This window comes from Cervus elaphus, chromosome 4, assembly GCF_910594005.1.
Source record: "Cervus elaphus chromosome 4, mCerEla1.1, whole genome shotgun sequence".
Taxonomy (NCBI): Eukaryota; Metazoa; Chordata; class Mammalia; order Artiodactyla; family Cervidae; genus Cervus; species Cervus elaphus.
In genome coordinates, this window is record NC_057818.1 from 55,800,057 (window position 1) to 55,862,424 (window position 62,368).

A 62,368-nucleotide genomic window follows, 5' to 3' on the forward strand; every position below is an offset into this window, starting at 1 on the left:
TTCATGAGTCTCACACATCATGACCAATGACGGCAGGTTTCCAGGGTTAATTCAGCAACTCAACAAGTCATCAGCAACCCCAGTACCATCCATCTTGTTGAGCTGCCATAATCTCTTAAATCAGCTTCCATATGCTCATTTTGGTCCCAAGAGGGCTGCCACATACCCAGGTGTTGCACAGATATCCTCTTTCCAAGGCAGTAAAAAGAAGTTTGTTCTTATCTTATGTCCCCTTTGAAGAGTGTGGGAAAACTTCCAAATCTCCCTGCAACTGGTCCCATGTCTCATTGGCCAGAAGGGTGTCACATGCCCTCTGACCCCTTATAAGGCATGGTGAATTAGACCCTGGGTTGACTTAGCTTCAGATCAATAAATCATTGCCCCCTGCAGCTGTGGAATCAATGGGCCTCCTCTGAAGGACATTGTGGCTTGCAGTAAGAAAATTGGGGTGCTCTTACCAAGGAAAAAGGAAGGAATGTCTGCAGGGTGCGAAACAGGTGCCTTGAATAATTGTGCAGGTTGGCCATTGCACAAAGGCATTTGGCCAAGGAGGCAGGTGGGGCTTGCATAGGGCCCATGGTCTGCTCGCCAAGCCATGTGTCCCTGGGCCTGTGTCCACCCAGCAGGCTCACTTTTTTCTAGAAATTAGTCTCCTCAGAGTGGGGACCTTTCATCCAATTTTCACAAGAGAGCTGTATTGGCTAGTAGTTGGAATCCAAGCCCACATGCCCCACATCTGCAACCCTGGCTTCTAGCGCTTACCATGGCTATTGCTAAGAACTCCTAGACCAGTGTGGCTCAATGAACTTTATGAGAGTCCATTCATCCTTTTAGTAAATGCCTGTCATGATGAACCCAACAGGATCCCTGCTCTCAAGGGCTGTGTTGACAAAACATGATGGCTTAAAGTGACAGCAGTTAATTCTTTCCCACTGGTCAGTGGGTCAGCTGGGTGAGTCTCTGCTGCATGCAATGCTGCCTGAGGTCTCTTAAGAAGCTGCATTTCTGTGGTGCTCATTCAGAGTATCCTGCAGGACAGGATAGCTCAGACTCCCTCACAACATGGCTTTCAAGTTTGCTGACACATTTGCTTTGGGAGTCCTCAGGTATCCTCATCATGTAGAAAGTAGAGCTATCTGAAGTTGCCAGGCTGTGAGGAAGTCCAGACACAATGGGAGGTCCCACAGAGATGCTCCGATTGGCAGTCATAGCTGAGCCAAGCTTCATCCCAGCCCAGGCATCAGAAATGTGAGTTTAGAAGCCTCCAGTTATTCCAGTCAACCTCACATTTCCAGTAAGCCAGCTCAGTCTCCTGACAACATGTTGCAGAGTCAGGCCATATCTGAATTCCTGATTCACAGTTCTGTGAGTGTAATGATACTCTGATTGTATGCCGGTGAAGTATTAGGACGATCTGTTGGGCAGTCATAAGTAACTGGGTAACAAACTATAGATTATTCTCTGTATTTGCAAAATCTATTATGACTTGGCATGAAGTAGGCCAACATGAACTTCTCTACCTGACTTGAGATCACACATGCAAAGGTCCTGTGGCAGAGGGGAGTCTAGTGAAATGAGAACGGTGTGACTGGAGCACATGGAGACAGATATAAATGGAGAAGTTAGCAGGGTGGGACTATGAAATGCCTCATTGACCAGGATAATAAGGACTCTGGGTTTTATTCTAAGACCAATGGGAAGCCATCAAAGGGCTTTCATTAGAGGCATGATATGATCTGATTTGGGGCTTCCCAGGTGCCTCAGTGGTAAAAGAATCTGCTTGCCAATCCAGGAGTAGAAGGAGATGCAGGTTCAATCCCTGGGTCAGGAAAATCCTCTAAAGGAGGAAATGGCAACCCATTCCAGTATTCTTGCCTGGAGAATCCCATGGACAGAGGAGCCTGGCGGGCTACAGTCCATAGGGTCACAAAGAGTTGGACAGGACTGAACACACACATACACATGCACACATATGATCTGATTTGCTGTGTGAACATATCTGTCCTCTATGTGGAGGTAAGACTAGGGGCAAGGGTGAAGAAAAAGAGACCGGTCAGAAGGTTACTGTAACATTCCCAGCACCCTATGATGGTGGACCAAGGAGATAATGGTGAAATAGAAGTCTCATTTCAAGACTCCTAGTGTCTCTCTGCCACAGTTTGACATTCCTGGAAAAGACAATCTGATAATTCAATCGGATTGATATTTGAGTCAGGCATCTGCCATGAGTCAGTTACCTGAGGCCATGGGAGGGGATCAGCGAATACCGACAAGGCCACTATGTTTGTAAGGGGGTTGGTTCAAGAAAAGGTAATGAAAGAATACCCTAAGAATTGGGGAGATGCTCCAAAAATGGACACATAGGGGAAAAAACGTTTGCCACTCACATTTCGGTGATGAAGCAAGTTATGCAGTCACACCCAATTTCAAAGAGGTGTTGAGAAAAAATTAACCAGTGGATCTAAGAAAGAAATAAAGAATTGTATTCAAGACAAATTGGAGGATTATCCCAGGTGGCACTAGTGGTAAAGAACCCATCTGCTAATGCAGGAGACATAAGAGACGTGGGCTTGATCCCTGGGTTGGGAAGGTACCCTAGAGGAAGGCATGGCAACCCACTCCAGTATTCTTGCCTGGAGAATCCCATGGACAGAGAAGCCTGGTGGTCTACAGTCCAGAGTCGGACACGACTGAAGTGATTTAGTACTTAACCCAAGAAGAGCATCTCAGAAAAGTCTGAGAACTGTTCCATTGGTTAGAAATCAAGGCATAGTTAAACTGTTTTTTGGTTCTTTTTTTTTTTTTTTTGAGACAGTGGATCTTACACCAAATGACATGTTATTGACAGTTTACATAATCCAGATCTTAGAGTCATCCTGGGTCATCCAGGGTCACGTGATCCCTTATAGGATCAAGAAGGAATATTATCTTTCAAGGAGTTGTCTCGATGTTGCTGGGAGAATATGGCCCTTCATGGTTGAGCAGGTATTCCTGCCCATGGGGGGAGGTTTGGTTGATGGGTAATACAGACACAAGATGCACAGTGTGGGGAGAGAAGAGGTCAAAGGGCAGAGAAGCATTTCTTTTTTTCAGAGAAGCATTTTTATGTTTAAATTTTTCTTGTCTTACCATAAAACATGTGTTTTATGTCGCCAGAGGGTGAGCTAGAGCAACCTACCTCAGGTTCAACATGCCTCAGGTTCATGCACGGCTCTAGTAGACGACTACCTCACATCCCCTTGCAGACCCCTGCGGTCTCTCTAGGTGGTGCTCTTGGGACCCCTTTCTTGTGGCTTGGTACCCATGGAATGGAAGGCCTTACTACTTTACTCAGCTGATAAGTTTCTTGATAATTCTATTGAAGGAGTCCCCTTTCAAATTTCCAGCCTTATTTTATACAGCTTGAGTGGGTGGTGGTCACTAGACCAGGGTTTGCTATTTAAAAAAAAAATAAATTCAACTTTCATTTATTAACTTAGCATTCTCTATTTTCTTCATGGACATTTAAAAATGAATTTGGGGGGTCATATTTTACATGCTTCTTAATTAAAGCAACATCACAGTGGGTCATAGTTTCCAAAAACAACCATGACCACGTCTCCCCCCCCACTGGATTTCAGCTGCCCCCAAAGTCTTCCCCTGCCTGTCCCCACCTCAGTAAATGGCGCTGTTTGTTTACTTCAACCAAACACTTAAACTTACTCTTGATTTTTTTCTTTCACAGTTAATCGAATGGCAAGTTGTCAGCTTTCCCTTGAAAATGTACCCTGAATCTGATCTTCTTTTTTTTTCTTAATCATCACCATTCCATCCTGGTGGAAGTCGCCACCGTTTCCACCTGGACACGTGTAGAAGTCTCTCTAAAAACAAGCTAAACAGGGACTTCCCTGGTAGTCCAGTGGTTAAGACTCTGGCGCTTTCCAAAAAAAAAAAGATATATTTTCATGTTTGCAATATCCACATTTCCCAAGGCTCACATGCAGAATATGTAAACAGTGCCTATAAGTCAGTAAGAAAAAGACAGTTACTTCATTAAAAAACATGGGCCAAAAAAAATTGAAGAGATGGTTTGAAAACAATGATTAACAAGTGTCAGTTAGCACATGAAGATATGTGTTCAAGTTGCTTATTTTCCTTCCACCTCAGTTACCGTCCCGAGGTCTGCCCTCAACTGCTTCATTTTACAGTTCATCCTCTCCACCCCATAGCCTGCTCAGCTCACTTCATATCCTGGAAGGTGACTGTATGGGGCGGGATATTAGGACGGGAGGTATTTTTCCTGGGATGTTTCCTCACTGCTACATCTTCTATCATTACCTAGGAAATTATTCTGACACCCAAAATTCTACATTTCTGCTTTTTAACCCACTCAGTTTGGGGTACTTTGCTACAGCAACCTTAGGAGACTAATTCAGTATGGTGCTGGAGAGGACTCTTGAGAGTCCCTTGGACTGCAAGGAGATCAAACCAGTCAATCCTAAAGGAAATCAACCCTGAATACTCATTGGAAGGAGTGGTGCTGAAGCTCCAATACGTTGGCTACCTGATTGGAAGAACTGACTCATAGGAAAAGATCCTGATGCTGGGAAAGACTGAGGGCAGGAGGAGATTGGGACGACAGAGGATGAGATGGTTGGATGGCATCACGGACTCATTGGACATGAGTTTGAGCAAACTCTGGGAGATGGTAAAGGACAGGGAAGTCTGGTGTGCTGCAGTCCATGGGGGTGGCAAAGAGTTGGACACGACTTGGCGACTGAACAACAAGATAGTAGGGAGGGGAGAGAGTTGTTTCTGCTGGTTTTATGGAGTTTCTTCAGTTAACCAAGCTTCAAAAAAAAGGTTGGTTGTGCCCTATCTGTTCAATTTAATTAATTATGGTCATGGTTATAGGGTGTTTTTTCTAAGAATTAGCATTCCCTGGGGGTTCTATCCATGGCTTATTTTTCTCCCTGGGTGATTTCGTAGTTTCATAGCTATATTTTGATGACTGTCACATTTTTATTTGGGGGCCAGAAACATCCCTTTAGGCCAAAAAAAAAAAAAAGTTTAATAATAGAATTACTTTAAAAATTCCAGGGAATTCCTTGAGTGTCCGCTGGTTAAGACTCTACACTTTCACTGCAGGGGGCATGGGTTCGATCTCTTGTCAAGGAACTGAAACCCCACATATGCCTCACAGCACAGCCAAAGGGGAAAAAAAACAAAGAAAAATTCCAAAAGCAGAGAGTGCTGAGAAAAGGAGGCTCTACCAGATGTTAAAAACTAACGTCACGCCTCAGTAAATAAAACAATGTGATCCCAGTGCGTGGAAAACAGATGAAAGGAACTGCTTGGAAAGGTCAGAGATGGATAGAAATCCACTGGGGAATTTAATGCAGGTTGAGGGTAGCATTACAGATTAATGATTGAAAAATGGCTTCTTAACAAATAATGGTGACACATCTAGAGGAGAAAAAGCAAGCTCATAAAAAGAAAACTTAAAAATATAAAATTAAAAAACTAAAGTATAAAATGTAAAAAGATCATGTGTCATTTTTTATTCAAATATGGAATCATACAAACTTGAGCAACTTATGTTCTTTTTAAATCTGCTGTGTGTAGTAAAGGGGGCTTCCCTGGGGGCTCAGTGGTAAAAGAATCTGCTTGTCGGTCCAGGAGTGGAAGATGTGGGTTCGATCCCTGGGTTGGGAAGATCCCTTGGAGAAGGAAATAGCAACCTGCTCTAGTATTGTTGTCTGGAAAATCCCATGGACAGAGAAGCCTGGTGGGTACAGTCCATGGGGTCACCAAGAGTCAGGCACAACTGACTGAATGCACATTTTTCCACTGTGTGGAAGCAGCATTTTTCCAGTCCCTTTGGTACTTGCAGAAAATTCTATTGTATTCATCAACTGTGGCACATCCATACTCTTACTGAAGGTTTTAAGGGTGTTTGTTATTTTTTGCTTTTACAAATAATGCTGGGGAGAATATCCTTGTCATTTGCCATTTTTGGCTGTAGTGTGAAAAATCTTTATGCACGTGTACTAATAGTTCTTTTTAAGGATATATTTTTAGAATTGAAATTTCTGGGTCATGGAGTGTGCATTTAAAATCAATTATGCTGCATAACTTATGAAAAAAAAAATGTTCTGTCACAGTCTTGCCAAAGTTGGATATTACTATCTTTTAAATTTTTCTCTGATTTTTTTTTTGCCTGTGCTGAATATTTGCTTCGCAGCTCGGAGGCTTTCTCTAGTTGCTGTCCACGGGCTCTAGAGCACATGGGCTCAGAGCAAGCAAGTTGTTGCAGCTCGCACGCTCTCTATTTGTGGCAGGTCTGCTTAGCTGCCCAGCAGCAGGAGGGATCCTAGTTCATTGATCAGGGATCAAACCCACATTCCCTGTATTGGAAGGCGGATTCTTAATCACTAGACCACTAGGGGAGTCCCTCTTCAGTTTCTTTGGCTGAGATGGGGGGTGGGGCAGGGAAATGGCATCTTTTTCAATTATATTTCTCTTTGAGTGAGATCTCTTTTAGTATTTTTATCACTTCTCCTGAGCTTTGAAGTCAGTCTACTGAGCAAGATTCTCAGATTCTCAAACTCAATAGGCCAAGGTGAATTCAGTAATTCTTCATTTTGCTCACCTTAAGCTATTTCTCTTTTGCGTCTTTTCTCATCAGCCACTCCAAGCCCTCTGCGTCAACCCAATCCTGAAACTTACTTTTAATTATTTCCTTTTCTTTACTTGCCACCTTCTGTCAGTTACAAAGTCCTGATGATTATTTTTTTTAATTTTAACATCATAAATGTGAAACATTCATAAAATGTATAGTTTAAAGAATAACAGAGCAGAAACCTCCATCCAGCTTAAGGCCAGATGTTTCTGGGGACCCCATGACCACTCTCAGGTCCGATGATTTGTTGGAATGACTCACAGGACTCAGCAAAGCCGTTAGACTCACATTTGTGTTTTATTACCTTGAAAAGATGGGGCTTTCCAGGCGGTGCTAGTTAGTGGTAAAGAACCCTCCTGTCAGTGCAGGAGACACAGGAGATGCAGGTTCAATTCCTGAGCCAGGAAGATTCCCCTGGAGGAGGGCCCAGCAACCCACTCCAGTATTCTTCCCTGAAGAATCCCATGTACAGAGGAGTCTGGCAGGCTATAGTCTATGAGGTCTCAAAGAACTGCACATGGCAAGTGACCTTGCACACAGGCACGCACAGTGAAAAGATACAAATTAAAATCAGCAGAGGCAAAAGGGGCATGGAGGAGAGTCCAGGAGAGACCAGGTGGAAGCTTCCAGGGGTTTCTCCCAGTGGCATCATACGAACAGCACTCAATTCTCCTGGCAACCACTTGTGACAACACAGTACTAAGTATTGCCAAACAGAGAAGCCCCTGTGAGCCTTGGTCTCCAGGACTTTTACTGTGGGTCGGTCATGTAGGAATGTCTGGATGCCCGTGTGACTGACCTCAGCTACTCACCTCCCAGCACCACCAGAAGTCAAGCTGATACCATGTGGGGTCTAAGCTCCCAAGTAAACAAAGACACTCTTATCAGGTAGGACAAGGGCTTCGAGGTTATGTGCCAGGAGCCAGTCTTGTGTCAGTCCTCTCTTTAGAATACTCGGGGTTTGAGCATCCCAAGACTGTTGAGCTCACCCTTTAATGCACACCTGGGATGCTATCAGAAAGCCTCTCTCCCCTACTGCAGGTAATGGTGACTCTCAGTTTTGCTGGCATATTTCTATCTTTCTTATCCTTTTACCATTTCTAGATAGGTCTGTAAACACAATCATTTTGTTCTGCTTGGTTGTTTTTTTTTTTTTTTGGCTATACCACTTGGCATGTGAGATCTCCGTTCCCCAACCAGGGATCAACACCCCCTGCATTGGAAGTGTGGAGTCTTAACCACTGGACCACCAGGGAAGTCCCGAGCTTGGTCTTTATTTCTGTTTTAGTGAAACACAGTTTATAGACAATAATAGTCACTCACTTGATAGCAGCATTATTCATTATAGCCAAAAAGGAAAAACAACCGAAATGTCCATCAACTCCTGAAGGGATAAACAAAATACAGTAGGTCCTTAAAATGGCATATTATTCGTTCATAAAAAGGAGTGAAATTCTGTAGCCAAAAGTGGGAGTCTGGCTGCGTACTGCTCAAAAGCAAAGAGGCAAAGTTTGTGGAAAGGAAAGTCGGCATTATTTTGGATGCTGGTAACTGAGGGCAGAGGGGGTGGACTTCTGTTCAAAGGCTGACCCCCACCACTACCCGCTCCACCACCCCCTGACAATCAGTGGGAAAAACGTTTTATAGACCGAAGGAGGAGGCTACATGCAGAAATGTCACAGCCAGCTCTGACAGTCATCTTGAAATTGGTCATGTGGTGATATGATCAGCGTCATCCTGATTGTTTTAAATACAGTTAATCTTCAATTCCAGGGTCAGTTTTTTCCCATTTCCTTGAGGCCAGTTCTCAGAATTGTAGCAGCTCATGTCCTGGCTACCATCTGGTCATCATTTAGTTAATTTCTTCAACCCAGTGGAGATTTCAATATCTACAAGACAGCTCACAAGACATGGCTCAGAATATTATCTATTACATAGCCCTTGAAGAGGAACTAAAGGTCCTTGACTCTGCTTACTGACTAAATTGTTATTTTTTCATCCTGTTGGACCGCTTTTCTTTGCTTCCGCATTTTCTCCCTTCTCTGATTAAATTAATCCTTTGACTAAAGTTTTTCCACAGACAAAATGCAAGCAGAAAACACGGTGGGGAAGAACCATGGGATCCTGCTCTGTTTCAATACTGTACATGCTAAAACATACGCCAACCTTGGAAACATTATGCTGAGTGAAAGAAGCTGAACACATGGACCACTAATGAATCCATGCATATGAAATGTCCAGAACAGGCAAATCCAGAGAGACAAAGAGTAGATTAGGAGTTGCCTAGTGAGAGGAGGCTTCCCTTATGGCTCAGACGGTAAAGAACCTGCCTGCAATGCAGAAGACCCAGGTTCGATCCCTGGATCAGGAGGACCCCTGGAGGAGGGCACGGCTACCGACTCCACTATTCTTGCCTGGAGAATTCCATGGACAGAGGAACCTGGTGGGCTGCAGTCCATGGGATCCCAAAGAGTCAGACACAACTGAGTGATTAACTTAACACACACACACACACACAGAGTGGGGGGAAGTTTAGGAGGAAATGGGCAGTGATCAACGGGTATATGGTTTTCTTTGAGGTGATGACAACGTTCTGATATTGATTGTGGTGCTCTGTGAATATCCTAAAAAGCAACCACTGATCTGCTTCTGTTACCGATCCAAACTTGGGTCTGCTTGCCCATGTGCAGTAAAGCCAATCTGCTGACACTGGGTTGTGGTGAAGGAAAGCACAGCATTTATTGCAGGCACCAAGCAAGGAGTCCAGGCAGCTGGTGCTTAAAAGACCCAAACTTCCCGGTGGCTTTTAGGGAAAGATTTTTAAAGATGGGAACAGAAGGGTGGTTTTGGGGTGTGTAATCAGCTCTTGGACATTCTTCTGATTGGTTGGTGGTGAGGTAATCAGAAGTCAACATCATCAGCCTTCTGGTTCCAACCAGTCTGGGGTCTGCAAACTTGTGGGCAGCATATAATTAACATCTTTCACCTGATGGGGGTTTCAGTATCTGCAAAACGGCTCAAAGGATGACTCAGAATATTATCTACAGCCCTTGAGGAGGAAGTAAAGGTCTTTGACTTAAAACAAATTATTTATTTTGCTTTTTGGCTGTACTAGATATTTGTTGCTGTGCGTGGGCTTTCTCTAGTTGTGAGTGGGGGTCTCTTCTTCATTATGGTGGGCGGGCTTCTTGTTGCAGAGCATGGTCTCTGGGGCTTCAGTAGTGGAAGCATGTGGGCTCAGTCGTTGTGGCACACAGGGCTAGTTGCCCCGTGGCATGTGGGATCCTCTCAGCCCAGGATGGAAGCTGTGTCCTCTGCATTGGCAGGCGGATTCTTAACAACTGAACCACCAGGGAAGCCCAACAATTGCTGATACTTAATGAGCACTTACTGTATGCCAGCATTGTTCTAAGCACTTTACACAAGTTAATTTGGTTATTCCTCATACCAACCTCACAAAGTACTATTGCCTTTGTTCCCATTATATGGATGAAGAAACTGAGGCACCAAGAGTTTAAATGGCTTGCTCTAGGCCACGAAGTTAGTGATGGAGAGATAAGTCCACTCAGGTGGATTTGACCCCAGAGATGAGACTCTCAACTACCGTGGCACCTGCCACTATGTCAACCCACTCCTGGGTGTGTTTCCCAGAGAAATTCTCCCACGGGTCCCTAGGGGGCTGTGCTTGATGATGACAGTGAGGGAGAGGAGGATGAGTGATGGAGAGGATGAGGGAGGGTGAGGATGATGGTCTCGGGTGGTTGGTGGAGCTGGGAGCTGGGGAGGTGGCCACCACTGGTGCAACAGAAAGAAAAAATAAGGTGGAGGTAAAAGGCAGAATAGAAGTCAGCATTGGAAGCAGCCAACTAGATATGTGGTAACAGAGAGGGGAGGGAAAAAGAGACAGGGAGGAAGGGGTGGGGTGGAAAGAGAAGAGGAAGAATTTATTTTTTTTAAAGGAATTCCCTGGTGGTTCTGTGGTTAGGACTCTGGGCTTTCAAGGCCAAGGGAGTGGGTCTAATCCCTGATTATGCAACTATGATCCCACAAGCTGCACCACCAGAAGAAAAGAAAGAAGAAATACATACATACATACATACATACATATATATATGTGTATTCTTCTCCAGTCTACCCAATGAATATGAATGTACCTTTCTGGGGACTATGTCTATAAGATAAATTGGTAATTTGGGTAGTTTGTCAAACATTGGGCTTCCCTGGTGGCTCAGACGGTAAAGAATATTCCTGCAAGGCAGGAGATCCGGGTTTGATCCCTGGGTTGAGAAGATCCCCTGGAGAAAGGAATGGCTACCCCAAATATATTCTGGGTCTTTTTCATGCTTCCACTGAGATCATGGAAAGGCAGCATGGTGGGAGACCCCCCCATCTGACCTCATCCTCCCCCAAGCTCCCCCATAGGACCAGCCCTCATTTTTCCCACCCCCTCGGGGGAGGCCCAGCACTCTCTTCAGAGGCAGGAAGAAGTGGCTGAAACTGCTGCAAGAGGTACACCGACTGAAACCATCCACGCTGGACAGGCTCCATAGTAACCATCTGGTGAGTTATTTTATGACAGGTGATCCTGGTAAGGAACACGGAACTAATAAACCACCACCACCACAAGAGTTCCGGAGAGGTCAAAAGGAAACCTCGTGTGTACTACCGCCTGCCAGATCCTTCTTGCTGACGTCCATCTTGGCTGAGCAGTGAGTGAGCCACCAGGAAGGACTCTGAGTCTGAAGATCAGCCAAAGATAACCCAGAGACTAATCCCATCACCATAAAACCCTGAGACTGGCAGAGCAGTTCCCACCCTTTCCAATAAAATCTCTTGCTAAGATCAGCCAAAGATAACCCAGAGACTAATCTCATCACCATAAAACCCTGAGATTGGCAGAGCAGTTCCCACACTTTCCAATAAAATCTCTTGCTTTGTCAACACAAATTGTCTGTGTGTCTCCTTGGACAATTCATTTCTGAGTGTTAGACAAGAGCCCACTCTCGAGCCCTGGAAGGGTTCACCCTGCCTGCAACAAAACTTCTGGAGAAGGGGCTAGGGGACAGGCAGAGGAGAAGACAGGACTCAAGCCCATCCCTCAGGTTCTGGATTCACCCCTGCACACCCCACCCATTCCTGGGTCTGTCTGTCCCATCTCCACCTTCCAGACAGTTCCTTAGCTAGCTGCCCCTAGCCTCGGCTCTTCTCTGGGACTGCACACAGGGCCCACAGGCTCTCAGCCCAATGCTGCCCTCGTCTGGACGTCGGAGAGATGGGGACAGAGTGAGGAGGACACGGGGGCAGACAGAGGTGGGAACGGAGGCACAGAAGTGTCAGGCGGGAAACAGAAAAAAAAGGAAGACCCCTTCCCCAGGGCTGACTGTATCCCTTTCCCAGCAACGTTCAGCCTGACATAAAGGACCCTGCAAGACCCAGCCGCCATCCACCTCTCTAGTCCCAGATTCGGCCATAGCACGGACATCCACTTTTTATTCCAGGAACCCTGACCTCACAGTTCCCCAGGTAACAGCACCCTTCACACCTTCAAGCCTTTGTGTGTTCTTCACCCTCAACAAGGATGCTGTCTTCCAAGGGATTCCTGACTATCTCCTCAATCCTTTGAGTCTTAGCAAAAAATGTTTCCTCTGACCACCCTGTCCCATTCCCCTGTAAATTCTGGTACTTTCTAGGATTCATGCCCCTCCTATCCCATTGCCATGAAAATACTTATCACCCTGCACTGGGACCCTCTCTTTTCAAATGACTGAGCTTCACCAGAGCAGAGATCGAGGCTCTTCAATTTTTCAACCTTGAGGGCACAGGCTGTGGATTTATGAATCCAATTTAAAACCCTACTCCAACACCTCCTGTCTGTGTGATACTGGGCAAGTCACTCCCCTTCTCTGATCTTTAATTATTTCCTCTGGAAAGTGACGGTGACAAACTCCACCTGATGGGTTTGGAAGACACCAAAGATTCCCTTTCCCTCATGGTGATGAGCATTTGTTCCCTTCCATATTTATCTTGAATCTTCAACATTCACTGGAGTTGACACACTTTGAGGCACTAGAATTGCGGATCAGCAAGTAGTAATGGTGGTTAATATGTATCAGTGCATGTCACTTGCCAGGTCTGGTTTGTGGACAGTCTCAGTGAACTCTGTCACACTGGGCTGTAGGAACGAACAAAGAAACTTACATGACAGTGACAAGGGAAGTCACAACTCTAGGCATGGTAACATATAACCAATCCGCAGCATATTCTCACTTGTAGTGGACACCGTTGTTGGCCTGCCCAGGTCCCCTCACATTCTTCTTACAGTTCTGCGCACCCAACGCTCAGCTTCTGAGTGTTTTATGCATTAATCATGCCTTTTTATTTTCTGTATTTCTGGAGCTTTGACATCTGGGGCTTTGCTGATGGAGGGTCTGCCCCTCCCAGGGCTGGCTAATTCCTAGAGGTAAGAAAGGACTCACACCTAAGCATGTCCTTCACATGCAAACCAAGCAACCCAGAGCCTATACCTCAAACCACTTTCTGTATGGATCTCTATATTTCAGGCCACTATCCATCTGCCCCTCCAAGGACAAGTTCCAGGTAACTGGGGACAACTCTTACACCCCAGAGCCTGCTGACATTATTCAAACCAGACAATCCTAAGCTTACAGATCCTTGGCACATCTGTTATTTCCTAAGGAAACCACAATAGAGACTCTCAGGTCCAAGTTTCTCCTCTTCCCCTCTACGTCCTGATTGACCCTGGTGCTTCTCCATATAGCCCTGCATAGCTTGGCAATGCCCCCTGCCTTTGGGACCTGTGAAAATAACAAACTTTTCTCACTGACAATTGTCTCCTGATCTATTGGCCTCACCATACATAATAATAATAAAACCTATATTTTAAAACAGTTTGCTGCTAACAACCTACCCTGCAACTTTGTTTCCAGGACTGCTATTGGGCTCAAGGTGCCTGGGAGTTTATTTCTTGCCCCTTTCCTGTGACATGTGGCCCATGATTGCCTTAGAGGCATATAGTAGCAAATCCCCAAAGATAGCCCCCAATGACCATGCCCCCAAAATTCATACATTTGTATAGTATTCTCTCATATTCAGCCTGAGCTGCCCCGACTTACATTAAGGAGTAGAATGTGGTGGAAGCGACACTGTGCCAGTTCCAAGCTTAGTCTTTAAAAAATCGTAAGTTTCTGCTTCCTTCCCTGAGGAATGCTCACTCTGGGGAGCCCTGAGCTACCAAGTAAGGGGTCCAGCTACCTGTTGGAGAAAGAAACCACATGGAGAGGGAAAGCAGTGAGACTACATAGAGAATGCGAGAAGTCCAGATATCCCACAGTCCAGTAGGGTCATGCCTCCTAGCCATCCCTACCAAGGGGCCAGATGCATCTGAGTGCGCCATCTTGAATGTTATAGCCCAGCTGGGCCCTAAGACGACTGTGGCTTTAGTTGATGCTGTATGGTGCCAAAGAACCATGTCACTGAGCCCAGTCAATCCATGGAATTGTGAACAATTACAGGCTAGTCCCAGGTGGTGCTAGTGGTAAAGAACCCACCTGCCAATGCAGAAGACATAAGAGAAGCAGTTTCCATCCCTGGGTCAGGAAGATCCCCTGGAGAAGGAAATGGCAGCCCACTCTAGTATTCTTGCCTGGAAAACCCCCTTGGACAGAGGAACCTGGTGGGCTACAGGCCATGGAGTCACAAAGAGTTGGACACGACTGAAGAGACTTAACACACATGGAATTGAGAACAATCTAAATCTTGGGGTGGCTTGTTATTCAGCAATAAATCCAAGCAGGAATTTCCATTTGCCTCAGAGGCCCAGTTCCCTTTGCTTCAAGGTGGGAATGACTCTACTTGATTTATCTGCCAGAGCTCCCAAAGGGATTAGGCTGAGGCTGGGACTTCACCTGACATCACACCCTTGCTAGTCTTCTTCCCCATCCCTGTTCTGTTTCATCTATTCCTTTATTGTTTTCTCCTGGGAGCATGTCTTTACTAAATCATGGACACAAGGATCTTGTCTCAGATTCTGCTTCTAAGAGAATCTGACCTCAGATTCATGACACATCTGATTTTTCTCATCTCCAATCAGAAGCCAAGGGTCTGGCAGACTATTCTCTCTCTCCCCGCTCATCCCTGTCTCCCTGTTGCATCCAAAAAAGCAGAGATCACCTTCCAGGCTCCCCAGCAACAGGCAGCCATCCAGTCAGTGAGATGTGGGGCTGATAGTGTGGAACAAAAACATCCATGAGGTCTCTGAAGGAAGCATCAAGCAGATTGTTTGTCCTGGTCAGCAGCAAATGAAACCTCTTTGCTCCCAACAACACAAGCACAGAGGGGATCATATGGAGGTCAGGCAGAAGTTAGGAGGTTGGCATGTCAGCAGCAGTGCAGGGGCCAGGTGGAGATGAGAGTTCTCTCTGATTTTGTATCTGTGGTGGGAGGGGCTCTGCTAGTTGTTCCAACCACCTCTGCTCACCCCCACCACACACACAGAGCCTATCTCTGTGACCTCTCCATCCCCACCAGTTCGCAGTCCCTGGAAACCCCAAAATCCATCACCATGGATCCTCCAGCAGGTCCCACAGCCTGGTGCCACTGGAATCAGATAAGTCAGCAGAGAAAATGCTGGGGGCTGGGGGGCCACAGCCCAGAGGGGGACCCCCACTCAGAGCCTCCAGCCAATCCAAGGAGTCCGTGGGGCCCCTGGGAGAGGGGGACGGGGAATTCGTGGGGGATGGAAGTGAGGAAGAGAAGACAGAAGAGAGGCCTTCAGAGTCCGGGGAGGGGGACAGCATGTCGAAGGAGCCGGGGAAGTCCAAGGAGATGGCGGGCAGCGGGTCTGCAGGGGAAGAAATGCAGCTTGAGCTTAGGAAGGCAGAGGTCCGGACCCTAGCTCCCTATTTGTCCTTTCCAGGAGTCTGGGTCCCCAGACCACTCCTCCCTAAGACCCAGGAATCCGGAACCTTGGACCGCGTCCCCCTTTTCCTCAAATCAAGGAGTTCGACTCTTACCCTCAGGCTCCACCTGATCCTCCAGGATGTCATCAATGCCCCGGTTCGGAAGCAGCTGCGGAGAGGGAGCAGCAGCGTGAACCTGGGACTCCAGCCTGATCCTGTCTGAGACCCTAGGCCCGCTCTCTCTCACCTGCGCTCTGCGGATCGCCTCCTGCAGCTCCTCCTCCAGGGTCAGGGCTGCTGAGGCCGGTGCTGAGGAAGGGACCGGCACTGGAGCTGGAGTTGGAGCCTGAGCGGTCGTCGCAACCGGAGCCAGAGCCGAAGCCGAAGCAGTCACCAGGGTTTCCGCGGCACGTGGAGGAGGCGGTGAATGAGACGTTGGACTCAGCTTGAACTGGAACCACGAAGGGTAATTTCTATAAGCTGCGCCCACTGGGAGTCAACCCCACCCACTGGCTATCTGTGGTTCCACCCCAGGCCTGCGCCCCGTCCTTCACTCATTGACCCCGCCTCATTAGGCCACGCCCCTTTCTTTCATTGGCTTCTCTTCTCTTAAGATCCTCCCCCGTGGCTCTTAACCACGCCCCCACACTTTATTGGCTGTTCTTTTCTCGGCTTGCCGTCCCATCCCGCTTTGGCTTCTCTTCATTGGTCCACGCAGGCAGCCCCGCCCTCACCGAGCACGCACTCCGGGCGGCTCCCAAAGCCTTGGGCCTGAAGCGAGGCCAGGGGGCGCCCGCCGGACTGTCCTCGCGCCGAGCCTTCGGCCGTTCGCGGGGTGGGGCGCCGCCGCGCATGCGCTCCAGAAGCATTGACTTGGTCCCCGACACCGGGAGGCCCCGCAGCCGCAGCTGCTGCCGGAGCTCTGAGACCTAGGGTGGGAGGCGGGGAGAGGACGTGCTAGGCGGGCTCCGGGGCGCAGGTGGGGGTTTGCTAGGGCTGGACATTGGGAACCCGAGAGAGGATGAACTGGGGACCCGGATCTCCAATGCAGCAAAGGCTGTAGGGTTAGACTTCTGAACCTCGGAACTCCCCAAACTCACCGTCAGCTCCTCCAGTTTGAGGGTCTGAAGTTCCAACTTGTGTGGCAGGGGCGAAGGGTTGGGGACTCCTGGTGGGGAGGGAGTGAGGGGTGTGGGCTTCATCCTGGCGATAGTTTCGAGGGGGAAACAGAGGTTAGAAGGAGCAGAGAGAGAAAAGGCATTCTGGAGTCCTCAAAGACATGGGTTCATGAAGATGCGGGAAAGTGAGGGACCCGAGTTGTGGGGCTCTGAGCGAGCAAGCACGGGAGGCTAGTTCCCATGCATGGGAGAAGAGGAACTGAGGGGAGAGGGATCAGACTCTTGGGTAGGAGGTCAGGATTCCTGGGAACTCAAGGAAGAGGGGGCTGAGGACCTGAACTCGGGTCCTGGAGGAGGAGGGAGCTGGGGGCCTGAACTTCCTGGAGAACAAAAATGGGGGTCATACCTAGGAGGTGGCTGCTGTAAGTTTGTCCCTTCCCACAGAGGCGGTCCAGGGGGATCCAAGGGCGACGCTTCAACCTGGGAGTCTGCCCTGCACCCTTGTCTTGGCGCTGGGGGTATGTACTGGTGGTATGTCAAGTTCCCCTTGGGCTTGGGTTCCCTCCAGTGTAGAGAGGTCCTGGGAGACTCCTGAAAGAGCAGGTATGATGTCATATGCTTCTGCTCCGTTCCTGCTCTACTGTCCCAGAGCCCCATGCAAAGTATATGGGGTCGGCTTATTGCCATCAGAGAGAAGCAAAACGGGCAGCAGCAAGGAGGACCAAGGCTAGACTCTCAGGGGGACTTCCCTTCACTTTGATAGAGACTCACCTTCTTCAGAGACCTCCAAGGGCAGGGTTTCGGCTCAGGAAGAAGGGCTCCAGGGTTGGAGAGGAAAGGGGCTGGGCCTGGTGGGAAGGCTGGGGCCAGAGCCAGAGCCGGATCTGCAGCTGAGATCCATGGATCAGGATCCAAGACTGGAGAGGCAGCAAAGGACCCTGAGAGGGCTGCAGGCAGCACGCCAGGCAGGGAGAAACAAGGCTGTGTGGGAAGGAGGGCCCTGGAGGCCCCAGCCTCCAAGTGCAGAAGGACAGATGTGGGGAGTGAAAACCAAGTGGTGGGAGCTAAGCGCCGGGATTCCTGGATCTAAGGGCAGAAGCGCAAGGGACCCAGACTTTTCCATTCTCAAGAAAGGCAGGAATCTCGTCCTCAGCCATCAAGGGGTGTGGTAACAGGATCCCAGATTTCTGAGGTTTTGCTGGGAGAAGGGTGGAGCCAGCACTCCGGGTTCTTGGGGAGAGATAGAAGCTGAAAGTCACATCCTGAGATCTGCATGTGTGCCAAGTGTGGAGTCTGGGATGCCTATATTCTCCCAAGAAACAGGATCTGGATTCATGCATTTCACTGGAGTGGGAAAAGCCCAAGGGCAGGAAGAGAAGCTCCTAGCCGGTGGGGCAGCTGGGGATCTGTACCCGTGGGTCCTGGGGAAGGACAGGAGGGGACCACAATGAACCCTGGGGCATAGAGACTGGGCTCAGGAACCAAAGCAAGATGTGTGGCAGCTGCCCCCCAGGGTGCCCTAAGGGAAGTGGGGCCACCATTCCCTCCCTTTCAGGGCCCACACTTACTCGGGTCCTGATACCGTCTGTGGATCCGAAGCTGAAGGACTGTGGAAGGAGTGGGAGGAGAGAGGCGGGAAGGGAGTGTCCAAGAGCCTGGCCTGGCAGGCGAGCGTGAGCTGCAGTTGTTGGCGGGACACGTGTGTCCAGCCCCCTTACACACCCCATGCAGGCGGGTGGGCAGGCAGCCTGCTCCCTTCCCGGGCCTCCTGCCTGCTCTCTGCCAGCACGGCAGCAAAGGCCAGAGCTGTTCTGGGGCGGGGAGCCAGCCAGCGTGCAGGCAGGAGGCAGCCTGTCCCCCGACCTGCCCCCTTCACAAGCCTGCGCCCACCCTATCCTCTGCCCAACTGCCATCTTAGTGTCTGCGCTTCATTGCCTCCTTTTATCTGTGCATCCTGCTTTGCACACGCCCACTCCCTACTTCTCAGCCTCCCTTCAGTCACCCCTTTTGCACACCAACCTCTAAACATGTATTTCCCAGGACTCTAGTCTTACACTTATACCACTTTTATACACTGGTGCCCTTTGCTACTCTTCATCCTTACCTCACCATCTTGGCACACACCCAGCCACATTAACACACTTGGTTGCCCACTAGGGATTTCACCCCCAGTTTTGAAGCCAGGATCTCTCTTTGCACATTTCTTTGTGCACATGTACTCTTGCACACTCCTTGCTCTCTGGTTCCTGGTGTCTTTGCACCCACCCAACCACAGAAGCAGCCTCATCTGCACCCTCAAGCATGCTCTGTCTACTCCAGACTTGGCCTCCAGGTGTACACCCACTTGCACACTTTCCATCTGCGCTGGGACCTGAAATGCCACCTTCTACACTTTCAAGGCTTGAGAGCTCACTGTCCCCTCGCCCGCAGTTCCACTCTGAAGTCCCCACTGTGGACACTCTTCTGCTTTGAGCACTTGTCACTTTAAGCCCCTGTTCCTTTGTGGTACTTGGTCCTCTGCACACCCACCCCTGGCCGCCCACTCCCCACTCTTCACGTGAGCATTGCATCAGCCATTTGCACACTCACTGTCAACCAGAACTCCACCCCTTTGCTGGGGCCTCCTTTCTACACAAATAATGTTTTGCATGGAGAACACATGCCTCTTGGGGATCACCTCCCCACATTGCCCCGCGGTGCATACTCCCAGGTTGAGAATATATTCCCAGGACCAGGAGGATCCCTTCCCAACGTGCACAGAAAGAAATCTCTCACCAGATCGGAACTTGGACCGAATGATTTGGGAGCGCTGGGAGGAAGCCGCCAGGGTCATTGCCAAGGCTGGGATGGGGACCTGGGCTGGGTGGGGTGGAGGGGGGAGGCAGGGTCAGAGTGGAGGTCAGGAGGCGTCCCCTGCGTGTGAACGCAGCAGGGAAGGGCCTGAGGAGCCTAGAGACGGGAGCGGCCTCAGGCCATACCTTCTGGATCCTGGGGGTGGAGGGGACTGCGGGCCCAGACTCCTGGGTGTGAGAGAGGACACGCCGAGGGCCCCAATTCCTAGAGCCTGCGGGAAGAAGCACCTGAGGCCTGGGACTTCTGAGTCCTAAGAAGGAGGGCACTGGTGGCCTGGACTCCGGGTCTATGAAAGGAGACGGAGGGAAAAGGGGGTGAAGGGCAGGAACTTAATACTCTAAGGGGCCTAGAATCCAACAGCCTTGATCAAGAGGGGAAGCGGGGATCCGACAGGTCCCTAGGGAGTGGAAGGGTCTCTGACACTTGCATTTGAGAAGGGTGTAGGGGCGCGGGTGGGCGTCAGCCATCACGGTTTGTGGGGAAGGGACTGGGATCACAGAGGTGACAGGAGAGTTAAGGCGGGTTCCCCTCCCAGCCCCTATCCCAGGGCCTTCTCACCAGGTGGACTCGGCGCAGCGGCGCTCTGGAGTGGGTCGAGTCCGCTGGTCAAGGCTGGAGGCCGCAGGCTCCGCCCTACCAGCCTGGGACCGCCTCGGACCCCACCCTTTTGGGGGCGTGTCGGGAGCAGGGCGGGGGGGGGAGGGGCGGGGCAGACAGGAGCCCCTCCTAGCATCCTGAGAAGGGGAGGGAGCACGGGCTGGGAGGGGCTGGGGCGGGGCGGACCTCGGGGTTCCCAGCTCGCTCCTCCGCGTCCTGGGGCTGCGGGGTCGGGCTGGGCAGCGGCGGGCAGACTGACAGAGGCAGGTGCCAAGAGAGGAGCTCGGGGTGAGCAGCAGCGGCAGGTGGTCTTGCCCCGGCCCTGCAGACAGGTGCCACCTGTCGCCTTCTTTTTCCCTGACGCAGCAGCAGGAGTCGGATTCGGGGGGAGGTGGGGGAATTCAAACTGGAGCCCCAACCTCCTGGGTCTGAGGGAGGAGGGGACTGGAGAGCTAAATTCCTGGGTTTGAAGGAAAAGAGGCAGAGGCTTGAACTCCTGGACCCAAGAGAGGAGTTGGTTGGGGCCCCAGATTTTCGGATGTGAGGGAGGAGGGAGTCAAGAACAGGGACAAGAGGTGTTGAGGCTCATCAGGGCGCCCGACAGGCACAAAAGTCCAGAAGGGGCTCGGGAACCCAGACTCCTGGGTCTGAGGGAAGAGGCTGGAGTATGGGCTATGGGGGTCGAAGGGAGCGTTGGCTGTTTCCCACTGGCAGGACTGATCTTTAGCTGAACAAGTTTAGCGCTCCGTCCTGAGGTGTGTGGAAGATCCCAGCACCTGGATTGGATTACAGGCAAGAGGGCAAGCTGAGGCCGTGGCTATAAATACCTCGTGGATTCGGCAGGAGCCCAATGCTCCAGGCAAGGGCCCTGGTGACTTATTTCACAAAAAATCATCACCACCCCCGCTCCTGAGTCTTAACAAGCGAGGCGTTGCCAATACCACAGATGCCTTTATTGTTCCGGGCACTGAAATCCCAAACCCATCTTCCCACTGTCCCATCCTCTGCTACCCCCAAATTCAAACTCCCAGCATTCCACGCGGAGAAAAACTACAACTCCCAGAAAGCTCGGCGCTCAGGAGGGCTCTAGAGGTTAGAAGCCGATGAATTTTCAAGATTCGCGCGCTCATTTGCTATTGGTTCTCAAGGAGGCGTGGCCACGGGAGGTCCATGGCGGTGATTGGCCGGCAGTTCCTGCTGCTCAAGATCCCAGAGGAGGCGGCGGAGTCTGCGAAGTTCACGGTGCAGGGCATCATCTGTCACAGGACCCGTGAGGCTGAGGCGCGAGCTACCCAAGGGCAGGATGAGGGGAGGATGGGAAGAGAAGCTTTCGAAGATGTCCCCTAAGAGACGGAAGAACACAGAGTTAAATTCTGAAAATGGGCGTGAGGGAGGGCTGAGGCTACCTCACGCCGGAAGGAAGGAAAAATTAACACCCAGCAACTCCTGGAGCAGGGTCCCCTCGAACGTGACTCTTGGAATCCCCAGGCATCATGGGAATTATAGTTCAGAATGAAAGGCCACCGTTGCCTGGAAAACTGGCCATGTACTTGGGTTCTTGAGTCCGCGAGGATGAAAGGAGGAAGGGCTAGGAACTTTGTTTCACAGATTCCTTAGAGTTGAGGGGCCTGGAGCCTGGCCTCTTAGGTGAGGGAGGTAGTCTGTAGGGGCAAAGAGGCTGGAGGCCTGACCCCTGGGAAAAAATAAGGAGCTGGGGGCTTTATCTCCTGTAAGCTGTGGGAGAATCCTATATCCTGGAATCCAGCACTTAGATCCTTAGATCCAGGGGGAGGAGAGAGCTAGGAAGAAGGAGGGCTTGGGGCTATGGACTCCGAGGTCCTGAGGACAGAGGAACGCTGACCACCCCGATGCCTCCGTCCATATTTCTCCTCACCTGTGTCCACAGCATCTCGCTCTGCAGGGGGAGGATCCCAGGCAGGTGGAGGCCCGCGGCCAGGACCCAGCTGGTAGTGGCTGAGCAGATGGTGCAGCTGAGCAGGGGTCAGTGTAGGGTGGTCAGTTCGTAGGCTGCTCCATGAAGCCTGGTAGGAAGACAAGGTGAGAAATCTACAGTCATTATGGGACAGCTGAGAAATCCTAAGTGGAAGGCCCTCCACAGGGGGCATGAATGTAGTGGGTAGAAAGTGGTATCTCTGCAATGTCTTCCAAGACACTGTGAGGCCTGGCTATCACCAAAGTGAAGGTGGGGAAGGGCCTACTCTCAACTTTAAAAAAGAAAAATGTGACTTGCTTCAGAATACACGAGGAAGTAGAAGTAGGCAGTTGTGGAGAAGGAACAAATTGACCATTAGTTTATGTTATTGTGTTCATCATATGTGTTCATTTGACTGTGGCCACTTTTTGTATCCGTTTGAAAATTTCTGTACCTAACCTAGATCTAGGCAACAGAATCATCAATGTGATTAAAAACAGACTGAACCCAGATTTCCTGGCAACTCATTACCTTCTGGCAAACCACGGTGCCTCAGTTTCCTCACCTGTAAATTAGAGAACAAGAACTACCCAACAGGGTTGTTATGAGGATTCAAAAAGGCAAGACTGTAAAGTACTCAGAACTCTGACTGGTGCTTATTAAGTACTCTATAAAAGTTTGATAAATAAAAGTAAATAAATGAAATCAAGTGACCTAGCCTACCTGATTCTATTTTTTTTCTCTGAACAAAATTGTCAGTTAAAAACCCGCTTCACAAGGCTTAATCAGCATTCAATGAGAAGGACCAAACACAGTATCTCACATTTAATTTATGTTCAATGGATGCTTTAAATGTCACTTTTCTTGTTTCCATACCAGACTTCTTGAATCAGCATGTCTAAGGGAGGGGACCCTGGAAACTATTATTAATAACTCCCACTGGGATTCAGATGTAGCCAAATTCAGACATTGATGTGGCTGGCTTCCTTCTAGCTGCCAATGCATCATCCATGGTGTCTGAGCTGGGACTGGGAATAACATACAGCCCAAGGGGAGATCCAAGGGCAAGCGGAATACAGAGAATGGGTGAGTGGGGTTGGGGACTCAGAGATTAGGGGTCAGGAGTCACCTTGAGCAGGGAGGTACGAGGCACACACAGCAGGTTCACAGCTATGGAGAGTTTCCGGAAGAACTCAGTGGCAATGTCACCCAGCCCAGCCCCCTGCAGCCAGTCCAAGACAAGATCCAGGTTGGTTCGGATTTGGACAGCTCGGGACCATTGATAGAAAGGTCGGCCTTGACCTGTGGGGGAAGGGTGTAAGAAGCAATGGGTGCATGGACCCTGCCCTCCTGCCTCCCAGACCTTTCCTATCCTGCAGTTTGGGATCTGGAGCACACTCTCTGGGGTCCCTAAGGATGAGGCCTAAGCCTGTGATGTGTCTTAACTGACACAAGTCTCAGTGGGTCCTATCTCTGCCTCCCAGCCCCTTTCCAGTCCAACCCTCACCTCGTTCCATCAGCGAGTTGAGAAGGGATGCATTGGAGAAGAAGAACAAGTAGCCAAAAGTCTGAGACACAAGGTCTGGGTGCAACTCGCACTGGCTGGTCAGTTCCAGGGCTGCTTGAAACACACCCAGGGTAGGTCTCAACCCTGGAGGCATGGCCCCCAGCTCAGCACCAGGCCCCGGCAACTCTGCTCCAGCTGTGAAAGGGTTACTATCCAGGAGAGCAGGTAGCGTTGAATACAGAGTCTGAGGAGATACAGAGATGCAAGCAAGAGATTGGACTACAACTCCCTGGAAGCTTCAGGGTAGTAGAGCATGAAGATACTAGGGAGCTCCACCAAAGGCTTCTGGGAATTGTAGTCCATTCTACTTTCAACACACTAAAGATCTCCAATAAACAAATTCCTCCTTTCCAAATGGGTTCCTAGCATTCATCAGGCCTGGGATACCTCAAGTTTAAGAAAGGCTTTTTAGAAGTGTCTTGGGTATTTTAAGACCACCTCTGGTATCTTACGGGACCTGTAGTTCTCAACAGAGACAGCTCAAGGAGAACAAAGGACATCGAACAAAGAGGCTCCCTTCAATCAAAGGTTTATTTATCCAGAATTCCCGAAGGAAAGGAAAAGAATGGAGAGTCAGGAAGTGGGAGTGGGGTGGCAGTTAGCCAGTGGAAAGTGAGATCAGGCCAAGGACAGGAAATGAGGTCACAGCCAAAGAAGAAACAAACCCACACTTGGCAGGGATGCACAGGAAGTAAAGCCTTGGAGGAAAGAGCTTCACAAATCAAGGCTGCTCAAGAAATATAGAGATTATCTGTCTCCAAAGATCCCCTTTCATTTCACAGATACGGAATCAGGCTTATCATAAACCAGAAACCCTGAGAATTCCAACAAGCGATGTTAAGTTCGAGAGTGGTGGCAGGGGCCTGGGGCAGAAAGCATGTCCTGCAGGATGGGCACTCCAGGGAGAAAAAGGTTTGTGACTCAGAAAAGGGAATGAAGGGAATTCCCTGGTAATCCAATGACTAGGACTCTGCGCTTTCACTGCTGAGGATGTGAAAAGAAGACAGACTGCTGAGGGTATGGGTTCAGTCCATGGTTGGGGAACTAAGATCCCACAAGCTAAACACTATGGCAAATATATATATATATACATATATATATATATATATATATATATATAAAGTTTTAAAGGAAAAGAAAAAACATTTTTTTTTTTAAATAAAAGGGAATGAACTCAAAGCTATAGGAAGTGAGGTCAGCAAACACAGAAAGGCCTGCTTAAAGAGGTTTAGTGTAAATGACAGTGCCTACTCTATTTGATATCTATCTATCATCTATCAAACTTATCAGTGACTTAAGAGTGGACTTAGAAAACAGGAGCTTGAGAAAGCAGTAATGGTGATATAGCCAGACAGCAAAGTCAGCCGATCTAGAGACAAGAAGTCAGAAAGGCAGGAAGTGATGAAATCTCAAACAGGAAGCAGTCTCAGAACAGCAAAGTAGGGGGGTGGCCTGTGGGGACAAGGGAAGTGATGTCAGAGAAGCAGGAAATCTTCTTAGGTCAAATAGGAAGTGACATCAGAACAATGTGATATAGTTCAAACAGGAAGTGATGCCATGCCAAACAGGAGGCATACCTTGGTGAGGTAGTAGACAGACTGCTGGAAGGTACACATGATGACCTCATCCAGGAGGACCATTGCCTCATCACATAATTCCAAGTCATTGCAGAGTTGTGGGTCTGAAGACAGGCATAGGAGTGAGAAGGAGAACCAGAGGTTGCCAGGCAGAAACCCAGGTCCCCAGGTGCAGGGAATGGCTGGGGGTTTGGACAAATATGGGCCTGGGTCGGGGCTCACCTTCCTGGTCAGCCTCCTTCTCCATCTCTAGCACCTTCTCCTGCACAAAGCTCAGTAGCTCCGTGGTGTTGGCCATCCACAGCATGAGTGGCCGCAACTCCACAGACACAGTCTCAGGGGTCAAGGGCACCTCAGGAACACCCTCAGGGTGGCTGGGCAAAGGGGAAAGGGCCGTAATCATTGCCAACCCCCACCATAATGTCCAAACCCAGAGATCTGGGTCTAACTGGGGACAGAGTCCAACCCTCATTTCACAATTAGAAAAGTTGAGTCCCAAAGAAACTTGCACTAAAACATGCATGGAAAAGTGAACATAGAACTGGCTGCAAATCCTCCTGACCGCTACATCCCTCTCGACCCTTCTCCCCAGGGTTACTCTTACTTTTCTGGCTGACGGTCTCCAATTTCCTTAATCTTTTCCTGTGGAACAGTAAGATCAGAATCAAGGTGAGGGGGATGAGGAAGAGAGGCCATGAGTTAATGCCCTGGTTTTCCTTTTGACAGAGACTCTCCTCACTTTTCAAACAGGCTCTAATCTGTACAGCAGAAACTAACACAACATTGTAAATCAACTATTTTCCAATAAAAAAAAATTTTTTTAATGAACTCTGATCCTCAAGTTTCAGAATAACCAGTTCTCTTCTTACCTTTTAAAACACACACCCGTATGATTATAAGTCTGCCCCTAGGTCTTCTTCTGCTCAAATGGAGTTTCTTCCTACCCCTCAAAATTCCCTAAACCTTTTCTCTAACTAGGGCTCAGCTCAATAGGATGCAACTCCCCCCCACACTCTAAATGGTTTCTCCCCAGCATATCTATTTGTTGGTCCTATGGATTTGCTCTCCACAGGCTCCAAGAATGGTCTCGCCCACTATGGCTCCAAGCTTCAGGCCCAATAGGCTCCCCACCTCACTTCTCACAATGGGCTCTTTGAACTTTTCACTCAATGCGATCTCTAACCCCACTCCATCTCAGAGAATGGTTTCTCCCATTATCCCACACCTGCAAAGATAGGTACTACTATACTCCCTTCTCTTCAAGCACTGTGGATGAAACCACAACTACCAGCATCCCGTGGGGCCCCTTGCCCAAGCCCCTCCCTCTCCTGAAGCATCCTGGGAGATGTAGTTTCGTTCTGCCCGACTACGAAACTAAGGTTCCAGATGGCAAGAGGAGGCTGGGACAAGGACTTGGGGCGCAGAAGAGCCTGGACGGCGGTTGGGGGAGCTCACCCAGACAGTCTCCTTGATAAGACGGGCCAGGCGACCCAGCAGGCGCGGCAGGTGGCCCAGCTCCAGCTCCCGAGCTGAATGCTGCACACAAAGCGCCAGCAGTGTGGCCGGCCCCAAGGGTGGCAGGTCCCCGGCGCCAGCGGCCGCGGTGCGCACGATCTCGCCCAGCAGCGCCTCTTCTTCGCGGGGTCGGAAGCGCAGCACGGGCTCCCGGCCGTCCAGGTAGGCCGCCAGCGCCTCGCCGCGTTCCTGCAGGCCACGACCGCACAGGCGGCAAGAGAAGGCCCAGCCGGGGCCCGGCGGCGTGGCCCCGGGGCGTGCGGGGAGCCACGGTGGTCGCGCCGGCCCCGAGCCCCCAGCGCGGGGGTCCTTGTACATGAACAGGAAGTGCTCGCCCAGCCCCAGCAGGTCTCCCGGATGCAGCTCGGCCTCCCGCAGCAATAGGCACCCATTGTGCGTGACCGGGGCTCCCCGGGATGGGCGCACCATCGCCGGGGGCTCAGGACCCGCGCGCACTGTGCAGTGACGCGGAAGGATGTCCGGGGCGTTGAGGAAGGTGTCCACATACGGGGCTGGGGACCCACCGCGGGCCGAGGAGTTCCCACCTCGGCCAAACACATGCTGCTCCCGCGTCATCACGTACACCACGAAGTCCTGGAGGAAAGTGAAACTGCACTAAGGATACTACTCCACGAGGAATGGATGTTTCCAAGGAAATACCTTCCCCACAATTGACTCTCCCGTCAACCACATCTCTTGAATGAGCACTTCCAAGGATATCTCCTGGGATCCCAAAGAGCTCACTAATTACCTCCCACCTCCCATGAGTGGACTCTTCAAAGGCACTTCCTATGGTGAACTGTCCCGTAAGTCCATCCTGAAGACTGGATAGGAGGAAACCCCTTTCTTGACAGGGGCTCTACCATTTCCCTCCCTCAAAGAATGGATGCTTCCCAGCAGATCTTTTTCCAATGGCTTCTCCCATCTTCTCACCTCCGCTGAAAGGACTCCTTCAAGGCAGTCCCTTTTTACAGTGGATTCTCCCATAACATTCAGCCCCAAGAATAGGTGCTTACAGGACACCGCATCCCCATTACTAAAATGGACCCTCCCACTACACTCACCCTCAATGGCCCTTCCCAAGGAAACCTACTTTCTCCTAGGAACTCTCCCGTTTCCCTACTCCTGGTCCCGCATGCCCGTCATGCCACCCCTATGATAGAGACTTTCAAAGACATTTCCCCTTCCAGTAATAGCTACTCTCAGTTTTCCTAAAGCAAGGATACCTTTAAAGAGACTTCCCCCTCAAACAAAGGTTTCTTCCATTATCTCCAGCCCATGAATGTACACTTCCAAAGAGACCCACTTTCTATAATGGACTCTCATTTTTTTCCCCACCCCATGATGAATTCACTTCCAAGGAGACATAATTCTACAGTGGACTCACTTGTTCCCCACTCCCCGCCCCCACCATGATGGAGCATTCCAAAGGCACTCTTCCTCCCATCAATGGATGCTCTCAATATTACCATCCCCTAAAAGGACATTGCCAAGGAGATCTCCATATAGTGGCACTTTAAGTAACCTCATCTTATAAATGGATGTTTTCAAAGAGACCCTCTTATAATGGAGTGGCCCATTTCATCCACTAAATGAAGAAGTGGATTCCAGAAGACCTATTCCTAAAAATGACTCTCCTATCTGCAGCCTATAAAAATGGAAGCACTCAGTCTGACCCCCTTCCTAAAGTAGACCCTCATTCACATCTGAGAAAATAGGCATCCCAATAGTCATAAACCCCCTCCTACACTGAACTCTCCCATTACCCCCACCTCATAAATGCTCATTTCTGAAACCCCTTACTGGGTTTCCCTGGTGGCTGAGTGGTAAAGAATCTGCCTGCCAATGCAGGAGACACAGGTTCAGTCCCTGATCGGAGAAGATCCCACTTGCAGTGGAACTAAGCAAGCCCATGGGCCTATTGAGCTTCTGCTCAACTATTGAGCTTATGCTCTAGAGCCCGTGAGCCACAACTACTGAAGCCCGTGAGCCCTAGAGCTGGTGCTCTGCCACAAGAAAAGCCATCGCAGTGAGAAACTCTTGCACCGCAACTAGAGAGTAGCCACCGCTCGCCACAACTAGAGAAAGCCTGTGCGAAGCAACGAAGACCCAGAAGAGCCAAAAATAAATAAATAAACTTTAAAATATGTATATATTTTAAATCCCCTTACTACAATATATTGTTTCATCTACCTCTCAAGAAAAATGGATCTTTCCAGTCTGCCACCTTCTGAAGGTAAAACCTCTCACTCTCCATCCTTGACTGGAGGAATGGGAATGGCCCAAAATACACAAACCCCCTTTTTACAAGAGGCTTTCCTGTTCCTTAACCGCCAAAGGGCTTCTTCCACCTCACTTAAAATGAACTCTCAGATTACAGACACTCATGGATAGAACTCTTATTCCTGTTCCCAAGGAATGGACACTTCCAATGAAGTCTCTTACAAAGAAATTTCTCATGAATCCCACCTGAAAAAATGAACGTTTCCAATGTTTCCCTCTCTTCCCATAACCTACTTTCTTATACTCTCAGAATAGATCCTTCCAATTTGACCACCTTTCCACAATAGAGCTTCTGATTTGCCAACCCTGCCTGGAGGAATAAGCTGTTGTAATATATACATACCGTGTTCTACAATGAACTTGCCTTGTCCTGTTGCCCCAATAAGGAGGAGTGAATTCCTCCAATGGAAGTTCCTTGAATAGTTGTAACCTCTCACCCATATATACAGCCAATTGACCTAACCCAATTGGATCCCTCTCTGAGAGTAAAAATGGAACTGTTCAATAAACTCCACCGCCTTCCAGAAGAGGCTTTCCCATTAGTCCCAGGGGTACCCTGGCTGTACCACTATTACCCAAAGGTGGACTAAAGCATAAGAATGATTCTCCTAATCATCACTTTTCGCGCCCCATGGACTGTAGCCTGCCAGGCTCCTCTGTCCATGGGATTCTCCAGGCAAGAATACTGGAGTGGGTAGCCATTCCCTTCTCCAGGGGATCCTCCCATCCCAGGGATCAAAGGCAGGTCTCCTGCATTGCGGGGAGATTCTTTACCATCTGAACCAGCAGGGAAGCCCTAATCATCACCATCATTACACACACACATGAATATTTTCAATAATACATTTCTTTAATGAAATAACTTAGCACTGACCCCCAACTGCTAACCCTTTCTTCCTCTCTGCTCCCCACACTCAAACAGGTTCTCATTGCCATTCAAATATGTAAAATAGAAGAACCAGTACCACTGGCCACCATTGACAATGGTCAAAATCCTTCCAGAGTAAACCATCAACTTTAAAAAGTGATGTAATCCACTTCTTCCAAGACCATATAGGCTTACCCAGGACAAGATTCCATATATCAATCAAATTAGCTCTCTCCCCAGGAGATACTCTTCCATTACTCCTCCTCAAGAAATAGAAGCTTTCCAAGAGGATCGTTCTAAAATAGGCTCTCCTGGGAATTCCTTGGTAGCCTAGTGGTTAGGAATCAGGCTTGCACAGCCAAGTCTCGAGTTCAATCCCTGGTCAGGTAACTAAGATCCCGTAAGCAGCGTGGTGCAGCCAATAAAAATAAAACAGGCTCTCCCAATCTTTTCTGGTGGGAGACAGTGCTTTCCCCCAACTTTGAACAGAATGAGTTATCGCCTACTTATCCCTCCAGTGAAATACTTCTCCGAGATCTATCTGGACCCTCCCACTCTCCTCTCTGATATTATTTCCTCCTCTAGAACCTGACTGGAACCATGTGTGTGCATGCTAAGTCGCTACAGTCGTGTCAGACTCTTTGCAATCCTATGGACTGCAGCCTGCCGGGCTCCTCTGTCCATGGGGATTGTCCAGGCAAGAATACTGGAGTGCGTTGCCACGCGCTCCTTCAGGGGACCTTCCCGACCCAGGGATCGAACCCGTGTCTCTTACGACTCCTGGTCTCCTGCATTGGCAGATGGGTTCTTCACCACTTGCCAGCACTACCTTCCAACAAACCTGAGGCTAACGCGACCCACGGAATTCTGGGAGTTGTGGTTCTGTCGCCCATTCAACCAAAGGGTGGGACATAGGTCTCTCTCTGTAGGTTGGGCTGCGCTTACCTGGGCGTCCTGGTAGCCCTGCAGCAGCAGGAAATAGGGGCGGTTGCTGGGGGCCTGGATGAGGCACTGCGTCAACTGATCGAAGTCGCCGGGGTCTACAGGTCCAATTTGGGCGTCGGCTGCCCCTGGGGCCATGCTGAGTGCCTGCTGCCTGCGCTCCTGTTGCCGCCGCCGCCGACCTTGCAGACTGAGCTCCGATACGCTCCGCCGCAGGGACAGGTTTTCCGAGCGCTCCTTGCCCCCGGACCCAGCCGGAGTCCCTGACCCAGACCCCGGGCCGGGACTGGCCAGCGCCGCCCCACCGGACGCCGCCCGGGAGCGGTTCTTCTGTGGCCGCCACGAGGGGGCGCCTGTGCCTGCGGAGAGAGATGGAGAGCGATGAGACAGACTGGAGAGAGACAAAGGGAGAGACACACTTAGAGAGCTAGAGATTATAGACAGTTGGCTTTAGTGAGGCTGCTTCCCACATTTAGATTTTTGCATATGCTGTTCCCTGTGCCTGGAACACACTTCCTGCCTGAGTCCTACCTATCTTGTAATTTCAACTCATAAATTCACTTATTCTTTCAGTTGGTATTTTTTGAACCCGTGCTGTGTGCCAGGCACTGTTCTAGGTGTTAGGAACTTTGCGATGAACTGAGAAGATCCTGCACCAAGGGAAAGAGAAATCACTTCCTCTTGAACACCTTTTCTTGACATTCCAAGTCGAAGCAAAGAAGAGCCGTGCTGGGCACTATGAACTTTGTCACACGCAGCACACTGACACCTAACTGGTACCCAGTGGAAATGAGCTGAACGAGTGAATTGATGCGTTTCTCACTGGGCTGTGAAATCTAGGAGACGGGAACCTCACTTGTCAATGTCCCCATTGTACTCCCCAAGGGCCCTAGGTAATGTGTGGCTCACAGGTGTCCAGGGAATGCTTTTTTGGGGTGTGTGTGTGGAATAACGATGGTTATAATTGCCATTCTTCACTTAGCAACTGCCATGTGCCAGTTGTTTTTTCTTAGTCGCTAAGTCGTGTCTGATTCTTTGTGAACCCATGGAATGTAGTCAATCAGGCTACTTTGTCCATGGGATTTCCCAGGCAAGAATATTGGTCGTGGTGGTTTAGGCGCTAAGTCGTGTCCGACTCTGGCTACCCCGTGGACTGTAGCCTGCCAGGTTCCTCTGACCGTGGGATTCTCCAGACAAGAATACTGGAGTGGGTTGCCATTTCCTTCTCCAGGGGATCTTCCCAACCCAGGGATTGAACCTGCGTCTCCTGCACTAGCAGGTGGATTCTTTACCTCAGAGCCAAATGCTAGGCCCCCAGGTAGCCTGGTCCTCCGCCAATACAAATACCTCTTCATTTCTCGTGCACTGCCCTCAAGCCCCCTCTCACGGTTTGCAGTCAATCTAGCCTAAAGTCACCTGCTTCAAGGCCCACCCTTCTGAGGATCCACCCATCCTTAGACCGCGATCTAATAGCTCATTTTCTCACTTTCCAAGCCTATCCTCCTTCTAGCCTCCATTCGCATAGGCCCTGTCTCTCACGAACCAACTCAGCCTTCTAGAGAGAGGCCACCTGCCATGAGGACCACTCACCCGCCGCGCGCAATATCTCTGCCTTCCTATCACTCGATTCCGCGGCCGGGTCCCAGCATCGCAGACTCCGCCCATCAACTATGCACCTATCCCATGGGCGACGTCCCCCGGCCTAGCCCATCTGGCTGACTTAGACCCTGCCCCAGCTCCGCCTTCCACTGAACACAGTGCTTCAGGCCCCGCCCAAACCCCGCCCTTCCCCGCAGGCCCCGCCCGCCACGACTCCGCCCCCAAGCCCTAGCCCGCCCTCCGCAGGCCCCGCCCCCAGAGCCCGCTCACCGTCGCCGTCCGCCGCCCCGAAAGCCTCCTGCTCCAGGCGGCGCGCCTCCTCGCGGCCGCGCAGCTCGAAACGCCGCGCCCAGCCTGGCCGCGCCCGCCACAGCTCCTGCACCAGCAGCGGGCGCTCCGAGTCGCCCAGCACGCGCAGGTGCTCCGCCCGCCACTCGCCGCTGCCCACGGCGCCCGCCGCGGGCCGGCCCAGGGCGTCGCACAGCGCGAAGGCGTCCACGCAGCTGCTCTCGCCGGGGCCGCTGCCGGGGCTGCCGGCCAACCCGTAGCGCTCCAGCGCCTCGGCCACCAGCTCGCGCGCGGTGGAGCGCGCCGTGGCCAGTACGCTCTTGTAGTTGGCGCCCGAAGCCAACCCGGCGCCGAAGATCTTGAGGACCCCCGGGGGCGCCGTGGCGCGTGTGGCCAGTGGAGGCTCGGGGGCCACACCCGCCGCCAGCTCCGGCAACTTCTTCTCGCTGGCCCAGCGCTGCGCGGCCCCCGGGGTCCCAGGGCCTCCCGCGCCACCGGAGCCCGTGGTTCCGGTGCCCGAGCCCCGAAAGAGCTGAGAGATGCGCTTGGCACGGCTCCCTGAGGCTCCCCCGGCTGCCTTGACCGCACCCACTCGCCGCAGCTCCACGTGGGGCGGCGGCGGGGGCAGCGGCTCGCTACTGCGGCTCCCCGTGTCCGAAGACGACGACCTGGGAGCCCGCCGGGGAGCACAGACCCAGGAGAGAGGCCCGAAAGACATGCAGAGACGGGGATGGGGGTTAGAGAAAGAGGGAGGTGGGCAGAGACCGGGGTGCGGAGGGGGGACCGAGACCCGGAGAGGGAGGGACAGACACCCAGAGATAGTGGGGGACAGATACCCACCGATGGGCGAGAGACGAGGGGTGTATGGAGATGGGGTGGGGTGGGGGTGGGGCACAGGCCAGAGGCAAAGAGAGAGGGAGAGAAAATAAATAAATAAAGGCGAGTCCCTCGGAAGAAAATTCCAAGAGGTGAGCAGGGAGGGGAGGAAGGAAGGTGAATCAAACCGCTACTTCTTATGTCCGGGTCCCCGTGTCCACCCGGCCTAAACCCATCTCCAGGCCCAGAACTCCCCTCGCTCGACCCTCCACCACTGGGCCTCACTGTCTCCTCACCGCCCACCATCTCAACTTGCCCATTCAGGACAGGAATTGGAGCCAGCTCTTTCCGGGTCCCTGGCGTTACCCAGTGTAGGGACTGGGCCATAAACAGGGGCAGGTGGGAGGCAGGTGGGGCAGGGGCTAGCGTCGTGAGGACGTGGGCACTCACTTGACAGAGGCGGCACTGGGCCAGCGTCGCCCCAGCTTGGCCAGCTGCTTCCTGGGAGAATTGATCCACAGGCCCACTGGGAGATGGAGCTTCCCGAAGCGGGGGCTTCCGCCCTCCTTCCGTTCACCAGACAGCATGGCCCTAAGGGAGGGCGGGGAAGACCCCAGCTCCTGAGGTCTCCGGAGGTAGGGATGGGGTGGAGGGGCACCTGGACTCCTGAGTCAGAGGGAGGGGAGTATGGGGCTCAGACTCCAGAGTCTGGTTGGAGGAGGGGATGGGAGCCCGGATTGTGGTTGCTGGGACGGAGGGTGGCTGGAACTGACTCCTAGGTCTGAGGAAGGGAGGAGGCGACCGGACTCCTGGGTCCCCGGTTCTTACCCTGCTTCGGGTCCCGACAGCACCCGGGGGCCCTGTCTCCGCTTGCCCTGGTTGGCTCTTGACCCCGCGGCTCCCGTTCAGCCTTTGCCTCTGCCCCGGCTCCCAGCACTGGGTGGGGGACAGGAAAAGGCAAGAGGAAACCGGCAGGAAGAGCGGGGAGGGGGCGTCCTGTGAGGGGACCGGGCCTGGGGGAGGAGATCTGGGGAAGGCTGGCCCTGCCCCACTCCTTGATTCTGGAATCACATCGCCGCCAGTTGGCCCCTTCCAGGCCCCACAGGGCCCGGGGGGTCCCAGCTCCTCCTTTCTCGGACAGAAGACCATCCCCAAACTTCTCTTGGGGGTGGGGGGAGACCAAAAGTTAGAATCAGTCCGGGGGAGTGAGTCAGACACTTGGACCACCAGATAAATATTTATTTTTCTCCTGGATTCTTTGATCTTTTCCTTTGAAACCCCCGAGTCCTAAACAGTCCGACTGCCAGTGCTGAACCGGGACTTTATGAAGTCGACCACTTTGCCAGACCGAGAGAAAAGGATCCTGATGGGAGCACACAGAGCGGAAACAGGTTAGGTCCTCCCTGGGTGAGGACCACCCCTCCCGGCCTCCCTAGGTTTGATCTTATTCTAGCAGTGATCCAAGCTTCGCGCTCTTTAGGTGAGCCGGGCTCCCAAAGGCAGTCCAGCTCTCAGCGTTCCTCGGCTCGCAGACCCCCGCCTACATTGGGTAGCGAGAAACCCCGCCTCCCACTCCAAGCCCTGCCTTCTTCAGTGGGTGGCTCACACGGATAGAACGCCGGCTGTGAGCACCACTAAGCCCCAGATCAGCACCCCGAGCAGGCGTCTTTTCAGCACTTGCTCCGGCTTCGGAGTCTGTGGCTCGACGGTTGAGTGGGGGCGATCCAAAGCCACCTCTCCTTGGGCCGTCTCATCCTGAGTTTCGGTGTTTGGTGACGGTATCTCCTCCTGGATTCTTTTGGGCAATACTGACAGAGGAGGGGTAAGAAGCGATCCTGGGAGAGCGCTAAGGTCCTGCCAAGACCAAGGCAAGTTCTCCCCGCGCGGCAAGCCGCTCCAGGACCCAGGCCCTCCGGGACATAATCGCGCCTCCCAACTGCTTGAAGCCGGGACACACCCAGAAGGGAGCCCCGGCCGGGTGACCAGGAGCCTGACTCGGGGCAGGAAGCCACACCCTCGTGGCCTGAAGCCACACCCCCGTGGCCTGAAGCCACACCCCGACAGGAAGTTCTGTCCATAGGCCACGCCCCTGAGGCAAGCCACCCGCCTGGAACCGGGCGCCCCAAAAACTCAGGACCCTGAATCCCACTTCTCTCAACTCCGCAGCACTGACCTGTGACGTGAAAATAGATGATCGTGGCTGGACTGGATTTTATGGAACCCAGCTCGCAGCGATAGGTACCTGCATCCTTCGGACGCACCATGGTCTTGGTCAGGATGGGCTCCTTCCCCTTGGACACCAAGGTCTCAGAATTGTTCTTCCAAACCTAGACCCAAGCTCAAGGGGTCACAGAGGCCTGGGGAATTCAGGGATTAGGGGAGTACGGGGGTGAGACGATCATGGGGCTTCAGTGGGGAGGTGGGAGTCCAGGGTGTACTGTTCAGGACGTGAGGTCCCAGGGGATAAAAGGAAGTCAGACTTGGTCGGTCATAGGTCATGGGCATTGTGGATGCAGGCCTGTGGATACAGGGGCTAGGGGTGCTTATACAAGCCGGATGGACTTGGAGTTCAAGGGTAACGGGAGTTGGAGGGCCCCACCCTGTAAAAGCTGTAATCGGTCAGGCCTTGAGAGATTTTATGCCAGTTGAGCTCACAGTCCAGGATCATGTCTTCCATTTGATGGACCTTGACTTCGCGCTCTGGGAATAGGGGGTTAGTGTGGGGTGCTCCCTCAAGATTCTGGGCCCTCTCCCAACCCTCTTCCCCTTGGTCTCACCCCGCCTGTCCTCCTGGTCGGGCTCCAGTCTCCGCCCTCTTTAGACTCGGTCTCGCCTCTGGCTCCGCCCCTCTGGCACCAACCCCTCCGGCTGGGCCCAGCTCTCTCACCTCCGCAATTCTTAGACTTTCGACAAGCGTGAACCTGCTTCTGGCAGGTACTGCACCAGATGAGAGGCTGCAACATCAAACCTGAAAGGGCAAGATCGAAGCTGTGTTCTCCCACTAAGAGGCGGGGCTAAAAGGAGAGGGCGGGGCCGAGGGCTGGGGCGGGATCAAGAGCCGAATCTCCAAGGAGGTCAGTCAGGGGCTGGAACACAGCCCTGTAGGAAGTCGTCTCTAACTAGGCTCAGTAAAGAGTGCAAAAACTATATGACCATTTCCCCCAAGAAGTCCAAGGAATAGTGGAGACCCAGGAACCTCTCGACGGGGAGAATGAGACACAGACCCAAAAGAGATACTGGGTATTGACAGGGTAGGGATGAGGGATGGACGACCATTTCCCATAATCGAGACTTACCACATTTGTTGGGACAAAAAGCTGCCTCGGAAGAAACAATAAAAAAAAGAGAGAGAGAGAGAATATGATTTCTAAGTTAAAGGCGATGAGAGAAAGGGTGAAGGAACAGGCTAGGTCTGGGGCTCTTGAATTCAAGAAAGGAAAGACATGGGTATCTGGGTCCTTGGGTCTGAGGGGGCAGGGGGCTGGGAGAGCTGACGGATCAGAGAAGCAGAAGGCGGGGGAAAGGGACTCTAGGGCTGTGAAAGGAGAAGCCTGTGGGGCCAGACTCCCATCTTCTCTCACCCTCTTTTTGAAACTGAGCAGCGTAGCTGGCAAAGGTATTCTTTGCCAGGTGCAACATCCATAACATCTCCTTCACGAAGAGCTCACCTGGGAAGAAGCAGGCAGGCTGCAGAGCAGTCCCCACCCCCACCCTCCTGCCCCTCCCAGATGTGAGGTGCCCGAAGTTGGCCTCTGCCTGCAGAGCCTGGCATTCAGCTTTCCGGTCTTCTCAGGGTACGACAATAAAAATGTAAAGACCACTTAACAGAATGCTGGCTCCAGAGTCCAGTACCTGACCACCAGACCAGGGGTCACCAGCAATCGCTTCCCTGGGTTTCTGGAAGCCCTCTCTGGCCCGCTTGAGCATTTACCTTTTACATCACTATCTGTGATGCGTTTCATATCCTTCAGCAAACTCCAGGATGCCTTTTCTAGTGTGGCCTCATCTGTGGGGGGCGGGGGGGAGGGGTGCCGGGGGAGAGATAACCCCCAGATTCCAAGCATTACTGTCTCATCCGCTCACCTAGTCTTAGAAACTACAGTACCCATGGGGCCAGTGGACAAGAGTAGGTCTGGTAAAAGGATTACCCCACCCCATTGCCTTCTGGGAGTTGTAGTTTTATTACATAAAAGTGCAGGATAAAATGTAGGGGAACTGTATTTGCCAGCCCTTGGAGAACCCCAGAATCTGCATCCCAGCCTTTTCCATTCCCGAACCCAGGAGATTCCGCCTTCAGTCCTTTCTCTCCAGCACCTCCCAGCGACCCTAGCCCCAGAACCCTTCCTTTCCCAGGATCCAGGAGTCGATCTCCGCCCTCACCGACAACCCCCATATAGGAGGTCTCGTCAATCGGCAGGTCCTTGAAATCTTCCACTGCCTGCTTTATCTTTTCCATCACTTTTTTGTGATAGCTGGCCTCCAGGTGGCCAGGCAGGTAATCCATCTCCAAGGAGTTTAGCGCCTCCCTGACCTTTGGATCGCAAATGACACAGCCCCTGGCAGGAAACAGGCAGCCGGCCAGAGTCGCCACCAGGAGGGGAAGCCCCCGCGGCTCCATTGCGACCAGAGCGCGCAGTCCGTGCCGAACTCCGGGGAGGGTCTTCTTACCCCCACCCGAGAAGGTGAACGCTAAATGGAGAGAAGCCCTTCCCCGAGACTAACGGAGCCCCAGTTGGCAGGGCGCACACTTCTCATTAGAGAACCGGGGAGTCTTGAAGCACTCTTCGCCCGACCTTGACTCCTGTTGTACCCTCGAAGACGAGGGTTCGCTGAAGAGCCCACGTTCTGACACCTTTTAGAGAGAATCACCAAGCCACGTCCTTCCAACTCTAATCTTTTCCCACGACTACAATTAAGAATTTTGTTGGGGGTGAGGGTAAGGTTAGTTGCGTGGTAGAGAAAGCTCTTGATTGGGGTCACAGTCACGGTCTGCCCCTTACTAGGAACGCCCACAGCCGCCTCCTCCCGGCTACCCACGTGAGGCCCCAGATTCCCAAGAGAGAGTCCCTGGAGTTTCCTTGGCCCCGCCCAGGATCCCAACTCTCAGTCTGATTGGATCGCGACAAAGGGAGGGCCCCACTTATCGCTCCGTGACGTCACAGCTGCCTTTTCAGACTAGAACTTTCACAGCATCTACAGAAGGGGAAGGTCCCTGTCGGCTCTGATTTCCAGAGCCAAGGAAAGGGCTTCAAGCCTTCAGTCTCCTCCCCTCTCAGAGCCCCGACTCAGGCTTTGGGCTAAATGCCCACAGCCCTTTGGAAACCCTGTCGTCGAGCCACGAAAACGTAGGAAAAGATCCTTTCTAGCCCTAGGACTACACTTCCCAGAAGGCCCCGGGTGTCTCCCTAGCTGATTACAGCAGCCGACCCCATAACCTTATGGGAAATGTAGTTCAAGGATTATAATCTTCGTTCACGCCCCACCCCACCTTCTCTCTCCAGCCTGTGGGGCTGGATACCGGGGTCCCAGAGGAAAGCGGTTTGGGGCCCAATGCAGACAGTCTCCGAGGAAGGAACTGGGTCTCTGAGACCACAAATCACACAAGTAGGGCACTAAGAAAGAAGGAACTCATGTTCCAAGAAATGAGAAGTCCCTGGAAGTTCCACACCTTTACTCCTACTCACACACCCTTATGCACACAAGTCTCCAAAAAACCTGCAGAGATGGGCTGGTGGTGTGGATTTTAATTCATACATCCCTCTCTCCCACCTATAGCAGTCGAGTAGTGACTGGTCCCCCAAAACTCCCTGAGAAAACTAGAAAAGTTCTCATTCTCTGACAACTCTGTAATAAAGGTATCTCCCTTCATTTCTTTCAAAAAGCCTCATGGAAGTTCTAAAAATCTAAGTCAATAATTCCATTTTCTGGGACTTCACTGGTGGTCCAGTGGTTAAGACTTTGAACTTCAAATGCAGGGGTTGCGGGTTCCATCCCTAGTTGAGGAACTAAGGTCCCCCATGTTGTCCTGAATGGCCAAAAAAAAAAAAATCCCATCCTCTTGTCCAGACTCCGTGCTCCTGCCTGGGTTGGAGACCAGTCTGGAGTCTGCATACCTTCTGATTCTTTCATCCTTCACTTGTCCAAAGCCAGACTTAGAGATTCTGTGAATTCAGGGACAGAGAGTGGCTGGCAAGGGACACAATACCCACTGTTTTCTGCAAGCCCAGAAGGCAATCTTATGTCAGCGGTATGCTGTGTGTGCTCAGTCACTCCGTCATGTCCAACTCTTTGTGACTCCATGGACTGTAGCCTGCCAGGCTCCTCTGTTCACGGAATTCTGGAGTGGGTTGCAATTTCCTCCTCCAGGAGATCTTCCTGACTCAGGAATGGAACCCAAGTCTCCTGCATCTTCTGCATTGGCAAGCAGATTCTTTATCACTAGCCACCTCAATAAATCGACTCCATCACCCCCAGCAGCCCAGCTATGGAGGAGGAAACTTCCTTAGTTGGCAGACACAAACTGAACTTGGAGTCAAGGTGTGCACATTTTTGGAGTTTTAAAAAAAAAAAAACAACAACAATAGTGTCCGGAGATTTTTGCAGAGCCTTGCTCCTTAGGCTGCAGCATTCAGCACCATCCCTCCCCACTCCCATCTCATGCTTTAGCATATCTGTGGTTTTTCAGGGGCTGAAATGTTAAGTAAAGTTCTGCTTTGCTCACGCACTGTCCCAGCTACAGATAAGTTTGTCTTCCATCAACCTTTCCAGCAGTGGTGAGCTGTTGACCTACTGGTTGTCTCTTTGTTAGCTTCTTCACTGAGGTTACCTGGAATTCTAGAATCTCATACCCTCTGGAAGGGCCCTGCAGGGCTCTTTACAGGCATTAGAGTTGACCCTCTCCAGAAAACATCTCCCCACCCCTCTAGAATCATTCCAGAGCCACAGAAGAAGAGTTGGTAGATGCTTGCTGTAGAACACCCATGAGTTCCTTCAGTCCTGCTGACCCAGAGAAGAGAACTCTCTCTTCTCAAAAAAGGCCAGGATGGTCAACACTGGAATGGTGAACTCCCTGTTACTGCAGGCAGTGATCTAGAAGTACTCTGGTTATGGCCTGGGAAGAACAGGTGGGCACTGTGCCTTCTGGAACTGCCATGAACTTTTCCAGACATCGCCACCCACCATGCAAAGGTTTTCCATTGATTCTAGAATGTTCCAGCAGTGTCAGGAAACACCCATGCCCCTTCTAAGTCTAGCCAACTAGAATGACTCTAGAAATGGGTGTCCACCACCTGCAGGGCCACAAGCTTCTCTAGAATCTTCTGGACTTCCAGAGATGCATACTGTTAGCCTTACATGGATCAGGCTATTTCAGAAAGTCTCCCTGTTCCTCAAGACAGTCTACATTTGGAGCGGAGACAAGTCCGCATTAATGCCCACCCACTCAGGCAGGAAGGCAGCCTCGGGTTTAAAGATCTTCAGGAAGCTGGAATCAGGCAGGGTGAAGTTGGCCAGGTAGACGGTGTCTCCACCAGCCAGGTAGGCGGCCCAGAAGCCAAAGGTGCCAATGGTCATGATGGTGTGGTTGCACTGTGTGAGCAGCGCAAAATCCTTGACGGGCGCATCCTCCTGCCCGTCTCCGGCGAAGATCACATCCCCCCGGGAGGTGTCAATGTTTTCCCGGCACCACTCCATGCCATTGCTAGTGACCACAAAGACGGGAGCTTCGTGCCGGGCCCGGAACCAGTCCATAGCCTGTTGGAGGTAAGCACGGTCCCCCACCACACCCTTCCAGTGGAGGGGCATCACCTCTAGGTAGTCCCCGCGGCGCACGTGGACACCCACAAAGGTGCTCGGGCGGTCCCCGGTGCGGGGGAGGCGGAGCCCACTCAGTGAGCGCTGGGCCTCCTGCCGCAGGTGCTGGTGCAGGGTGAACTCGCTGCGGATCTGCCCCCGGAGGTGATGGAAGAAGGTCCAGGAGCAGGGGAAGCCCGTGAGCTTCAGCCAGGGCTCCTTCAAGTGGGTGTACTCCTCCGACATCCAGTCATGAAGCTCCAGCTCCTGCCAAGGAGCGTGTCTGTCTACCTCGGGCGCCAGCACAGGCAGCGTGATGCGGAACACGGGGGCCAGGACGGCGTGCATGGAGGGCTGGATGAAGGCCTGGCGGCCATTGAGCTGGGCCAGGGCCAGCAGCGTGGCGTACTGCCCCATCTGGTTCCCAAACCGGCCTTTGGGGTCGATAGTCCAAGTTCCTGAGACGGAGGCAGGATGCTTGGGACAGGAAAAGGTGGTGTTGGGGTTCAGGCAGAGGATGGCCACGGGGGAGGTCACCCGGCTACGGTCTGGACACAGCAGGGACAGGTCTAAGCCACTGTGAAAGAGGTAATGGTGGATGAGGAGGACGAAGACGCAGGCAAAAACACAGGCTAGCAGGAAGATCAGACAGAGGTGACGGTGGCTGGGAGCCCACATGGCTGCCGGACAAGAAGAGTAGATGAGGAGACGTTAGAGCTTGAGAATGACTGTCAGGGAGGAGAGGGCTGAGGGAACCGGGAAACGAGTTTGGACTCCTGGGCTTGAGGGTAAAAGGAATCAGGGCTCTTGGATCTGAGTGAGGAAGAGCTAAGGGCTTGGAATTTCCAGCAATGGAAGATGGTGAAAATTAGTGGTTTCCAAAATGACAGTGACCCAGGAACCACCAGCTTGTCCCCATATCTGGGAATCTCAGTGTCTCGGGTGCCCTGACGTGGGGCAATGTTGCCCCCAACTCATTTCTGGGTGTACCTGTGTGTGAGGGGCAGAGGCCACCACGGAGGTGACAGGAAGCGACCATCAAGTGGAACGTGAGAGGCAGGAGACCCAGGCCTGGATGGGGGAGGACCTTGATTCCTGGAGGAGCAGGAGTTGGGGGGTCGGGGGTGGAGGAGACTCCCGGGTGCCGTAGGGGGTTAGAGGTTGGGGGTGCGCCTCTTGGGACTGAGGGCCCGACTCCTGGGTCCGAGGCATCCACATTTCGCACTCACCTGAGCTCCTGGCGAGTGGCGGACCCACAGTCGGCTTGGGCTTGAATGGAGCGCTCCGGCTGCAAGTGCAGACCACATCCCGCGGGGGGCCCACCTCTGCCCCCCTCCACCTCCGCCCCCCTCCAGCCCCCTCCTGGAAAACCTGGACTCCAGGTTCCCAGACACGACGGCCCTCCCTCTCCGCGCCTCCTCCCTCGACTGGCTGCGAAGGTTCCGGGAGGAGAGAGGTAGGAGAGTGGGCGCGGCTCCGAGAATCACAGCCTTCGCCCTTCCCCGGCCCGACAGGTAGCTCAGAGAGGCAGCGCCCCGCCCCATCCCTGGCGCCGAGCCCCGGCTCGGCAGGTTGGGAACTGCAGCCCCCGCCCCCTGCCCTCCCGGGACCCGGGGAACCTTCGCCTCAGCCCGCTCTGCACACCACCCCCCCCACCCCCGCTCCAGGCCCAGGCAGCCTACCTGGCCTCCCTAGCAGCCGCATCTTTTCGTGGACACTGAGATCTAGCTTGCAACTGCCTAGCTGGATCCGGATGCTCCGGTCCGTCGACTTCTCCCTCTTCCACTCCGGTGTCTGCGTTCACCATCCTGGATGTGAACCTGTGTTCCTGGATGCTCCCAGTCCGGCCACGCCCGGGCGCCTGGTGCTGACCCGGGCATCCTGGTGCCGGCGCCGAGCGCGATCCTCGGCCCCCTGCCGCGTGCTTGCCCCGGGAGTGGGGGTGGGTGCGTGGGTGGAGAACCTGGTCGCCAGGCTGTTCCACGCGCGGATGCAAAGCCTCCTCCAGCTCTCAGGATCCTGGCGTGAGAACCTCCGGCCCGAACGTGTCCCCATGCCCCCCCAGGGGCCGCCGATCCCGCCCCCGCTCCCCTGCACTAGCAAATTCCAGAGTCCCAGGTTGTCCTTTCGAGGGAATCTTAGTATCCGGCGCCTGACTTTCTACTTTCTAGAAGGGCACGTCCCGCCTCTCCCGAGGTCAAGAAAAGAGAAAGCAGAAATAGAATAGAGTTTCTTCTCCCTGCCTGCCTCAGAGGTCGCAGCAGGCCTCTTCAAGGAAAAAACGCTGGGCTCTTCCTGCAGACCTGAAGCCTTTTCCCCTGTCGACTGTTGCTCCCCACCCGCGCCCATCCCACCCGTGGCCCGAGTGGTCTGACTATTGCCATTCAAGAAATCAAAGACCCAGGGATTGGACTTGACTCTCCAGGATGTGATCATAATTTCTCCAGATCCAGGACTCCCCAGCCCCCAGCCCCCTCCTCAGACTGAGAAATCTGGGCCCTCCAGTCACCCCCTCATTCAGATCAGGTGATCAGACTCTAGTACCCTTGTTGCTGTTGCTCAGTTGCGGAGTCGTGTGCGACCCCATGGACTGCAGCCCACCAGGCTCCTCTGTCCTTGGGACCTTCCAGACAAGAATACTGGAGTGGGTTGCCGTTTCCTCCTCCAGAGAGTCTGCCCAACCCAGGGATCGAACCCGCATCTCCTGCATCTCCTGCATTGGCAGGCCAATTTTTTACCACGGAGCCACCTGGGAGGTGGTCTTTACCATAGACCTTGCACCCTTCGGTTCCAGGAAATTGCTCACCCCCTCATCCCCCTTGGGATCTTGGGTCTAACTTCTCCCTGAGCAGCCTGAGTCATCTGCCAACTCCAAGTCAAAGACTCTCACCATTCCACCCCACCCCTACCCACCCCCCGCTTCCCCAGGCTATTTTGAGGGCACCTGTCTGATCCTGGGTAGCGTCTGTGGTGAAAGAAACATCAGGATTGCATCAGGACCCAGGAGGAGGAGGAAGCTGGGATGTTTCGGGGCATGAATGCCTGGGCTGCAGTTACTCAGGAGCTTGTCTTGTAACTCCCAGATCATGACACCTGTTTGCTTGAGGAGGACGCTTTGATCCTGTGGGGCTAGCTGCTTTCCTGATGATCAGCAAACCTCAGAAAACCCAGAACTTCAGGTGAGATGAGGAAATTCCAGTTGTGGGGCACGATCTCCTCAGTTAGCCAGAAAGGCGGGTGGGTCCCCGTTCCCTTCCTGCTCAGTCTGCAGAGTCAAGGTCCCCAGCCCCTTCCTTCCTCAGACCCAGGGGTCTGAAACCCCAGCTCCCTCCTCCCTCAGGCCAAACAGTCTGGGCCCTCTAGCTGCTTTCACCCAGGTCCCAGTTCATCAGATTTCTATCCCCCTGGTGCCTCACACAGTGGAGGCCAGGCCCCCAGCTGGAAGGACCCCCGATTGCATCATCCGTCCAGGTTGACCTGGACACCGTGGAATCCTAGCATCTGCCAAGTGGGTCAAATATCATGGGTCAGGCGTCGGGAAGGTGATGGGGCGGGTCTGTCTGGATATAAATTCTGGAGTGTCTGCATCCATCCCAAGAGATCTGGGTGTCCGGTCAGCTGTGAGTCCACGTGCAAGGGGATCCAGACTACTGGAGCAGCCATCTGAGAACCTGCTCTCTGGGGCAATCGGGCTCCGAAACAGGATCTAGACCATTCAGCTCTTCAAACCCCAGACCCCAGACCCCACCTGAGGACGTGAGCCACTGATGGGCTGGGACGGGGCCAAGTTCAAGCACTTGGGACTGTGGGTCCCTGTGCTGGCTGTCCTTCTGCTAGGAACCTGCCAGGCGCATCCCATTCCGGACTCCAGCCCCCTCCTCCAGTTTGGGGGCCAAGTTCGCCAGCGGTACCTCTACACGGATGATGCCCAGGAGACAGAGGCCCACCTGGAGATCAGGGCTGATGGCACAGTGGTGGGGGCGGCCCGCCAGAGCCCTGAAAGTGAGTATGTGTGTGGAGAGATAGGGCTTGATCCTGAAGCAGTAGGGAATTGGGGCCTGGACTCCTGAGTCTGGGGGAGGAGCAAAGGCCTCCTGAGTCCCTGACCACTTTCTCCCCTCAGGTCTCTTGGAGCTGAAAGCCCTGAAACCAGGCGTCATTCAGATCTTGGGAGTTAAAACATCCAGGTTTCTGTGTCAGGACCCAGATGGGAAGCTGTACGGATCGGTGAGTTTCCAAGATCCCCGTCCTTGCCCTCCACTCTTGCTCTCCCCATCCTCACAGTCTGAGAGACTAGGTTGCACCTTAGATGTTGGTCAGGCTTGGTTTGACATTCTCCGCATGCCCCAAACCTGGCCACAATCCCCAGAGGAGGGCGCTGTGGTCATCAACGTTCACAAGAAGAAACGGAGGCTCTGGCAGGGCGACCACCGGCCGCAAGTCAATGACCCGGGAGGCCAAGTCTTGTGACTCGTAACCTGGACTGACCACACCGGTTCCCATAGGCCTGGCTCATGCTGGGCGAAGGGTCGCTCCAGGAATCGATGGCCTGTAAAGTGAACTTGACCTTGGGTGCTAGCCAGATGCCCCTGCCAGAACTTAGAGAGCCTCCCCTGATCCCTGGGCTGGAATATTCTTCTCTGTGAAGTGGGGGGCGGGGAAGTGCGTGGGCCTCGCAGCGCCACCTAGGGGTAAAGGAGAGACCTGCCTCCGTGGTTTGGAGTCCGGGAGGAAGGGGCTGGGGGGACCTCGACGATGCAGCTGAGAAAGTAAGGGGTTCCCCCAGCTCCCAAGCAGTTCTGGGACTGGGGGGCCTGGACTCCTGAGTCTGGGAGAGGATGGGTCTGGGAGTCCTGCAGGGCAAGGGGGTATCGGAATCCCCACATCTCTGATCTGACTCTCATCCCCGCAGCTGCACTTTGACCCCAAAGCCTGCAGCTTCCGGGAGCTGCTTCTTGAAGACGGATACAACGTCTACCAGTCGGAGACCCTGGGCCTTCCACTCCGCCTGCCCCCCCAGCGCTCGTCCAACCGGGACCCGGCCCCGCGGGGACCTGCTCGCTTCCTGCCGCTGCCGGGCCTGCCCCCGGCGCCCCCGGATCCTTCAAGGATCTTGGCCCCGGAGCCTCCCGACGTGGGCTCCTCGGATCCCCTGAGCATGGTGGGACCCTCGTATGGCCGAAGCCCCAGCTACATTTCCTGAAGACGCCCGCTGTGTATTACTGGGTCTCCTCTTTATTTATTGCATTATTTATCTTATTTATTTTTTTATTTTTCTTACTTGAGATAATAAAGAGTCTGAGAGGAGGATCAGAGTGAGTTTGTGTGGTTTGAGGGAGAAAATGGGAGTCTGCTTCCGCGTCTCTCCTTGTCCCTCCATTGCCAGCCACGCTGTGGGAAGGTCCCAGCCTTTTTGCGCCCCTTCCCCGGCCGACCCTCAGTGTTTGGTTACACTAAGGCGTCCCCAGAGGCTGTGGACTATCCGTGCCCTTTGACAGGACAGTATTTGTTATTCTTCCCTCACCCCCTCCCTGACCCCAACCACGTGTTTGTGTTGTGGAACTATTGCTCTGCGGTAACTCAATAACGGGGACATTTTTTAAAGTGGCACAAGTGGACCCACATCCTTATGGGAGATGTGGGTTTTTTGGGTTCATTTAGCACTAGGGATGGTCCTCAGGGCTGGGGCAAGGACTCTTGGATTCTGGAGATACAATCGGTGCTAGGAAGGCCCTTTTGGGTCCTGAGGATTCGGAGGTCTGGACATCTGGACACCTGGATCCCAGGAGAGCAGGGGAATCTGGGCACCCTGGTCTGAGAGAGGAGGGACTGGAGATCGAGTCCTGTATCTCAGAAAAAGGACTTGAGAATCTAAATGCTTCCATCCAGGTGCTTATGGACCTTGGAGAGGAATGACTGTCACAGAATCCAGTCTCAGTGAGCAAGTTGCCCGTCCCCACTTCCTTTCCACCATCTAGATTTCCATATTGCTCTTCAAGCTATTTTCCGGTTAGGAAAGACGCGAAGACAAAGGTTTAGACTACACTTCTAGGACCATCCCTAGTGCTAAATGAACCCCCAAAAACTACATCTCCCATGAGGGTGTGGGTCTGCTTGTGCCATTTTTAAAAATGTCCCATTGTTGAGTTACCGCAGAGAAACAGTTCCACAACATAAACACGTGGTTGGGGTCAGGGAGGGGGTGAGGGAAGAATAACAAATACTGTCCTGTCAAAGGGCACGGATAGTCCAGAGTCTCTGGGGATGCCTTAGTGCAGCCAAACACTGAGGGGTGAAGAAAGGCTGGGTCAGCTGTGGTGGGGTCCCGGGTTTCTGACTGATCACTGCAGCCTCACAGGAGGTCTTGAGGAGACCATTATGGTCTTGAAGCATGGACGTGTTAGTCACTCAGTCGTGTCCAATTCTTTGCAACCCCGTGGACTGTACCCCCACCTCCCCCACCTCCCCCCCACCCCCACCCCACCACCCCAGGCTCCTCTGTCTATGGGATTTTCCCAGATGAGAATACTGGAGTCAATTGCCATTTCCTCCTCCAAGGGATCTTCCTGACCCAGGGATTGAAACTACATCTCACATGTCTCCTGCATTGCAGACAGATTCTTTACATTCTGAGCCATCAGGAAAGCCCCTCTCCTGAAAGTACATTTAAGAACTCGCTTTGGAGGGCGTGGAGTGGCCCAGGATAACTTTCTCCTAGCCTCACTGTTCTCAGAGTTCACTCTTTGCTGTTTCCATAGAGTATGAAAAAATATAACCTTTCAGCACAGCCACACCGCCAATATTTCAAAGAGAGAGCTGTATCTCCTCTGTTTACTTCCCCACCCATACTTGAACCTTCCCTCTCCTTTGGAGTTCCTGCCAAAATCAATCTGGATTTTGCTTCCATTAGTTTTCATAAGAATGGAGCTTTGTCCAAGTACTCAAAAGAAAACTGTGTCACATGATAGGTGGTAATTATCACTACAATAGCACTCATATTGCAAGATATAAATGTATCAAACTAACAGGTCGTATACCTTAAATTTATACAATGTTATCTGTCAGTAGATTTCAAGGGTAATTTTTTTTTTAAACTATGGAGCTTTGTTCTTCCAAAAGAGATTCCCTTGAGTAATTCTGTGATCTCTGAGGACCCAGACCACCCCAGCATCTTTCAACCTTCCCATAGCGTCCGATATCCAACTACTAATTGGAATATGTGAAGCTGCACACACACACACACACACACACACACACTCACACTGCTGTTCTCAGATTATCTCACCAAGTTCTCAGCTAAAAGGGCAACTTCTTCGAGGGGTGGGGACCGGTGGGAAGTTTCCAATTTTGTTTTGGTTTCTAGTGTGTTTGTTTTTGTTTGGGGCTGTGCCGTTGTGGCAGGCGAGCTCAGTAATCGCAGCCTGGGGGCTTAACTGCCCCACGGCATATAGGGTCTTTGTCCCCCAACCGGGGACTGAACCCACATCCCCTGCATTGGAATAATGTGGGTTCTTTTTTTTTTTTAGTTTGTATTTATTTATATTTTTGGTTGCATTGGGTCTTCTGCTGCGTGCAAGCTTTCTCCAGTTGCAGCAAGCAGGGGCTACTCATCATTGGGGTGCACGGAATTCTCATTCTGATGACTTCTCCTGTTGTGCAGCACGGATTCCATGGCGCGTGAGCTCAGTTGCCCCACGGCAGGTGCAATCTTCCTGAACCAGGGATGGAACCCATGTCCTCTGCACTGGCAGGCGGATTCATAACCCCTGAACCCTCAGTGGGGTCCTGGAATGTGGATTCTTAACCACTGGACCACCAGGGGGTCCCAGGAAATTCACAGCACTTTTGCTTTTCTTCCTGTAGTGGCACGGGTTTGGCTCCACCGCCCCCTCGTATTTCGGGGTTCCTGGGGCTCCACTGTCTGCTGGATTTGTGAAAAGTGTTATTTGTGAGCTTCTGTTCTCCCACTGGCTCTCCCATGGTTTGTTTTTTCTGGGGGGAGGGGTGGAATTTGGGAAGATTAAGAAACTCTAACCCAAATCTAATCACGGGGAAACATCAAACAAACTCCAATGGGCGACCTTCGGCTGAAACAACCGGCCTTGACTCTGGGAAAATGTCAAGGTCAAGAAGAAGGTGGGAGAACTGTTTACATGAACAGAGACCAGAGTCAGCACAAGGAAATGCAGTTAGCTGAACAATCCAGGTGTTGTCATGGGTGCTAACAAGACTCTTGATGACACTTGATTGAGCTCTGTCCTTTAGAAAGTAGTAATTTATCCATGTTAACATTTTCTGGCTTTGATTTTTGTACGGTGGTTGTTAAATAGGATGTCTTTGTTCTTCGAAAATACACACAGAAGTACTTTGGGACAAAGGGACATGGTATCTCTGCTGCTTTCTCAAATATTTCTGGAAAGGTAAACACATAATAATATATAGACCTAGAGAGTGAATGCCTGCTTTCTCAAAAGCAAAAAGGAACAGGAAGAGCGATAATTTGGGGAGCCTAGTTAAGATTACATGAGTTCTTTGTACAAGTATTTTTTTTTTAAATTGAGATATAGTTGATGTACAATGTAAGTTTCTTTTTTTTTTTTTTCAATGTAAGTTTCAAGTGTGCAAGTTAGTGAGTCACAATTTTTAAAGGATGGATTTCATTTCCTATTATAAAATATTGGGTGTGTTCTGCATGTTATACAGTATTTCCTTGTGGATTATTTGTTTTATACATAGTAGTATGTGCCCCTTAATCCCCAGCTACTATGTTGCTCTTTATCTGTAACTTGAAACTTCCTATAGGTTCAAGACTCTATCAGGTAAAGTTACACCCAGCACCCTCCCAAAACAAATCCAAGCTCTAGATAGCCTCCACTGCTATCTGGCCTATTTCCAAACATCCTTAGACGTGCATTGATGAGCTTCTAAGACGAAAGAGAAATTTTCAGGTCCTCTCCCCGTCCCACCTGTGAAAGAAAGAAGGATTGGAAGGAAGGAAAAAAGGGAAGGATGGCGGGAGAGAGAGAGAGAAAGGAAGAGAGAAGAAAGAAAGAAAAAGAGAGAAAGAAAGAAGGAGAGGTGAAAGAAGAGGAAGAGAGACAGAAGGGGGAAAAGAAAAACATAAGAAAGATGTGACACGCCAGGTGGAAAGTGTGTACCACCACGCGGGTCCCCAGCATCTCAGATTCTGTGACAGGACATGTTTCCAAGGTGAGGCTCAAAGGCATACAATGTTACTGAAAGTTTAAAATCCCACCAACGCAAATACAATGCAATATTATTCAGCCTTGAAAAAGAAGGGAATTCTGAAGCTTGCCAAACATGGCTGCATCTTGAAAACATTTTACTAAGTGAAAAAAGCCACACGAGGATAGGTACTGCATGATTCCACTGATAAAGAGGTATCTGGAATAGCCAAATTCGTAGAAACAGGAAGTAGACTGGTGGCAGCCAGGGGAAGCGGGGGTGGGGAGTTGTTTCATGGGCTCAGAGTTACAGTAATGAAATCAGGTTCTGAAGATGGCTGATGGGGCTGGTTGCATTAATAGTGTGAATGCACTGAAAGCCACTGAACTGTGTGCTTGTAAGTGGTTAGGGTCCAACTTCATTCTTGTGCACGTGGGCATCCAGTTTTCCCAGCACCGTTTGCTGAAACGATTGTGATGATATCTTTTAATGCCAGAAGAACTTTTGTATACGGGCACAAATATTCACAACTATTTGGTCTAGGGGTAATGATTAATTAATTTTCAAACCATCAACTTTCCTTTAAACATTCACCAACTACTCCGAAACCTAAAAATAGCAAGCCGCCAGTTTCACAATTTCAGGCTTCCCAAAACATTTGAACAAGGATTGCAAATTTAATAAACAAACTTTACAAATCTGGGACCTCAGAGTCCCTTAAATGAACCTAGAACTTTGAAGAGAAGCACAAGAGTCATACAATCTTTTTATTTTTCCAAGTGAAAGGTTTATCGAAAGAGAGAAATATTCCCTAGGCAGAATGCAGTCCCTCTCAGAAGGCAAGAGCAGCCCAAAATAATATCATCTGGAGCATATTTTTCACAAGTCTAATATAGCGGATTCTCATAAATACTGTAAATACCTTCAAAGACCCACAAATAGAACAGTGATGATCACATTCATCAGTTTGCTTACATTAAACTGGTTGCAAGACTTCCCTGATGGTTCAGTGGTTAAGAATCTGCCTGCCAGTACAAGGGACTCAACTTCGATCCCTGGTGCAGGAAGATCTCAGAGGCCAAGGAGTAACTAAGCCCATGGGTCACAACCACTGAGCCTGCTCTCTACAGCCCATGCTTTACAACAAGAGAAGCCACCGCAATGAGGAGCCCCAGCATCGCAACTAGAGAGGCGTCCCGATGGTCGCAACTAGACAAAGCACGCACTCAGAAACGGAGACCCAAAGCAACCAAAAATAAACTGATTTTTAAAAACTGGTTGCAAATATTTTTATGTCATATTTATATTATGGATATACATGTGTTTCTTCAGTGTTTCGATTTTGATCAAAGATTTTGATTCAACAACCTTTTAAAATTTATCTTATTTATTTGGGCTCTACTGGGTCTTCCCTGAGGCAACTCTGGTTTTCCCTGTTCCAGAGCGCAGGCTCGGTAGCCTCGGGCTACTGGAGCTTAGTTGGGCTACTCGGGCTTAGTTGCCCCGGAGTATGTGAGATCTGCTTCTCCACCAGGGATCAAACCCACATCACCCGCGTTGGCAGGCGGGTTCTCAACCACTGGACCACCAGGGAAGTCCTAATTCCACAGTCTTGATACTTAACCTGTGATATTTCTTACCTACCAGAAAGTTGGGCTTTGCTTGTCTACCACCTGAGTTAACAGTTTTGATGGCTGAAGATTCAGGCCTGGGGTCTCTTCCAAAACTGACTCTCACACCAAGCCTGAGTTCCAGGCCAATTAGACTTTGTTGTGACCACATGACCACCAGAGTTAGGAAACTGACTTGGGTGATCCTGATTTACTTCCCACCGCTGTTTGTTCAGAGTGTCACCGCCTTGTAGAACAGCCCGAACAACGTGTCCTAGGAGTCATTGTCGGTCTAATCGGCCAAGATTATTTAGCAGCTGTTTGTCCTGGAGCCTACCCCACTAAATGTGTGGAATATTTCCTCTTTGTCTTGCACGCAGGGTGAGACTTCTCCCTCCGTTTGTTCTGGGGAGGCTGTACCACGGTCTCTGTAGTGTGAGTCTCACCTTATTCTGTGATCCCTTCAGACAACTGACCAGAGTGGCGGGAAGCACCTGGCAGGAGAGCAGGTGGCAGGAGGAGAGGCTGAGGCTCCTTCCGCCCGCTCCGAGCCAGCAGCCACAGGCAACGAGGGCTCGTTCTGCCCGTTCTTACTTCCGGCACGTCCATCCACAGCTGGATGCATGGAGATTTCCAGTTTCTTTGGACAGAGGTATTATCACCCCTGGGCCAGAGCGCCAGCTGCCTGGAGCCCCCTGCCCAGAGGTCTGAGTTCTACCCTGGATAGATAGATCGTCCTGCCCATCCTCTGAGCTCCCGCAGCCCCAGATGTGTTGATGTTGGTCCCTCAGTCCCGTCTGACTTTTTGTGACCCCATGGACTGTAGCCCGCCAGGCTCCTCTGTCCATGGACTTCTCCAGCAAGAATACTGGAGCGGGTTGCCATTTCCTCCTCCGGGGGATCTTTCCTACCCAGGGATAGAACCCGGGTCTCCCGCATTGCAGACAGATTCTTTACCGTCTGAGCCACTGGGGAACACACAGCCCCAGAAATTTGAGCTACTTCTGGTCACTATTGTCCCTATTACCTCAGGGACCATGTCTTGTTCTTCCAGCCTCCTAGTATGTGTGTAGCCAATTCCCCTTAATAAATTCCCTGTATTTTATTTTATTTAAAAAAATTTTTTTCCGTTTATTTTTATTGGTTGGAGGCTAATTACTTTACAATATTGTAGTGGTAATTCCCTGTATTTTAAATACCTGGAGAGGTTTCTGTTTTCCTCAGCAGACCAAGAAACCTGGTCCTGGGTTTCAGTTTGATTGAAAGCCTTTGGTTAATGTTGAAGTCACAGCTTATCTTTCTAAGAAAGCTTAAGATGGACAATATTAACAACTGTAAAATGAATATGGTCAAATGTTTAAAGACTTAAAAAAAAAAAGGGGATCAGAAATGAGAAAAGTCGAGGCATTATTAAAAGATCAGGCAGGTTTAGAAAAGAAAATAGGACTTGCAGCGGGCTTCCCAGGTGGCTCGGTGATAAAGAGTCCGCCTTTCAATGCAGGTGATGTAGGTTTGATCCCTGGTAGGGGAACTAAGATTTCACACGCAACTAAGCCCTAGTGCTGAAACTACTGAAGCCACAGGGGAGTCCGTGCACCTCAACGTAAAGATCCCCCGTGACACAGCCTCTGTGTGCTGAGACAGAGCCGAGGCAGTTAAATTAAAAACAAACAAACAAACAAAAAACGTAATTTACCAGGAGAAACTAAAAGAAGCATGGCCTCAGACTCTTACACAGCAAGCATTACTTCAAGATAAAGTGGAACAATGCTGGTCATGACCACAAGGAAATAAAATGTGATCCTTAATTTTCATGCCCAGCCAAACAATATAATGTCAAGAGGCAGTATTTTTGAACATGTCAGGATGTGGGCTAGAGCCCCCATGGTAATTTAGTCGCTCAGTCGTGTCCAGCTCTTTGCGACCTCATGGACTGTAGCCCACCAAGTTTCTCTGTCCATGGGATTCTCCAGGCAAGAATATTGGAGTGGGTTGCCATTCCCTTCTCCAGGGGATCTTCCCGACCCAGGGTTTGAAACCTTGTCTCTTAAATTTCCTGCTTTGGCAGGCAGGTTCTTTACCACTAGTGCCACCTAGGAAGCCCCTTTTTCTCATAAAACACCCCAAATACTAAGAACCCCTTTTGGCCCCTGATTTTTTTTCACCTATCACTATATGTTGGAGCTCTTTCTATATGGATACCTAGAGAGCTTTTCATTTTTTATACAGAGACATAGAATTACACTGCTTACATGTACCATAAATCTGCTTCCTTTTGATGGATTCTTGAGCTGTTTCTAATCACCTGCCATATCAAAGAATGCAACCATCAAGCTTGTAAAAACTTCATTATATATATAAAAAATACACACACACACACATATACACAGACAGCTTGTAAGTTAAATCCTCCAAAACAGGACGACTAAACCAAAGGATAAATCCAATTGTAGTATTACAGATATTGCCAAATTACCCTCTATAAAAGTAGCATAAGTTTGTATACATACCTATAATCCATGCATTCCTTTTCCCCCATAAAGTGTGTTATCAGACTTTAGGACTTTTGGCAATCTGAAACACAGAAATGGTACTGAGTTGTTTGCATTTCTCTTTTTGTCAATAAGGTCAAGCATCCTTCCACAGATTTACAAGCCACTTGAATTTCCTTTTCAGGGAACTTTGTGTATTTATCATTTGCCTCTATTTGTAATGAGTTGTTGATCTTTCTCATAATGATTTTTTTTTTTAATTTGGCTGCGCCGGGTCTTAATTGTAGCAAGAGAGATCTTTAGTTGTGGCATGCAAACTCTTAGTTGCAGTAAATGGGATCTAGTTCCCTGACCAGGGATTGAACACTGTCCCCTACATTGGGATCTCGGAGTCTTAGCAGGAATGATTTCCATAGTTCTTTATTAGAAATCAATACGAGTTGTAAATATATCTTCCCATTTGTTATTTACCTTTTGAGTTTCACTTAAGGTGTTTTAATTTGCCACACAAGGTTTGTTCTTTAAAAAAAAAACAACAACATTTTTCTCAACTTTGACACAATCACAAACTTACACCAAATGTTTGGAGTACAGTACAAGCCGCTCTTATTTTCCAGAACCATTTGCACGTAATTCAGTCACTTGAGGTCTCATTATCACACTAACAACATGCCGGAACTTGTATTTCTTACAGAGCCATTCTGCTAAGAACCATAGCACAACCACAGAATAACAGCTTGCTATCCTGGAGCCTTCAGACCTCACTCAGGTCTCGCCAATTGCCCCAATGTTGTTGTTGCTTAGTCGCTAAGTCGTGTCTGAGTCTTTTGTGACCCCATGGACCACAGCCCTCCAGGCTCCTCTGTCCATGGGGATTCTCCAGGCAAGAATACTGGAGTGGGTTGCCATGCCCTCCTGCAGGGGATCTCCCCCAATGGGGATCGAACCCTTGTCTCCTGTAGGTAGATTCTTAATCACTGAGCCAGCTGGGACACAATCGCTCCAGTAATACCCTTTGCGGCAGGAGAGTGAGGTTCCGAACCCTGCACTGCTGCTGGTGTCAGCTCTCCCAGCAAAGAACAGCTCTTTGGCGTCTCCTGACCTTGACATTTTTGAAGACTAGAAGCCAGTTATCTCCTGTAATCTCCCTCACCGGGAGTTTGTCTGATGTTTCCTAGGGACCAAATTCCTCAGCAGCAGAACTGCTGATGCGGTCTGTTCTCACTGCACATCGGGGGGTCCCAATTTCTTCTTCTCTGCATAGACCTATATTTCCTTCACTCGAAGGTGGCATCTGACAGTCTTACAAACTGCAAAGTTACTCCTCTTTCTCCCTCTGTGACTGATGAGAACTCTGTAGAGAGATACTTTGAAGCCATTCACATACCCTACTCCTCATCCCACTTTCAAGTTTTCAACTTCTTTTTTTGCCATGCCTCATGGCTTGTGGGATTTAGTTCCCCTGGCAGAACCCCTGGCCCCTCAGCGGTGAGAGCATGGAGTCCTAACCACTGGACCACCAGGGAAATCCCCTTCATTTATTTCTTTCATCAACTCCCTTGTACTTTACCCGTCCCTTCCCTCACCCTTCCACCCCCACCCTTATCACCCAGCTGGGGTTTTTACTCCCCAAGCCAGAGGGCCCCCTCTTCTAGCACGTCTCCCACTTGGATCCTCCCACTGGGCTGAGATGCTCATAGATACCCTGCTCACTCCACCAAGGCCCCTATGCTGGGCCATTGTCCCCAGCCCCGCCTTGCATACCTCATATACTGGCCTCAGGGCTGTATTGTTCACGAAGAAAAGGAGAAGAGGGGGAACATTTGATCCTGTTTTGTGCATTTAAATGCATCAGAGCTTTCTTTCATGGCTTCTGGATTTTGAGTCATATTTCAAAGGTTTTCTCCACGTTCAGGTTATAAAGGCTTTGACGCTTTCATATGTTACATTGATACCTTAGATCCATTTGGAGTTTATCCAGCATATTATTTTTTCTCTTCCTCCCTTCTGTTGGGTTTGTGGGGTTTCCTTTCTTTCTTTCTTTTTGGCTATGCTGAGAGGCATGTGGGATCTTAGTTGCCCGATCAGAGATCAAACCCACCTCCCTAAAGCACTGGACTGCCAGGGGAGTCCCTGTGGGGTTGTCTTTATTCTCTTTTTTTCATACTTATTTTTTATTAACTGTAACTGCATGTTTATTTTTTAATCAAAGTTATATATGCACAGGGTAAAGTCACAGAGTGCTGTGTACTCTTCAAACTTCCACACCTTGTTCCTTTCTCAACTGATCCCTGTAGTTAGTGAAAGTGATACTAATCACCAAGGCAGATAAGCTCTGAAGTGCCAATGGTTTATGCAACTGATATTCACTTTGCTTTCATATAAAGTCCAGTCATCAGAGAGAAAGAGGGGCAGGAACGCAGGCTCATGGCAGCTGGGCTGTCTTTTTTTTAATACATGATTTCATTTATTTAATTTTGGCTGTGCTAGGTCCTCGTTGCTGCTTGGACTTTTCTCTACCTTCAGCGATCGAGGGCTACTCTCTGGTTGCGGTGCATAGGCTTCTCATGGCCACGGCTTCTCTTGCTGCGGAGCGCAGGCTCTAGGGAACGAAGACTTCAGTAGTTGTGAAGAAGGAATTCATAGGGCCTGGACTCCATCTCAGGCCTGTCCGTGCTGGCTGTGCTCGGCTGCCTCTCCAGTGGACTCTGAACTCTTTGCTTAGTGCCTGTGGGGACGACAATGGAAGGATAAGACCCCCTCCAGACAGGGGAATCTTGAAGATCACATCCAGGCTACTCATTGCCTAAGAGGAAGCATACCGTAATCACCCCTGTCTCCGGACAGGTCATAAACTTTTTTCGTATCTATCAGGATGTAATCACAGGCTTATCGATTATTAACTGGTTGGAATGTAACTGTGGGCTTATTGACTATTGACTGTTTAAGACATGTACACATGGGGTAGGTGGTGGGTCTGGACACGTACGCATGGGGTATAAAAGATTTTCACAAATGCTGGTCGGGGTCCTTGGCTAAGAGGAGACTCTGCCTTGGGCCCGCCGGTGTAATAAACTGCACTCCACTATCTGCATTGTCCTTCTGAGTGAGTCTGTTTCCCGGAAAACGTGGCTATAACATTTGGTGCATTGGCCGGGAAACTCCTCACTTTGAGGAGACAGGTCTCATTTGAGGCCACCCCGAGGCTTTGTGGCTTGAATCTCCTAGAGGGGGGAAGGCGCCTCGCCCCTCTGGAAGGATTCTGCTTTTCAACGCCCAGACCTTTCACATCAGCAGGTAGTGGACGGCAGCAGGGGAACTGAGCGCTCAGGTGAGGAGGAACCCACCCGGCAGGGTGGAAGAGGGGGCCTGATCACCCCCCTGGGAGGGACTAGAAGGAGTGGGGACCCACAGGAGCCTAGAATAGGCAGGTGGCGATTGCTTGGTACACAGGTCGACGAGCGTGCTTAGGAAGGAAATTTGTGAAGGTCATTTAGGAGGTGTGTCCACACCGTCTTGGGGAAAATTATTACCAAGCAATCGCCAGGGGATTTTTAGGATAGGAAACTGGTCCTTGTATGCTCGTATTCTGCCCTCCCCCAGGAGGTGTCCCGTCTGCTGTGAAATTCTTGACACACACACCCCCCCCCCCCCCCCACGGAATTGTTAGGCTAGAAGGAGGGGGAAACAGAAGTGAGTATGAATTGGCTTTTCCGGAGATGGCCTGGGACATGAGATATTTAACCCATCTGTGTTTTCATCCGCACCTGATCAAGCCCACCAAGGCAGAATGGACTTTAAGGGAGAAACAATCTCGGACCATGTGATGTTCTGGTTCAGCTGTGCTGACCAGCAGGTGAAGACACGCTGATCCCCCTTCTCCCTCTGGGGTCCGGCAGGTAAGGCTCTTCTCACCCCAATTAGGAAGGAGGCAGAATGGCAATTTAAGTGTCACTGAGTGGAAATATCAGAAGTACATAGGGTACTGAGAACTTCGTAGACAGAACGAAAAGAAAAAGTAGAAGAAGGTCTGAGAAGGTAAGCAAGATGGGGGAAAGTGAATCTAAGGTAACTGTATCGGAGTGCATGATTAAAAATTTAAAGAAGGGATTAGGAGGAGACTATGGGGTGAAGATGAAGCCTAACTGCCTCCACATACTCTGTGAGGTCGAATGGCCCCCTATGGGAGCAGGATGGCCACCAGAGAAACCGTGAACTTAAAAATAGTGGAAGCAGTCTATACAGTAGTCACAGGAGAGCCAGGACACCTGGATCAATATCCATCTATTGACTCATGGCTAGGGTTAGCTTGAGACCCTCCTACTTGGAAAAGGTTCTGTATCCAGAAGGGAAAGGGGAAAATATTAATGGCACAAAAATTGACTGATGATAAAAAGGGAAATTCTACAGGACTTGGACGGGGATGACCTGACCCCTCCCCCATGCTGGATAATGAAACGCCTGCCTCCCAGTGCTTCACCAGGACCGGAGGCCGCCTTAATGCCCGATCCAGGGCCAGGTGAAGTTTCTGCAACAGCCGCTACTCCTCCACCAGCTTTCCCGGAGTTCGTAGAGCCGCTGTTTGGGCAGGCTCCGATCCCGGTGACAGAAGGCTCTGGCCAACACTTCCAGGATCCCGCTCCAACCGAACCGCACAAGCTATACCCGCCTCTCCCGGGTAGTACTGACAAGAGGGGGAGGGAGACATTGGAATTAAGCAGAGACCGCGCTCTGCCAGAGAGTTGGAGGGAAAGAAAGAGAACAGACAAGAGACTTACAGTGCAAGCTGCTGCTCTGGGAAAGTCTATCTCGGGCCCTCCAGAAAACCTCATCTGCCCCAGGGACAGGACAGTCCTTCAGCCGGTCCCAAGGGAGGCCCTGGGCCCGTTACAGCCAAACCAGTGTGCCCGAGGCCAATGCGAGGTTTTGGCCACTGGAAGAATGAATGCCCTGAGGCAAGGAAGGAAGAGGAAGCTCCCGCAGTTGTGGGGCTTGCTGACTTGGAAATTAACTAGGGCTGCCAGGGCTCAGAGATATCAGGTCCCTGAGAGCCCATGGTGACCTGAAACGTGGGGGACCAAAACATTGACTTCATGGTGGATACAGGAGCAGAACTGTCGGTAGTAACAAAACCTGTGGCACCTCTGTCCAAAAAGACTATCGCTGTTACTGGGGTATCAGGAGAAGAGATGATTAAATCGTTTTGCCAGCCCAGAAAATGTGAGATGGGGGGGGGGGGGGGGCACCAAGTGATTCATGAATTCCTCTACATTCCTGAGTGCCTAGTACCCCTGTTGGGAAGAGACTTGCTCTCCAAACTAGGAGCACAGGTGACTTTCTCCCCTGAGGAGAGGCCCACCTTCTGCATGGACTCTATGACTTACTTGCCCTCTCTCTCAATACCAACCCAAGATGAGTGGAGGTTGCATGAGCCTCTGAAGGCAGAACCGGATGGGCCGGAAGAGAATGAGAGAGCTAACTCAATTATTCCCTGAGGTCTGGGTGGAAGACAACCCCCCCTCCCCCCAGGCTGGCTGAACATCACGCCCCAGTGATAATGGAACTCAAACCAGGTACCATCCCGGTTAGAGGGCGCCAGTACCCACTATGGATGGAGGCCTGAACCGGCATATTGCCCCACATCAATAGATTGAAACAAGCAGGCATTCTACTAGAGTGCCAGTCAGCTTGGAATACGCCAATCCTGCCAGTCAACAGGGAAGGAGGACAGGACTATAGGCCTGTACAAGATCTCAGGCTAGTCAACCAGGCTACTGTGACTTTACACCCCACTGTTCCAAACCCCTATACCTTGCTTAGCCTCCTCCTGCCGAGGACTAAAGTTTACACTTGCCTAGATCTCAAGGATGCCTTCTTCTGCATACACCTCGCCCCAGCATCACAGCCCATCATTGCCTTTGAATGGGAAGATCCAGTTGGGAGCACCAGATAACAAAGGCTAACTTCACAGCCATCTTTGGGGAAGCCTTGGCTTCTGATCTGGACTCATTCCATCCAGAAGAGTATGGATGTCAGCTCCTACAATACGGGGATGACCTGCTGCTGGCTGCCTGAGACCAAGGAAAAATGCTGGAAAGGGACAAATGCACTGCTCCAGCTGTTGATGGAAGCAGGTTACCGGGTGTTGAAAAAGAAGGCACAATCTACAAAGAGGAGGTAAGGTATCTGGGGTTTGTTTTAAAGAAGGGCTCAAGGTTCCAGACCCTAATTGGGTCCTATATACTGATGGCACTAGCCTAATAAAACAAGGACAACAGCTGTTGGGTTAGCCAGAGCAGAAGGGGCCATCAAGACTGAAAAGACATGGTGGGAATTGTCAAGTGACAAATTATTGGTACCGGAGGAGCTGGCACACACTCTGGTAAGCCACACACACCAAGTGATCCACCTAGGCCATGCTGCCTGCTCACAGGTGAATGCTGCCTCTCGGGTATTCAGACAAAATCCTCTGGGTATTTAGCTGAAAGGCACACTGCCCCTTGAACACCTGGGAGTGGACTTCACTGAAATGAAACCTCACCAACACTACCATTACCTGCTGGTCATGATATGTGCATTCTTGAGATGGGTAAAAGCTTTTCCTACCTGGACTGAAAGAGCATCAGAAGTAGCCCAGTGCCTGCTTAGGGAAATGGTTCCCAGATTTGGATTTCCTTCCAGCATTGGATCAGGCAATGGCCCGGCCTTTGTAGCTGATTTAGTACAACAAGTAAGCAAAACTTTAAACATCAAATGGAAACTGCACACTGCATATAGGCCCAGAGTTCTGAGATGGTGGAATGAACCAACTGGACACTTAAAGAGACTCTCCAAGTGGATCAGAGAGACCGACTGCTCCTGAGTGGACTTGCTTCCGATGGCTCTGCTCAGACTCAGGATGACCCCACAGTCCCAAGGCTATTCTCCACACGAAATTGTGTATGGGAGGCCTCCTCCCATAATAAAACAGCTGTCAACAAATTTGCCTCAGGTAAGGGGGGATAGGATTTCACAGCAGATGGAACTGGGTAAGGTAATAAATCGGGTAACTGAGTTTGTACAACAAAGGGTGCCGTTCCCCCTTGGGGAACAGATTCATGAGTTTACACTTGGTGACCAAGTATGGGTCAAAGATTGGGAACATGATTTGCTAGCCCCTTGGTGAAAGGGCCCTTATGTTATTCTAACTACCCCTACTGCAGTTAAAGTTGCAGGTATTGTCCCTTGATCCATCACACCAGAGCAAAGAAGGCATACCACGCTGACCCGGAGGACGCCGAGTGGACCACCCAGGAGGACCCCACCGACCCACGGGGAACCAAGATCATTCTGAAGAGGAAGAAGAGAACGAGATCCCGGACGAGCCCTCTACAGGATGGAGCTGGGTAAACGACTCCTGCTGCTCGGCCTCATCAACGCAATTCTGAACCTGACCAGTGTTCCTGCACAGGACAACGTCTTCATCTCGTGGGCACATTCTTACGCGAACTTCCACAACTCCTCCAACTGTTGGGTATGTGGGGCCATGCCCCTGTCAGTAATGGACGGACTCCCCTGGTGGGTATCGCCACTCCGTTATGGGGACTTTATACCACTGTGTTCCTTCTTAGAGCAACAGAAAGGAACTTTTCTCTCTCTCACCAACCATAACCTTTCTTTGCTCTCCTGGTGTAAGAAGAAGCCATCAATGGGCCAGGGACATAGGGTTACATTTAACATGAACACCAGCCTTATGGAGATAACAAAGGCTTATA

At 51.1% G+C, this 62,368-nt stretch overlaps 6 protein-coding genes across 9 annotated transcripts in view; 2 read left to right on the plus strand and 4 right to left on the minus strand.

Moving 5' to 3' along the window:
- The window catches only part of FUT2 (fucosyltransferase 2), a 12,122-nt gene extending 8,223 nt beyond the window's left edge, over positions 1-3,899 (plus strand). The window contains exon 3 of one of the 2 annotated variants that reach the window (XR_006340623.1): positions 3,725-3,899. The gene's annotated coding sequence lies outside the window, so the exon portion shown is untranslated. Of the gene's footprint in view, positions 1,029-3,724 lie in introns of those variants that run through there. The other variant, XM_043899721.1, reaches the window with a different exon arrangement.
- A 10,534-nt stretch (positions 3,900-14,433) lies between these two features.
- MAMSTR (MEF2 activating motif and SAP domain containing transcriptional regulator) lies at positions 14,434-20,219 on the minus strand. Of its 3 annotated transcripts, none has more exons than XM_043899725.1 (11): positions 20,109-20,219; positions 19,676-19,836; positions 19,473-19,556; positions 18,266-18,304; positions 17,469-17,614; positions 17,104-17,288; positions 16,680-16,782; positions 16,314-16,508; positions 15,827-16,030; positions 15,694-15,748; positions 14,434-15,521 (listed from the first exon to the last, which is right to left on the minus strand). In XM_043899725.1, the coding sequence occupies exons 3-11, from the start codon at positions 19,528-19,530 to the stop codon at positions 15,238-15,240; spliced, it is 1,269 nt and encodes a 422-aa protein (XP_043755660.1). In that variant the 5' UTR covers positions 19,531-19,556; positions 19,676-19,836; positions 20,109-20,219; the 3' UTR covers positions 14,434-15,237. The 3 variants fall into 3 exon arrangements, with proteins under 3 accessions (XP_043755660.1, XP_043755657.1, XP_043755658.1); XM_043899722.1 differs by having other exon boundaries at positions 17,469-17,644; XM_043899723.1 differs by lacking the exon at positions 19,676-19,836 and having other exon boundaries at positions 17,469-17,644; positions 20,109-20,175.
- An 859-nt stretch (positions 20,220-21,078) lies between these two features.
- RASIP1 (Ras interacting protein 1) lies at positions 21,079-34,510 on the minus strand. The gene is made up of 12 exons (XM_043899726.1): positions 34,364-34,510; positions 33,986-34,126; positions 32,702-33,387; positions 30,836-31,191; positions 26,680-27,333; positions 25,829-25,866; positions 25,447-25,598; positions 25,225-25,328; positions 23,588-23,831; positions 23,210-23,382; positions 22,042-22,189; positions 21,079-21,490 (listed from the first exon to the last, which is right to left on the minus strand). Exons 2-12 carry the CDS (start codon positions 34,120-34,122, stop codon positions 21,291-21,293), a joined length of 2,892 nt encoding a protein of 963 aa, XP_043755661.1. The 5' UTR covers positions 34,123-34,126; positions 34,364-34,510; the 3' UTR covers positions 21,079-21,290.
- Positions 34,511-34,642: 132 nt separating this feature from the next.
- Positions 34,643-39,164, minus strand: IZUMO1 (izumo sperm-egg fusion 1). The gene is made up of 8 exons (XM_043899728.1): positions 37,916-39,164; positions 37,467-37,541; positions 37,117-37,203; positions 36,423-36,503; positions 36,135-36,235; positions 35,709-35,862; positions 35,142-35,343; positions 34,643-34,898 (listed from the first exon to the last, which is right to left on the minus strand). The coding sequence occupies exons 1-8, from the start codon at positions 38,151-38,153 to the stop codon at positions 34,823-34,825; spliced, it is 1,014 nt and encodes a 337-aa protein (XP_043755663.1). The 5' UTR covers positions 38,154-39,164; the 3' UTR covers positions 34,643-34,822.
- Positions 39,165-39,259: 95 nt separating this feature from the next.
- Positions 39,260-42,869, minus strand: FUT1 (fucosyltransferase 1 (H blood group)). Its single transcript, XM_043899727.1, has 2 exons — positions 42,556-42,869; positions 39,260-42,006 (listed from the first exon to the last, which is right to left on the minus strand). Exon 2 carries the CDS (start codon positions 42,002-42,004, stop codon positions 40,934-40,936), a length of 1,071 nt encoding a protein of 356 aa, XP_043755662.1. The 5' UTR covers positions 42,005-42,006; positions 42,556-42,869; the 3' UTR covers positions 39,260-40,933.
- Positions 42,870-44,356: 1,487 nt separating this feature from the next.
- On the plus strand, positions 44,357-46,541 carry FGF21 (fibroblast growth factor 21). Its single transcript, XM_043897898.1, has 4 exons — positions 44,357-44,505; positions 44,927-45,328; positions 45,450-45,553; positions 46,239-46,541. Exons 2-4 carry the CDS (start codon positions 45,094-45,096, stop codon positions 46,527-46,529), a joined length of 630 nt encoding a protein of 209 aa, XP_043753833.1. The 5' UTR covers positions 44,357-44,505; positions 44,927-45,093; the 3' UTR covers positions 46,530-46,541.
- Positions 46,542-62,368: the final 15,827 nt, after the last annotated feature.

Bases quoted from the DNA above. Each gene is read 5' to 3' on its own strand.
- FUT1 (XM_043899727.1), bottom strand. From the start codon at position 42,004: ATGTGGGCTCCCAGCCACCGTCACCTCTGTCTGATCTTCCTGCTAGCC.
- MAMSTR (XM_043899722.1), bottom strand. From the start codon at position 19,530: ATGACCCTGGCGGCTTCCTCCCAGCGCTCCCAAATCATTCGGTCCAAG. The intron at 17,645-18,265 runs GTAAGTGTGGGC...TGCTGCCTGCAG, and splicing joins CAGACGGTATCAGGACCCGA to CCCTCTCAGGGTCCTTTGCT. The intron at 16,509-16,679 runs GTGAGTTTGGGG...CTCCCACCCTAG, and splicing joins TCAAACTGGAGGAGCTGACG to GTCTCAGAGCTCCGGCAGCA.
- RASIP1 (XM_043899726.1), bottom strand. From the start codon at position 34,122: ATGCTGTCTGGTGAACGGAAGGAGGGCGGAAGCCCCCGCTTCGGGAAG. The intron at 25,867-26,679 runs GTGAGCTCCCCC...ACTGTTCCACAG, and splicing joins TTATCAAGGAGACTGTCTGG to GAAAAGATTAAGGAAATTGG. The intron at 21,491-22,041 runs GTGAGGAGAAAT...TCCGTCTCTTAG, and splicing joins GCGAGATGCTGTGGACACAG to GGGACATCTTCGAAAGCTTC.
- FGF21 (XM_043897898.1), top strand. From the start codon at position 45,094: ATGGGCTGGGACGGGGCCAAGTTCAAGCACTTGGGACTGTGGGTCCCT. The intron at 45,329-45,449 runs GTGAGTATGTGT...TTCTCCCCTCAG, and splicing joins GGCCCGCCAGAGCCCTGAAA to GTCTCTTGGAGCTGAAAGCC. The intron at 45,554-46,238 runs GTGAGTTTCCAA...TCATCCCCGCAG, and splicing joins ATGGGAAGCTGTACGGATCG to CTGCACTTTGACCCCAAAGC.
- IZUMO1 (XM_043899728.1), bottom strand. From the start codon at position 38,153: ATGGAGCCGCGGGGGCTTCCCCTCCTGGTGGCGACTCTGGCCGGCTGC. The intron at 36,504-37,116 runs GTGAGAGAAGAT...TTGCCCTTTCAG, and splicing joins TGCTCAGTTTCAAAAAGAGG to GTTTGATGTTGCAGCCTCTC. The intron at 35,863-36,134 runs GTGGGGCCCTCC...GCTTGGGTCTAG, and splicing joins CCGATTACAGCTTTTACAGG to GTTTGGAAGAACAATTCTGA.